General features: G+C 37.5%; 2 protein-coding genes and 1 non-coding gene across 3 annotated transcripts; 1 reads left to right on the forward strand and 2 right to left on the reverse strand.

Annotated features, from left to right (window-relative positions):
* The first annotated feature begins 12,417 nt into the window (after positions 1-12,417).
* On the forward strand, positions 12,418-13,796 carry LOC127096346 (uncharacterized). Its single transcript, XM_051034930.1, has 4 exons — positions 12,418-12,760; positions 12,842-12,978; positions 13,066-13,099; positions 13,234-13,796. The coding sequence occupies exons 1-4, from the start codon at positions 12,418-12,420 to the stop codon at positions 13,794-13,796; spliced, it is 1,077 nt and encodes a 358-aa protein (XP_050890887.1).
* Positions 13,797-18,433: 4,637 nt separating this feature from the next.
* LOC127095157 (fructose-bisphosphate aldolase 3, chloroplastic) lies at positions 18,434-20,655 on the reverse strand. The gene is made up of 6 exons (XM_051033889.1): positions 20,280-20,655; positions 19,879-20,148; positions 19,532-19,641; positions 19,344-19,434; positions 18,953-19,222; positions 18,434-18,847 (listed from the first exon to the last, which is right to left on the reverse strand). Exons 1-6 carry the CDS (start codon positions 20,430-20,432, stop codon positions 18,569-18,571), a joined length of 1,173 nt encoding a protein of 390 aa, XP_050889846.1. The 5' UTR covers positions 20,433-20,655; the 3' UTR covers positions 18,434-18,568.
* A 20,154-nt stretch (positions 20,656-40,809) lies between these two features.
* On the reverse strand, positions 40,810-40,914 carry LOC127099601 (small nucleolar RNA R71). The gene has a single exon (XR_007794085.1). It is a non-coding gene; the product is annotated as a small nucleolar RNA R71 (small nucleolar RNA).
* Positions 40,915-72,089: the final 31,175 nt, after the last annotated feature.

Genomic DNA, 72,089 nt, shown 5'->3' on the forward strand with positions numbered 1-72,089 from the left:
TTTACAAAGATATTACATTAGAGAATCACACTTTTGAATAAAATTCAGCACAAAATCAGTACAACACAACTCTGAGAAGAAATTGTTTCACCCTCTTGACACTAAGGAAACTCTAGTGAAAAAAGAAATTATAGAAGAAAATAGAGTAGAAAGAATAGTAGAAGTTTTTTATTCAAAAAACTTGTGTGAAATGAAGAAAATATAGGAAAAATATCTGACTCAAAAATGAAATGATCCATGGGTTATTTTAATGATTTAATTGATTAACCCTATGTCTTAATCGATTAACCAACTCAAATATGGAAAGTTTGAGTTCCAATATTATCTAATTGATTAATAGCTCATTTAGTCGATTAAAAGGCGTTACAATTAAGTTTAATCGATTGGAGGAAGCCCTTAATCGATTAACCAATGTAAAGTACCTTCTTAATTGATTAATCAAACTACTACTAATCAATTTAGTGTGTGCTCGTAAAGGTTTTAAGACATTTTATAAAAAAATAATAGAGGTTTTAAGAGCTCTCTATTTCTCTCCCTCTCCCTCTCTCGCGCGCACGATCTGTGTGCGCGTGTGTGTGTGTGCGCGCGCGCGTGTGTCCCTATGTGTGTGTGTTGCTTTAGTACCTCAAAACTTAATCTTGATCCTTTTATAATTTAATTGATCAGTCTAAAACACTCAGCACAATAGCATATGAGTTTTCATACTTTCTCTCTTTATTCAGATCTTCAAGTTCTTTTGCTTTATTCAACATTTACTAGCACTTCAATTGGAACTTAAACACATCTTACTGATGAGGCTTAAGATATATCTTCTTGATCATATGTCATAATCAGAAACAACTGGATACTTGATATCAACTCCCTTTTTGACATTTGTCACAAAGATCTCTTGAAAGAGCTATCAACAACAAAAGTCATTTGACTTAAGATGTTTTCTTCATTGATATTGCTTCTACAATTGTCATAATTAAAATTGTACTTGACAGTTTCCATCATTAAAATCATGGTTATACCTGCATAGCACATAGATTTATATTCTTCCCCTTTTTGATGATGATAACACATCTCACATGGATGTGGAAAAACAAAATACGGTAGATATAAATAGTGGAGTGATTAACTCTCCATAATAGATAAATATAGTATACTCTACTCCCTTTGAGAGTATATTTATCCCTCTTTGCCATCATAAAAAAGGCAGAAAAATAAGCAACATATAGACCACATATATCAAACAATTAGGAAGAAAATAACTTATAATTAATTTTGAAGAAAAAGTTCGACTATAATAAAGCAATAAAAGTTTGCTTGGGCTTTGAGATATAATTGCTTGGATTTGCTTTTTGTGCCTCATTTTCTTAGGTTGTATACCCCCTTTGCTAAAATACTTGTTAGAGGAATAACTGAATGGACTAAGCATTTAAGTAAGCACTTGTTTGAGGAATAACTGGAGTTTTTCGAGTTTATTCTCTACCAAATTATTTAACTTAAACCATAAGGAAATTTTTATATTCTTTCCTTTTGATAGAGAATCAAACAAAATTCTTTTTGAATCGCTTGATAAGAGAGTTGATCTTTAAGAACCATTTCCTCTTTGGTGAGGTATCTTCTAAAGAATTTCCTATTCAATAAACCACTTCTAAAGAGTTCATTCTTTATTATTAGTGGAATCTTCAGACTAATGTTTCGTGCAACTTTTCTTGATTTTCAATTTGATCCTTAAAGGTGCAAAGCATTCCTGCAATTATTCCATTCTATCCATGATAAGGCTTTCTATACACTCTTATATCCATGGGTTTAAGTTGTATTCCAAGGTATCTCTTAATTGTATCAACTATGAGGTTGAGATACCACAACCTCCCCCTAAGAGGTCTAGCCTCTACCATAACTAAATGGCACCATATATTGTTTTGGTGGGTTGAAAACCTTATTGAAACTAAACCTACGGTGGGATATATCTCCATTGTTGTTGGTTCGTTTTGACATTGTTTCTAGCAGAAGTTTCAATTACCATTGATTCATTACATTGATAAATTGGATTTGTAATACATGGTTATTTGCAATATAACAAACGAATGGTCTAGGTGTTGTCAAACCCACAAGAGGTGGAATTGATACATAAGGTCGTGGAAGGTATGTTATGGGATTCATCTATATAATTGGGAAACTTCCACATGGTTGTTGAATTAAATAATCCACAATTGGTCATTGATTTCCCGCTATTGGGCCAAAGGTTTGTCCTCCTACATGGGACATGATGTTTCCGTGAATAATATCGTCATAAGGAAATACTTGAGGGATACCAAATTGTCAAGCTACTTTAGTTCTCCTATTTTCCCTATGCACCTTTCAAAATTGAAGATTATCATGATTGTATGTATTGTTTGTCATTGGGTTCCCCCTAAGGTTATCCATGGAAAAAATACCATACTTTGAATAATAAAGAGTTAAAGGTACATTTTGTATAGGAATCCATTGAAGCTAGAAAATCCTTGTTCTTGCATTTATCGACTCTATTTTCGTAGCAATGCCTATTTTATGTTAATTCCATTGAACTCCTTGTTGTTGATCTATGTGCTTGCATGTAAAACTACTTATATTTGTTGAGATGATCTCAATGTCAATACCATGGTTTTGATTATGACAACACTTTATGTCAAACTGCATAATATGAAGTCATTTACCAATCAATATGAATTTAGTGTCCAAGATGCCCTTAAAAAAATATCTCTTAAAATACTAAGGAAAAATATCACGCACACTCAAATATTTTAAAGCCTCTTTGACTTTATAAAAACACAAAAAAAAATGTTTTATATGCCTAACTAATGGATTAAAGAGTGTTTTAATAAATTATGAGTTTTTTTTACTTGGTGTAATCAATAAACATAATAGGTATAATCGTTTAACACCTTTGTAATGCCTCCCAATCGATTAGAGTAACCTTTAATCGATTAGTGACGACAAAATTCAAAAACTTTCCTTTTTAAGATTATCTAATCAATTAACTGCTAAGGTTAATCGATTAGGAGCATTAAAAATCCCATGGATTGTTTTTCTTTTTAGCAAAATTTTCTCCTATAAATAGTGGGTTTCTTCTTATTTCAAAATACACACAGTTAACATATTTCTACTATACTTTTCACTTTCTACTCTCATCTTCACTCATTATCTTTTCTTCACTATATTTGCCTTAGTTCTTTAAGAGTGAAATATATATCTCTGATAGTTTTGTTCTTCAATTAAGAGGACTTTGTTTATCGTGTGATATCTCTTTAGGAAAATTGTTGTTGAATTCGTGGGCTAAACAAGTGAAAAGCTCTTATTTGATTTGTGAGACTAGCCAGTCAAATATATGTTTGGTTTTTGAGCTCAGTCTGGTGTAAAACCTTTGTTTGGTTATGAGATTAACATGATGTAAAACATTGTGTTTAGTTGTAATAATTTTATGGTCATAACTTGTGAAATCTCACATTCAGATCAAAATGGAAACTCTCAAGAGAAAACTCTTAGGGACAAGAGTGGGCCAAGTGGTTAGGTCAAACCTGTATAAATCTCTGGTGTATTTTTCTCCTCTCTTATCTTTTTACATTTCTATTATTTATTTATTTTCGCAATGTTTTCTTCTCTTCATCTCTCTGATTTTTCTTTTCTTTAATTATTTCCCTGCCTATTTTGTGTTTGTTTTACAAAATATTTTTAAATGTGTTTATAAAATATTTTAATTGGACATCATTTTTTAAACTTCGAATATCCTCCCCTCTTGTGTATGGAGTCACTTATTTAGCAAGTGGTATCATATTATAACTCATGTTATAAGATTAATTGTCACGAAAGGTAGAATAATGAATTCAAACAATTATTTTAATATGAAGACTTTCTTGAATACACATCCACCTTTTAATGCTGAAAGGTTTGATTTATGAAAACTATAATGAAACTTTTCATGGAAGCCAATAATCTTGAATTATGGGACTTTGTAACCAATGGTTTGTTCATTCCTACTTATTATAATGATAATAGAGCCGTAAATAAACCATATTTTCTTTGGATCGAAGAAGACAATAGAAATGCAAAAGTTGGGTCTAAAGCTAAGTATTTAATGATAAGTGTTTTAAGCACTACAAATTACTTTATGTCTTTAATTGAAATTCTGCCAAGGAAGTATGAGATACTCTTAAGATGATCTATGGAGATTTTACCAAGATCGAACAAGAGAGAATGAGCATACATATCCAGGAAGTTGAGACACCAAATAAAAATGAAGGTCATCTTCATAGATGGTGCTCAAACATTAGAATCCTGATAGGTTGTGTTAGAAGCTTGATATATAACAAATATCTCAGACTCAAGAGTTTGTGTCACAACTTTGATCCAATCCTTAATTCGAAAGATAGAAATGTTTGTGTTGAGTTTCAGGAGAAATCTAAGAAAGGGGAGATCATTGTAAAACTCAACAAATTAATTCAGTTGCAATAAGATGAAAGAAGGAGTTATAGAACTTTTGAAATAATATTCGTCATTATCATCTTCATCTTCATCAGAGATATATGAAGAAGTTGTCAATGAATCAAAGCTAGAAGTACCGTTTGAAAAGACTAGCACGATAAATGAACAATCCTCTAAAGAGTCATCATCTGATAGAATATTTTAAGAAGCTTCACCAATTAGATTATTTGAAGAATCAACATCCAGTGAAAATTTTGAAGAAGCTTCATCCAGTAGAATCAATGATATCTAGTATAATTTTTGAAGAATTAACATTCAAAATAACTTTTGGATATTCATCGTCACATGAAAAAGAATCAAACTCAAGAGACTCATGCAAAGATATTTTCAAAGATATCTCTTATAACTTGTCCTAATATTCACATTAAGCATTCTATAAGAACGACAAAAAAATCATATGAAGGACATATTTGCTTAAAAGCCTCTGATGAAGAAGATGAGGTAACTACTTTAACTCATGAGAAAATATTTAAGTTGGGTGTTAAAATTAGTAAATAAAATGAAAAACTAGAAAAGAACATCAAAGACTTATAAGGGTATACCAAATTTATTGAGAATAGTCAAAAGGCAGTTGGAAATGAAATATTTGAAACTAAATGCAATTAGAAAAATGTGAAACATGCTAGTCATTAAGAAATGAGGTAACCATTTTGCATGAAACCCTGGGAAAATTCAGTGAAGGTAAAAAGAATTTAGATTTAATTATGTCTAATTAAAGAACTTCCTACAATAAAAAATGGCTTCGGTTATATACCTAATAGATGATTTAGTAATATTTGTCATAATATGCTCGATTATTTAGAGCCTTATTGTATTCCAAATTAAATAATTTAAGTTTGTCTAAAGCGAATAACGTTAGACCTCTTGAATTCACTAATGCACTAGGATCCAAAAAGATTTGGGTACTAAAGGTGAAAACATAATTTGCTTTGCATTAATACTTTGAAGCTTTGAAATGATCCTTTTGAAAATTTAAAGAAGTTGTGCAAAATGTTGGACTTGAAACTTCACACACAAGAGGGGGGTGAATTGTGTGGTTTGGAAAAACTTTGTTTTGAAAAAATTTGAGAAATAAAATCAGAGTTTGAAAACATTTTCGAAACCTTAGCAACGAAATAAGTAAACAACATAAAATAAAATGCAAAATTTAAAGGAGTTTAAGGGAAAGAGATGAACAACACGATATATAGAGGCTCAGTCAAAAACAAAAAACCTACTTCTCTTCCCAATAATTGATCTTGAGAGTTTTCAATAATAATTGAGAGTTTTTAGTAGGAAAGACTCACGAACCACCTTATATAAGGAAATGATGGTTGACCTTCAACCAAATAATACAAGACGATAGATTTAGCTTGTGTGTCTTCTCTTGGTGAATTAAAACGATTAATATTCTTCTCCATAAATGGTAAATTGAAGCGGCTATTCTTCTTTCCATGAACTTTGTAAGCTTTTACACGAGCTGAGATCACGAACCTTATTCCTTGAATTTATACGGGGTAACCCATAGCCTGTGATATTTTATACAAGGCTGATCTCGAACCTTCCAAGATTTTATATGGGCTGAGATTGAACCTAATGAAAGCTTTTATGCGGGATGAACTTTCGAACCTAATATTGGTTTTAATAGTGGGATGACAAATAACCTATAAGATTTTATAACGGGTTAATCTCGAACCTAAGTTGGAACTAAATCACATAATCCCAACCCAAAGCTTTTAAATGAGTTTAGCTTCTAAGCCAAATAAATCCCTAATCGGACAATATTCAACTAAGGTGTATACAAAAGATTTCCTTGGTGAATTTAAAATTCTACCTTTTCCAGAATTACAATAGTATCCTCACTCATAATATGACATTCCTTACAAAAGAACTTAGGTTAAAATATTAGTGAGAGAAAGTTTTAAAAAAAGTTCAGAGAGAGTGTGAGACTTTAAAGTGTCAAAACAAGATTCTGAATGAAATTAAATGAGAATCACCATCTTTGAGGAGGCCAACAAGCTATCTAGTGATGAATTCATCACAAAGACGAAGTACCCCACTTCAGATGGATCCCCTAGATACCCAAAAAACAACTTTCATATCAAACCAAGGCAACCATTACTACAATATTATACCATTCAGGCTCAAGACTGTCGACGCCACATACCAGTGACTAATGGATGTTGTGTTCTCTCATCAGATAGGGAGGAAGGTTTACATTGATGGCATGATAGTAAAGACCATTAAAGGAATAATCCATTCAAAGGATTTGAAAGATGTCCTACAATCAGTTAGAATTATAATATGCGTCTAAATCCTGCCAAGTGTTCCTTCAGAGTCTAGGTTGGGAAGTTCCTAGGCTCCATCATCACAATGAGGGCACCAGAGCCAATTTGGAAAAGTTTCGGGCCATCATCACAATGAGAAGCCTTGCAAACGTCAGAGAGGTGCAAAAACTCGCCGACTATCTCATTACTTCACCTTAATTTCTCTCATGCGCGGGAAAAAATGCCTTCCTTTTCTTTGTCGCCTTGAAGAAGAAAGAGAGATTTGAGTGTATTATAAAATGCGAGTATGTTTTCACAAAGGTAAAGGCTTTCCTCACATCACCTCTCATTCTCACTTGCCCGAGAGAATGGTTTCCACTACTTCTCTATCTATTAGTCATGAACCAGGAAATGAGTTCAGTCTTTGTCCAAGAGATCGATAAGGCAGAAAGGCTAGTGTATTTTATAAGCAAGGTGTTCAAAGGTGTCGGGATACGTTATTATATGATTGAGTAGCCAACGTTGGATGTCGTCGTCGCAATGGGGAAACTGAGGCCTTATTTCTAGAGCCATATAATCTTTGTCAAGACTGACTACCTGTCTGATAGAACTTAAAGAAATCAAACCTGGAGGGTAGAATGGTGTCCTGGCCCGTAGAGCTCTCAGAATATGATATCCAGTATATTCCCAGGGGAATCATCAAATCTCAAGCTTTGACAGATCTTGTGGCGGAGTTAAGCTAACCCGTAGATAACGAAACACATCCTGAATGGGCATTATCAGTTTATAGTGCCTCTAGCATAAAAGGAGGTGGTGGAATAGTCTTGGAAGGTTCAGGTGACATGCTCATAGAGATAGCGTTGAAATTCAAATTAAAAACCATCAATTACCATGAAGAATACAAAATTCTAATCGCCAACATGATCCTCGCCCTTAAAATGGGTGCTTCCAAGCTAAAGGTCAATAATGACTCCTAATTAGTCACCAAACAAGTTTCTGGACTATATCAAACAAATGAGCCCCAACTTATAAGGTATCTGCAAAAAGTAATAAGTTTAGCCTCCTGATTCCATTCTTTCGATGTATAACATATGTTCCCCGAGAGCAAAATTTTAGAGTTAATCTCTTGTCCAAGCTAGCCAGTTCAAAGACAGTAGGTTTTAATAGAACAATGATCCAATAGACTCTTGCCTACCATAGTATCAAAGAGGAAGAAATGTACTCTCTAGAGGTTATTCCCAAATCGAGTTAGATGATGGCCATACTATGATATTTGTAGGATGAAAAACTCCAATTAAAGGAGGGTGATGCGAGAAGAATACGAAAGAAGACGGCTAAATATACCTTTCTTTCAAGAAGACTTTATAAGATGGGAAGAGCATCTCCACTATTATGGTGTTTGAGGGAACACGAATTCCCTCTATTCTTGCAAAGGTTTATAAAGATATGTTACGCCTGGTGGAGGAGGAGGAGGTTGATTGGAGGTTGCTTGTGTCGTAACTGCGACAGCTAAAGCAGTTTCCTACACAATGGTGAAACGAGTCTCTTTTGATCTTGCCATCACTTTGATGATGAAGTAGATGAAGACTATTAGATCTGGTGAAATAGAGTTTATGTAAGCTTGATCGAATTGAACATGAAGAATCTTTGCGTATGCTTTCAAGAGATCTCAATTATGTTATCGGAGAATACTTTGATGAGAAGAACTGAGAATTGTGGAAATCATAGGAATTAAGAGTCAATTCCAACATATGGTATCACTATTCATTCGGAAATTAGAAATCAAGTGAAGCTTGGAAGTAACAGTTGAAACGAAGGTTAAGAAGAGCTTCCGACATGACGAAGAAGGGGTGTACCTGCAAGGTTAGCACTATGAGGCTCAAGTCAGTATACGAAGAAGAAGAGTGAATTTAAATTGTGTTTGAAACCCGTTACTTGAGTTGACATTGTTCCCTTTATATATGGAGGAGAAATAACAGTCTCGCTATCCTTTATGCATGGATTGTAGGAAGCGGTTGGATGCATTCAAGGAGTGGATCCCTCGTAGTCATGTGTAGAATAGTCCTGATGTAAGAGGAAGATTCTAGATGCATGATTGCCAGGCCGATATTGGTATGACCGGCTCAATGTAAGTCCTTTATGGGTGGTCGGCCGATGGTCGATATGATCGGCCAACATAGTAATAATGCCAGATAAATTCCATATTCCTATCATAGATGAATTACATGGATCTTATTATTTTAGTAAACTTCGATTTGAAATTCGATTACCATCAAGTGTGTGTTAAAGTGGAAGATTTTCACAATATAACGTTCCGCACTCGAGAGGGACATTTTGTGTTCCTTATGATGCCCTTTAGATTGATGAGCTCCCGTCGACATTCCAATCGTTGATGAATGATGTGTTTAGGCCTATGTTACGTAAGTTCGCATTGGTGTTTTTTGACGATATACTGATCTATAGCTGTCAATGGGGTGATCATTTAAGGCATGTATCGACAGTGTTAAGAGTGTTGCAAAGGCATCAGCTGGTGGTAAACATGAAGAAATGTCAGTTTGGCAAGTCAATAATTGAATACTTAGGTCACCTCATCTCAAGTGGAGGGGTTGCTATAGACCAGAGTAAATTGAGTTGTGTCAAGTAATGGATGGTTCCACAAAAAGTAAGAGGGAGTAAGGGGTTTTTTAGGGCTCACCGGATACTACCAAAAATTTATCAAAGATTACAGAAAATTACCAGACCCTTAAAACAACTTACCAAGAAGAAAGTGTTCAAATGGGGGAGTCAAGTACAAACAACTTTTGAAATATTGAAGGAAAGACTCACGACAACATATGGTGGTTGTCGGAAATCGTTTTCGGCGGTAAGCGGCGAAGTTGGGGATTTCGGATCTGTAAACTTCTTCTCCTCTTAGTTGTTTTGTGCTTCTATTTTCGGTTTAAAACTCTCCCTTTTCTTGTTCTCTCTGAGTTGTTGTTGTAATAGGGCGTTAATGGTGATTACCTTGGTATGGGTTGATACAAAAAATCTTCAACCTGAACTAATTGCACTGGAACATCTACGGTATAAAAGCTCTATAAGTATGAGTGTTCTTAGGAATAACCATTGATAAGGGTGAACCATTGAACCATTGATAAGGATGAACCATTGAACCATTGATAAGGATGAACCATTGAACTATTGATAAGGGTGAACCATTGAACCATTGATAAGGATGAGTTATTGATAAGGATGAACCCATGGTTTGAAATTGAGGTCCGCATCACTTGATGCGACCGGAATATTGCGGTTGCGGTCTGCAACAGACCGCAATTGCGGTGTGAATGGAAATCACACGCAACAACCGCATCACTGCCGCAACGTTTCCGCAACATAACCGTTTTTCCACCGCAACAACTCTAACACATGATTCTTATACATATTTCAATTTTGACTTAAAAACAAAAGTAAATAATAAAAATATTTTATGCAGAAAATGAATCTAAGAATCAGGAATATTAACTTTAAGTACAATTTTGTTCTGCATCAAGATTCCATTTCCAAATACAAAAACTAATGCCTTTATGTCATTCATTCTCCTCCATTAAGATTCCAAATACAAGAATTTTTTTTATTTATACTGTCTTTGCTTCAATAATTTACATTCATTAATTCATACCTTCAAGACTTCATGTTGATCTTCTTCTCTCTTGGTTGCATTTTGTGAAGCAGAACTGAAAAAACTCACATTTTCTTCTCCAATTTCATCCATTTTAAGGTATGAACTTTGAACTCTACTTCACTTTCTCACTTCACTCATAATCTTTTCCGTAGCTTGTTATTATAGTAGATTTGTGATAGATTTCTTTTTAGTATATTCTTCATCCAATTTCATCTATTGTAGTAGATACGTGGTTATTGGTTTTTTTCATTTCTGTTACAAGAGTGTGAGACTTCATGTTGATCTTCTTCTCTCTTGGTTGCATTTCTTTTACTAGTTTTTATCATTATGTTATTTCTTTTATTTTATTGACTTTATGACTTGTACTTTTATCACATGTATTTTTTATTTTTTTATTTAAAATTTTAGCTAAAAATTTAGTGAGTGAGTGGGAGGAAATTTAGAGAGGGAAACTAGAGAGAACAAATTTTAGTGAATAAATGATAGGGAATTTATAGAGGGAATAAATTTTATTAGTTAAATTTTTAAATTGTATTAGCGAATAAATGGAAGACAATTTATAGAGGAAATAAATTTTTAGTGAACGAATTTTAGCTAAAGTTTGTGATTTTGTGATGCTTGAATAATTTTAATTTTTCTAAGAATTTATAATCTTGTGTCTTGTAGTTAATTATGTAAATATTAAAAAAGTTAATTATTAAATTTTATTCATCCAATACTTAAAATGAATATTTTATTTTTTTGACAAACACTTTTTGTTTACTTAAATTAATTAACTAAATTTTAAAGAGAATATCATATTTTATTTAAATTTAAATTTATAATTAATTATTTTTATATTCAATTAATAGGTATTATTGAATAATGCCTCCACGAGAACAATTTCCTACAAAAGGTTTGGATGGTACTCCAAGTGAGGATATTGGATGGTATTTTGGAACACCAGAACCCGGAAATCGCAATAATGTTCGTTGCAAACTTTGTAATGTAGTAATAAAAGGTGGCATTACAAGACTGAAGCAACATATAGCACACATGAAAGGACAGGTTGCGGCTTGTGGTAGAGTAACAACTATGGTTAGAGAAAAAATATGATGAAACTTTTACTTGATTCAAAAGCAAAAAGAAATGATTCTAAGAGAAGAAAAGAAGAATTTGAAGAACATTTAAGAGGAGATGATGAAGATGCAGATGAAGATGTGAATACTCTTATTGATGATCAATTGAGATATGCAACACAAGAAAGCCTTAGATCACACCGAGAATGGGAAAATATGCAGCAGTTCAGACGAGAAACAAGAGCTTCTGAAAATGCATATGAACATGGTGGAAGCTCTCGTGTCAATGTTAGTAGCGCTGAAAGGCCAGAAGACATCTCTTTTTCTTTGAGATCTGCTAATATTGATCTTGTTAGGAGCCAAAGTATGAAGCAACCAAGAGCTGGTAAAGGATTTTTAAAGACTTGGAGAGGTTGTAAGTAAATTTATAATTTACAAGCATTTGCCTATGAATTTATCTAACTCTCCTTGGTTGCATAATTTGATTTATACTGCTTCTGAAGTGGGAAAAGCCAAATGCCCAACTCCTTATGAAATCTCAAATATTTACTTAGAAGTTGAATATAAGGAAATGTTAGAGTGGATAAATAGTATGAAAAAAACTTGGCAAGAAAGAGGATTAACAATAATGTGTGATGGTTGGACAAACAGTATCAACCATACTCATATTATGAATTTCTTGGTATATTGTCATAAAGGTACTGTATTTTGGAAATCTGTTGATGCTTCTGATGTTGATAGTAGAAACACTGACTACTACTTTCAATTATTGGATAAAGTTGTGGAAGAAGTGGGTGAAGAGTATGTAGTTCAAATGGTGACAACCTTAATCTATAACCACACATATATTGTGAGTCTCATGAAAAAATATACAGGTGGTAGAGATATTGTTCGTCCTGGTGTTACCTGATTTGCAACACAATTTCTACAACTTCAAGCAATTATGAGACAAAAGGAAGGTCTTGAAAACATGTTCAATTCTGAAGAATTTAGAAAAACAAAATATGGTAAAGAAAAGAAAGGACCGGGATATGAAGCAAGGAAAATTGTTATGAGTAGGGACTTTTGGAGTAAGGCTAATGATATATTGAAAGTATTTGAGCCAATTGTAAAAGTTTTGATACTAGTTAATGGTGATGAGAAACCAACAATGGGTTTCATATATGAAGCCATTGATCGAGCAAAACAAGCAATTCAACAAAATTCTCGTTACCATTCCAAATATAATGATATCATTGACAAGCGTTGGAAATTCATGCATTCTGATCTTCATTCTGCTGATATGTGTATATATTCTATAATTTTAATTTTGTCATGGAATTTAAATTTATAATATCATATCCTTAATAACTTATTTTCACTTCAAGGTTATTTTCTTAATCCGCAATTTCAATATGGAATTGAACATGGAAAAATTGTGTATAAAGAAACATTTAATGGAACAACTAATGTAATCATGAAGATAGAAAGAAACATAAATGATCAAATCAAAGCTTTAAACCAAGTAAGTAATGGATATTATATTTTCATTTGATAAATTATTTATTAAGAAATTTGTTTATGTACTTATATGTTTTGTTATATTACCTAGCTAACACTTTTTAGAGAAAAGAGTGAAACTTTTGGTACACCTCTAGCTTAAAAATCTTAGTCTAAAATGGATGCGGGTAAAATACAATTTTTTATTTATAATATTTTATAAATATATTTTACTTTTTTAATATAATCAATAATGTTCTTTTTTTTCTTCTTGGAAAAGCCCAATGGTGGGAATACCATGGTTCATGTGCTCCTGAATTTCAACGTTTGGATATGAAAGTTGTTAGTCAAACAACCTCTGCCACAAACTGTGAGAGAAATTGGAGTATATTTAGCTATATCCACACAAAGACAAGAAACAGATTGAAGTACAAAAAATTGCATAAGCTTGTCTTCACACATTACAATATGAAGTTGAGAATGAGGGATAAATTAAGGAAGAGTCGGGAAGAGATAAAAGCAAATTTTGATCCGATAAATTTTGACTATATATTTCAAGAAGATCCATTATCTTATTGGATAGAAGAGAGAGAAAATCCATTATTGGATGGAGTTCAAAATGCGGAGTGGTTGCCGATAGTTGATACAGATGATGAAAATGTTGATGATAATAGTGAAACTAATGAAAGTGGTGGTGGTTTAAGTCCACCAAGCAGTAATAGTAGTGGTAATGAAGTGGATAATGAAGGTGAAGGTGGAAGTGGAGGTGGTGATGATGAAGGAGAAGATGATGAACTTGATCCATATCATGACCACCAAATTATAGGCACTATAGGAACTTAACTGATATGGATCGTTCTGACAACTTGCTAATTGAGACAAGAGGAAATGTGTCACAATCTGGAAGAAAGGGGAAAAGGAAACAAAATGTTCCACTTGAAGATTCTTCCTCTTCTAGTATTGCTCATAGTTTTAGTGATTTTTGGATTGGTGATTCATCACAAAGTAGTCAACAATATTATCCACCTGTTTATCAATATTCATATTTCAACCCTTATAACCAATATCCTAGTGATCAAGCTCCTCCGTACTACCAACAATCAACGAATTATCACAATCCTTATCATCAACAATCATGTGATGGTTTTTTTTATGTCTTTGGACAGAGAGCTACACAAGATGATAGTCAGAGTGAAAATACAAGTTATGCTCCTTCACGCCACTCCACTACTATATGGTAGAAAGAGACATGTAAGTTATATTTTAAAACATTTGAATTTATATTTAGTTAACTCTATGTGTGAAAAGTCTTAATTTTAGATGCAATTTAAAGATACTAATTAAGGAGTTTTATTATTTATTTATTTTTGCCGTGGACATCGTTATGTGACAAAATGATATTGTTTTTCACCATCAAGATTGCAGTGGACATCGTTATGTGACAAAATGATGTTGTTTTTCACCATCAAGACTGCAATATAGGACATTAAAATATTTTTGTCTATAGTCCTTTTTATTTTAAATAAATTGTAACTTATATTATGTGTTTATGTTTGATTAAACTTAGAGTATTATTTATGATAATGTTTGTTTCATTAGAATTCAACTTAAATTATACATGAATATCATGCAATAAATATGATACAATAGTTTAAAAGTGAATTAAAACTAATACACAATTATAAATACAAGAAACATAAATAATTATAATAATTTTATAAATTTTTTTATATTTAATGTGTGTATAAAATAATTTCACATTACAACGGTCGTAATGCGCAACGCAGCGACCGCATTGACCGCAGCCGCAACAACCGCAATTTAAAACCATGGATGAACCATTAAACCCTTATCACCGTTGAACCATTGGTAAGGGGGAACATGTCATAGGTGAATGCGAATGAATACTAAGTACACAAGTTATTATAAATTGTGACATGATAATATAGGAATACATACATAACCAACTTTCAAAGTATTGATATGTTCACCTTTTTAATCAAAAACAGTTTTCATAAAAAACAAACATTTTATTAATGAAGTAAGGAATACAATTTAGAAGTGGAATCCATTAATGAAGCTCATATCAGATTTCGTTTTCTTATTCTGATGTTTTTGTCTTTTATGAGATTGAATTAAATTATGGGTATGAGTTAGAGGTGATAATTGAATCAATTAAATAAATATTCATTTAACATATTCATTAAATTTATCTACCATATGAAAAATTAGTTAATAGAATGGATTCAATGATATATTTATATACATAGAATCATTCGATTCATCTTATATATTTTAAAAATTCATCAAACAATATCATAAACAGAAGGGGGTTGCCTTAAAAGTGAGGTCCTCACAAGAAGGTTGTCCAAAGAAGGGGTTGTCTCGAGGTAGTCCCAAAGAGGTCTTCCATAAAAGGGGATCGCTCTTACAAGATAGGTTCTCCATATAAAGGGGTTGTCTATAGAAGGGGCTATCTCGAGGTAACTCCAAAAAGGTCTTCTATAGAATGGGGATCGCTTATAGAAGGGACTACCTCGACATAGCTCCAAAGAGGTTCTCTATAGAAGGGAATGGTTGCCCATAAGAGGGGGTTGCCCATAAAAGGGGTACCTTAAAGATATTCAGAAAGAGATTCTCCATAAAAAGAGCTATCTACAGTAGCCTCAAAGAGGTCCTCCCCATAAGGGTTCGAGGTAGTCTAAAGAGTGGCTAAACTATGTTGTAGAGTTTAGGCTAAGATATATGATCCAATCTTTTCTTTTTAAAACTCAATAAGAAAACACTTGTCACACATACTGGTCCAAAGATACGATTAAAGGTGACAAACCCGTCCTCCCTATTAGTGCGGAAAAAATGCTCTTCGTTGAGCAAATTAAGAGGAAAGGTGGAAGAAATAAACTTGACTTAATCTTTTGTTCGACAATCGAGAGTTATATATATATATATATATATATATATATATATATATATATATATATATATATATATATATATATATATATATATATATATATATATATATATATATATATATATATATATATATATATATATATATATATATATATATATATATATATATATATATATATATATATATATATATATATATATATATATATATCAAAGGGAATTCAATTACATAAGCACAGAGCTCCCCCTGAGATGTATAATCCTAAAAAGATAAAATCAGAATGAAAGAGCACTTTCTTGATTAATTTTTTTGAAGTACCAAAATGATCTTCCATCAGAATCTGATTTGTCTTCAGAAATTGTTTGATGTTGTCCAGAGTACTGGTTTTTTAACATCAACATTCTGATTAACTTCACTTCAGAAGCTTAGTTGAGTTCTTTTGAAGAAACTTCAATGTCTGGTTACCTTCAGAAGCTTGAATTCTGGTTGTCTTTGAAATTCTCTTTCAGAGCTTGATTACCTTTGGAAAAAAATCTCTTTGAAAGGAGCTCTCAGAGTCTTGTTAAGAATTCTTCTTAAAAGCTTGATTGTCAAGTTCCAAGTTCAGGAGTCTAGTTTTTAATTTCTTGAAGACTCAATGCTTAGATCTGATTGTTGGTTGAGATTCTTCTCAAAAAGCGTTAAAGCTTCTGATATTTGAACTTATCCCTATAAAACACTTAACAAACTATTCTACGAACTAGTTGTTAGCAGAAACATTAAACAATATTTGAGTTCTGATCTATGAATATATGTATATCAAAATCAATTACGATTCTCCCTTTTTACTACGTTTTTCCCCCTTTGTCATCAATCAAAAAGACACACACAAATAAAATAAAAGTGATGGAAAGAAACAAACATGTTTTTCATTAAGTAGTGCCAAAAGGCAGAAAATGGATACAAACGAGTTGTAAGCAAAAAAGAAAAGACACAGAGTGCAAAATAATTTATTTTAAAAAAAAAAAATTATTAAGGGTTTTGAGGAGAAGGAGGTGGAGGAAGTTTGGATAGTATCAACTGAAACATCATTTCCTATTTGTTTAGACGTTCTTTGACCAGAGCATTCTCAGCTTTCATTTTCTCGATGGTCTTCAAAAGCATATCAGGAATATCCCCAGAAGAGGTTCCAACAAACCGTTGATTATGAAAAATCTCATTTTATTTTATTTTGTTAGTCTAAATCATTTTATTTTTTATTTTATTAATTGACCTAATATTTATCTCATTTAAACTAATTTTGTTTTTATTCCGCCGATTAACCAGATATTTATCTCACTTGGACTAATTTTTTTATTTCATTGATTAATCAAACATTTATCTCATCTGGAATAGTTTTCTTTATTTCATTCATTAACCAAATATTATCTCATTTAGAATATTTTTTCTATTTTATTGATTAATCAAATATTTATCTCATTTGGATTATTATTTTTATTTCATTGGTTAACTAAATATATATTTTATTTGGGCTGATTTTTCAATATTTATATTTTCCTATCAATATGAATTGATATAGGTTACAATTAATCTAGTTACAAAAATCAAAATTATATAGGTTAATTTGCTATTAAATTCTTTGGGGACTTTTAATGGAAGATGACCATTAGAGTTAATTGATTTTTATTATCAAGGACAACGTCCTCCTCGACGTGTATTCGCAAATGTCATTTTTATGACAGGTTCTACATTTTCCTACTCTCCTAAGGTTGTATATATAGTCGATAACAATACATAAGTAGATGATTCCAATGACCATAGTTCCATTAGTTTCACTCCAGCATAAGTACCAATTTCGTAGCTATGGTGGTTCTTATAAGCTCTTAATAATAAGCTCTCATGCAAGCTTAATGCTCTACCGTTGGAGCAATGTTAAACTCATCAAACATCACCTTGAAATAATCACATCCTTTGTACATAACGTTGTTCTTAATTAATCAATTCATAGGCATGTCAGATCGTACTAATAATAGCTCACTTTTAAGCTTGAAGATATAGTCCATTAAAAACAATAACACTTCCATGTGAATTCTCATTACAAGAAAGTAGATACATCCTAGTGATCTTACAACTTCAAACAATTCAAATAAAAAGAAATAAAGAAGCAAATATTGCATTTGTGTGAATTTTTTGTCCAATCGCATTGAGTTCTATTATTAAATTTTAAGTCAACATAGCTTCATTTCATTCACATGGTATGAAAAATTAATCAGACAAGATGCTTCCACTCAAAGGATTCATATATTAGCTAAAATTCGCAACAATTTTACCTACCTCTCAGAAATCAATGTCATGAAAAACAAAACAAAACAAATATGTGTTATTCTAAATTATTTGCAAAATCATCATCCTAGAACAACAATTTCACAACTATCAACGCTTCAGTTACAATTTGATAAATCTCAACGCTTCGGATACATAACTTAAATCCAGTGAAGCTAACGAAATCACTCAGAATATATAATGTAGTTCAAATATACCAAATATGAAGTCTCCCAATATAAGTGGGACAAAGAGCAAAATCTACCAAGAAAAGGCCTTCTTTCTGGCTCACTTTATTCAAACTCATTTGTTAGGAAAAACAAAATACAACAAAAACTCTCCTTAAAATTCACTGCTACTGATGAGAAATGCTAAACAAATCAACCAAGGACAACTTCTAGTAGGTATAGCCCTTGACGAACATTCCCGCCTTGGCTTCTTCATTTTCACCTTCGGCTGAGTATCTTCCCAGCTGAGCCAAGGAGTTAGCTTTGGCACGGACCAAAAGAGACTTCTGAGCCGCTTCCACATTCTCCGGGCGACCTTGCCATGTCTTAAGCACACTGTTCTGCAGTGCTCGTGCATACGAGAACGACACGTGCCATGGGTTCGGACTTTGGTTCATTGCGTTAAGGTTTAGTGTTGCTTCAACTTCTGATTGTCCGCCTGACAAAAACTGTAAATACAAACAAACACAGCAAAGTTTAATAATTCAGTGGTTCTCAATTTCAAATTCCAATAACGTAACTGCAATCTTAAAAATGAAGTGCGGTAACTGTACCATGATTCCTGGAACTGCGGGAGGAACTCTTCTTTTAAGCATGGTTAGTGTATATTTGGCAATGGTTTCGGGAGAAGCCTTTTCCTTGTGCTCGGCGCCGGGCGTAACCATGCTAGGTTTGAGCAAAATTCCCTCAAAAAGGACATTGTTTTGGGCCAAATAGAAGAAGACTTCTGACCATACCTTCTCGGCAACTTCAAGTGTCCTCTCAATCGGGTGGTCCCCATCGAGAAGAATCTCAGGCTCAACTATTGGAACAAGACCGTTGTCCTGCAACGGATTACAAGAAGGCTTGTTTAAGAGAGTACAAAAAAATAAACCACAACGGTACGTTCTTTATCTAATGACGGACTAATTTCAATAAACAAACACTCATTGAACGTAGGAATACCTGAGAGATAGCAGCATATCGTGCAAGTCCCCATGCTGCTTCCTTAATAGCCAATGCAGAAGGACCAGACGGAATGCTAACAACCGTTCGCCTATACAATTCAAAAGCAAACAACCATTTAAACTCGATTTCTCAATGCATCCTATAAACAACAAAGTTTCATAAACAAGTCACTAAGAATAGCTTACCACTTAGCAAACCGAGCACCTTGCTTGTAGTATTCGGCAGATCGAGAAGCCAATCCATCCAACCCTTGGCACCAAGATTCATTGTTTGACCCTGGTAGAGGAACCAAACCCTACAAAACCAATTTGCGTTCAATCAATCATTGAGACATAACCAATCTTAAAGCCTTTCTAGATTAACCCATCTAAGCTTACCTACCGACATAAACAACTTAGGACAAGTATATAAGCTTATTTCCATAACTCTCCAATATAGCTTATGAAAACAGTTTACAACTTATACATAAGCACTTAATTAAATTGCTTATTCAATTAGAACCCTGATCCTATATTACTCACAAACAACATACCTTATCAACTTTGATGCCAGGTACAATGTTTCCTTCACGGAGAACATCCACGAACTTCTTCCCATCAGTAGTTGACTGATAAAGCGTTTCTTCAAAAAGGATCGAACCGGAAACGTATTCGCCGAGTCCCGGCGTGGTCAACAGAAGCTGCCTATAAGCCTGACGATTAGCCTCAGTATTATCCAATCCAATTGACGCCAAACGCTTCCCAGCAGTTGCATTAGACTCATCAATCGCAAGAATTCCACGACCACGAGACGCAACAGTTTTCTACACAACAAACCAAAGAAAATCAACATAATCACAAACCAAAACCTAGAAAAGCAATGATCTAGTCTCTATGAGAAAATTGAATATACAAATCAAAAGCGAAAACAAAAGTAATAGAAAAGGGTACTGACGGCGGTTTGAACGAGTTCATCGGAGTAAGAAGAAGCGCGGATCGGAAGAGAGACAGAGCGAGTGGAGGTGACAGAGGAAGATCTACGGCGAGAAGAGAATGGATTATTACCGATCCATTGAGAAGAGAGGGAGTTGAGTTTTGCACAAGCCATGGTTGAATTGAAGAAGAGAAGAAGAAAAACAACGAGAGAGTGATGTACGATGTTGTTTGTTGTGTTTTTCTTCGTATGTTGTTATAGAATGAAAAAGAGGGTTTTGTTTGGTTTTTTTTGGTTTTTCTCGTTCACTCCGTCTAAACGTTAGGTGGTAAAGAAACACACAAACTCAAGCGGCAATACCAAACAATTTCACCAACCCACTTTTTTATATACTATTTGTTTTGTTTTTTCGGGTCCGATTTATGTGCTTTTTATGTTCGAGTTTTGTTTTTTTTTTTAAATACTTTTATTTTGTATATTTTCACTTATTTTAAATTCTAACATAAATACTACTATTAGTTTTTTTTATGTTCAATATAGATATTGCTGGCTTTCTTATCTAATAAATGAATATAAGTTGTTAGAATAAATTTGTTTTTGTAGGTCCGATTTTTGAGCTTTTTAAATTTAATGTTTTTTTTTAATAATTCATTTTTAAGGTCGTTTTGTTTCCTTTAAAATTATCTTTGAGATCAGTTAGCTTGCAGATCTTATAAATTTTTTGAAATTATGTTTGACTCCATTTTTTAGACTCCAAATAAATCAATAGTTTTTGGCCCTTTCTTTTTAAACTTTCTCATATTTTTGTTTTTTTAGAGATCTAAGTGAAGGCTCAAAATATAATTTGTTTAAAATAAAATATTTTATTTTTTAAAAATATATATTTTAAAAATAATAAACATTTTTGAAAAATATTTTTTTTTATAAAACTTTTTTAAGATTTTAAAAAAAACATTGATTTTTTTGGAAAAAAAAGGCTAATATTTTTTCAAAAATAAAAAAACTTTTTTTCTGAAAATAAAAGAAAAATTATTTTCTCTGGAAAAATCATTTTTTTCTGAAAAAAAAATCAATTCTTTTAAAAAAATAAATATAGTCGATTTTTTTGAATATATTGAAAAAATTGATATTTTTGAAAAAAAGTTGATATTTTTGAAAAAAAGTTGATTTCTTTTAAAAATGAGAAGGACGGTTTTTATTAAAATAAAAAAATTGGTTTTTTTGAAAAAAAAATCGATTATTTCTGAAACATAAAAAGTCAAATATAATTATTTTTATAAATAAAAGAAGTTGATTTTTTTGAAAATAATAAAAAATGTGATTTTTTTTGGAAAAAAGAAAGACTTTTTTCGAAAATAGAAAAAAAAAGTCAAATATTTTCTAAAACAAAAAAAAATCACTTTTTCCGAAAAAATTAAATCGATTTTTTTAAAATAAAAAAAATCTTTTATTTGAAATAAAATTGATTTTTTTCGAAAATAAAAAGAAAATGATTTTTTTAAATGATTTTTTTTTAAAATGTTTATTTTTTCGTTTATAAAAAAGTATTTTTTTTTTAAAGTCAGTTTTTTCTTTAAAAAGTCAATTTTAAAAAATGATAGAGTCTTAAGACTTTACTTTGAATTTTATGGACATTTAATTTATAGAATTTCATATATATTTAATTTATAGGGACTATATATTTTCGAGTTCATTTATTTTTAAAATTTTGAATCCCTATATTTTGGGTCTTAAAAGTTAGACTCCGACGGTCTAAATCGAAGTTTTACGTTACAGTTTGTCTTTTATAACTAAAATACTTTCATATTTGATTTTCGCATCTTTTTAAATTCGAGCATAAATATTAATTCGTTGAAGATGTGTCGTTGGCATTTTTATTTAATATTACTTTCATCCCTAGATATAAGACTCTTCTTAAATATATAATTTCACATAATAAATTATAAATTTGTATAAAATTTATTTTTAGGAGATAGTTACAGTCAAATTTATTGATTATTTATATGATTTTATAAATTGATTTTTAGGAGAAATAAATAATTGATGTTTAAACAAGAATATTTATTAAAGATTGTAAAAATATATATAATATAAAAGAAAAGGAGTGATGCACTGACCGTGTAAATTTATTTTACACTGTCAACTAATGACGACCATGCATCCCGGCAAATCAGATTGAAAATTTTAAAATACTAGTATGACATGGAGGATCACCATTAAACCCATAATATAAATAATGATATGTTTAAAAAAATAATTAATACAGTTTGAAAGTTGAAGAGAATTTTATAAAAATTCAAAAGAATCTTTTAATTAGAGATGAAAGTGTATATATATATATATATATATATATATATATATATATATATATATATATATATATATATATATATATATATATATATATATATATATATATATATATATATATATATATATATATATATATATATATATATATATATATATATATATATATATACCTTCCCTTAACGGGAAAAAGGTAAGTAATTCGCTTGTAACTTGTCTTCCTAAAAGGGGGTTCTCACCTCACGGGGTTTGCCTTCTCAATAACCAAGTACCATAAATGTATTTACCAAATAATCATAACACTCGTCATACATAGTCTCTTCCAAATGCGAGCATGTGTGGCTTGAAAACGTGTGATGTCACATGCAAGTATACATGTATGTTTAAAGTAGCAAGTGATATAATAGTAAGGATGTTGAACCCACGTGGAGTGAAAAGTAACTTAAGTTTATTTTTTAAAACTATATTTTGTAAATGAGCATGAGCAAGAATAAAATAATGTATGGTTGTCACAAGTTCAGTTTGATGGCTGGTCAGACTGAAAACACCGCGTATTTGACTCGGATTGCACATGTTTATTAGGTCTTTATTATCATTTTGTTTGTGTTATGCTTTCTTTTTTGTTGTTTTCAGGTATTTAGCTCTTTCAGGATCTTTTTTGAAGAAACGAAGCAAAAAGACCAAAAAATTAGGGTTTTCGACAAATATTGTACTCGTGGCATTCTGCATGGCGGTCACTATAGGAGAAGTCATGACACATCAGCCCTCAACCAGGAGGAAATTGCCATAATCCCGTGAACTTCCCCATTTACTCACATGGCGGGCGCCATGGAGAGGTGGCGGACGCCACCTTTGAATTTCACATTCCCACTAAAGAGAAGTTGAAGGGCATCATGGTCTTTGCATGCTGTTGAGTTCCTCTATAAATAGGTCGTTCTAGTTCATTTCCAAATCATCCAACTTAGTTTACAACACTAAGATTATAATATCATTTGTAAAAGCGGTAATCTGTCACATCGAGGGGTTATCGCACCTTAGTGAAATTGAGTTGGAGCACTTTGATTTTGTTGTCGTCTTTATTTTCAAAGTCAAATGTTTATTTACTTTCTTGTACCAGATTTAAAGCCTCCGTTTGGAGCAGGTTCTAATTTAATCGCGTTTTTATTTTACTTACCATGCTTTACTTTATTTAATTCCTTGTCATGCTTTACTTTATTTAATTCCTGTCATTGTCTTTACTTTATTTAATTTTCTCGTCGTTATCTTTATTGCTCGTTTTAATTGTTTTACATGTTTTACTTGCTCTTCACGCCTTACATTCTAAACTTCTTTTCATCATGTTCAACATCGTTGTATTTGTTTGTATTACCATTCTGGCTAAATCTTTCAAAGGTTAGAATGTAAGGATCGCGGTTAAAGAGATGTTTCACATATTGCATCTGTAGAAATGCTTTATGGGCTATTTTGATTTTTAATTCGAGTTTTCTGAAACAAACTTGGTTAATTTTAACTACTCAAGGAGTGAGAAAGCACTCTGGCTTAGTTAACTAGGAATTTCTATCACTTTAAGGAAAAACGATTTTTGAAACTGTTTTCGGACGCGTTGATAGATTTAAAATCAGGAAACTCCTTAGGAAATCTTTCGAATCAAAATCACTTTTCAACTAAGCTTACGAGTCTTATTTCTTAAAAATAGTTTTACTACTTTAGCGTTCTGCGCACCTTTTATAAGTGACAATGAAAGGCCTTAATTTAAGGGTAAACTCGGTTCTGAATACGCGAAAGCGACAGTTCCTGTTAAATGGATTATTTTCAACAGTAGAAAATATTGCCCCATAAGTAGTTCTATTTAGACAATCAAAGCATCGTTTAACTGACGTGAAATACATTCAAGCCTATCTTTATCTGCACTGTATTTATCATTTTCTTTATTTACTGTTATTTTGCGACATCAATATCTCATTTGTACCACCTTAGATAAACATCGTAATAATAGTAATTGATAGATTGACGATTTGGTCTGTGTGAGATCGATAATCTTTTATATTACCCTGACGCGATTCGTGCACTTGCGAATACAGTGATCAAGTTTTTGGCGCCGTTGCCGGGGACCAACTTCGTCAAATTTCGTACCCTGTTGTTACACCTCTAGACTAAGGCATTATTAGCCGGTAAATTCGAAGAACCCGTAGTACCGGAAATTTAGTAGATCCTTTAGCGAAACCCGAACGTTACACTCGTACACGCCTCTTACTCGTCCGAATTAAGAAAGATATGGCCGAGAATCGCGACCGGAGACCTCTTAAGGAATTTGCCCAACCTTCTAACGAGGAACCTAGTTCTAGTATAGTAAACCCCCTCATTCCTGCCAACAATTTCGAACTAAAACCTTCTTTACTGCAATTAGTGCAACAGAACCAATTCGCGGGTCTCGCTACTGAGAACCCAAATCAACATTTAAAAGTCTTTATCCAACTGGACGACACCTTTAAATCCAACGGTGCTTCACCTGATGTGATTCGTTTAAGATTATTTCCTTTCTCCCTCAGAGATAGAGCACGTTCGTGGTTAGATTCACTTCCATCTAACTCAATAACTACCTGGGAAGACCTTAGGAGAGTATTCCTTGCTAGATATTTTCCCCTAGTAAGACTGTTGTTCTTCGAAACCTGTCATACCCCAAAATTTGCCCGTCGATATTACAAAGCATTTTCCAAGACCCTCTGACTTGTTCTGCAAGGCACTGATATCAAATGGACAAAAGCCCACTCACAACAGGCCCAATCCACAGGCGGCCCAAAATAACTGGCTCGCTAGGCGAGCAGCTCCTTCGCCTAGCGAACATTGCATCATGCCACTCGCCCAGCGAAGCGTTGGATCCAGGAAAAAGCCCAGACCTAGTTTGCTCGCTAGGCGAGCAATTCCTTCGCCTAGCGAAGCTCGCGAAAGTTTGAAGCTTTGGACCTCATTCTAAGCCCATTAGGTCACCACTACCACTACTATAAATACCTGCTCTTCTGCCACGAAAAACACACAGAGGCGGACTCACTCACCCGGAGACACTCACACAGAGATCCCGAGAAAACCCTAGCACCGAAACCCTGCTGGCCCAAAGAGTTCAGAAGGCGGAAACCCTGAAGGCCGCTCCCCGCTCCGAAGCTACCGTCGCCCAACTCAATCCGGCTCGCCAATTCAAGGTTGCAACTCGATTTGCAAACAGGTTTGCCTCACTATTATCGCTTTAGTTTCTTACTTGGCATATGATTTAGGATTCTTAATCTACATATGATTATCACTTTGTGTCCTTATTTTGCATGTGGTACCACTTTAGTGTCTTAATTTGCATATGATATCGTTTTGTACTCTCATTTGGCATATGGTATCACTTCATGTTCTTAATTTGTGGAGGATATTATAATTGAATTCATAAATATTTTGGAGTTTTGCATGAGAATTTAAATGTGCTTGAATATTGTGAAACTGAACCATATAATTATGTGTTGGATGCCATAAGCCATGTTGCAGGTTGAGGTCCTAATGTTCTCAAATTTCAAACCCGTGGCCGCTCGCTAGCTCCTCGCTAGGCGAGCCCGCAGCGAGCCTTCGCTGAGCCTTCGCTAGGCGAAGCAGAGGCGACCAGGCCAGGGGCTGCTTTGCCCTTTTGCTGCCCATTTCATGTTTACCTGATGATAATCCTGCATTATTTGGCTTAAATTCCTGGCTGTTATATTTATCTTATGGTGCAATTTCCAATTATATTTTATCTCGATGCTTTAATCCGTGTGTTCATGGTGTAAAGGCTAGCATACTTCCGAAGAAATAGCCGGCTAGGTACTCCGCTTTATGCATGGGAAGCTTTCATGGAGATGGAGTCTAAATTGTTTCACTTTAATGTGAAGATTCATATTGATTGCCTAATTAATTTTAATGTAGTGATCCTTAATGTGTTGATTTTAATGTATCGATTTAAGGCGGTATCACCATAATTACCTAATGAACTTAAAACATGGACTTTAAATAAATGATATCGGACCTCTCTTTATTACCCCACAATTTCGATATTACGGTCATGTCCCGCGAATGTGGGGATACACTTAGCAATGGCCCTTCGATTAAATCATCATAAAATAAATCATAGTCCCTCGGATGTTGCCTTCGAAAATACGATTTTGTCCCTCGATGACCCTTCGGTGTAGCCTACGGTTAAATGATGATAGTCCCTTCGAATGCTAAGGTATCCTCACAACTGTTGCCTTCAATGACCTATCGATGACCCTACGATGACCCTTCTACATCCCCAGGATAAAACTACTTACTTCTCAATAGTAAGGACAGTTTTACCCTCATAAGGATGGGAAATGCCCGGAAAGACCTCGGACAGGTATAACCTTAATTGCTCATTCATAACAAAAAAATGCTTTTCACACCTCACACCTTTCAAACATCCTTTTTAGAAAATCACCACTTAGCATACATCCGTACTAGGATCATTGCCGAGTTATATTTTTCTAAACTACTTTCAAAAAACTATACGAGATAACCACTTTGTATACATTCATGCAAGAATCATTACAAAGTTAAAATCTCGTTTTCAAAGCCTTTTTATACACTTTTCAACCACCTTTTTCAAACTAAAAAAAAAACATAAATGATTGAGCAATTAAGAGCCCATGGATAACCATGGATACAAAGGGTGCTAATACCTTCCCTTTGTATAAAGTACCTCCCGAACCTAAGAATTTAAAATTAAGGTCTTTCCTGTTCTTTTCCACCTTTCCTTATGGGATAAAAGAAAAGTCGGTGGCGACTCTTGCTAACCGCGACATTGCGATTACAAATCCAATAAGGTCCAGTTCACCGTATGACAGAACTGGCGACTCTGCTGGGGACATACAAAGAGAGGTCCATCTTAAAAAAAAAAAAAAAAAAAAAAAAAAAAATCATTTATGTTTTATTGTTCCTTCTTTTAAGGGGGGCTTTGAGTGAAAGATCCTACACCCGGATCTAGTGTACCTTAGGTAAGTAGCAATAGATCATCGCGACTATCCGGCGTATACTGGAATGGTTAAAATGATAGCTACGGTTAATGTGACACTTTGGTTGTCCTGATGTTCCTCATGTTACTTGAGGAAAAATTTGGCTTCCGCGTGGTGTCATCAAAGCATTAACCAGACCTTTAGAACCCTAATTGACTCATCCTAGCCATTAGAAAGTAGTGAGATAACTGGCTTCGGTTCCGACTGAGGTTGGTTGATACTCGATACTACACTCTTTGAGATTGGACTTTAGGGAAGCTTCGGTCAACCACTTGGTGTTGCACTGAAGTGGACCTAAAGAAAGGTCGATGATCTGAGATCCTTCTAGAACCCGGTTACTATTCTAGGACAGGTTGAACCAACCAAACTTCAATGGGGAGGGTACTTACCTATGGAACTCATGCAAGCCTTAAAACCTAGGAATAATTGTTGTGTGACATGCTTGCGCTTGCATAACATCATAACATCATAACATCATGGCATCATACTAACCATTTCAAGGACTTAGGATTTTAGCTTTGCTCTGTTGAACAGGTTATGGCTTCCAGGAAGACTATCCGGATCAATCTTATAACGATCTCTCCTCAACTCAAGGATTTGGTGTTAGAACTTCCCGATCATGCTCAGTTCAACAAGAAACATGGTCATCTTCTCAACTTAGTTACCGCTGGTTTCAAAGAAGATATGATGAGAGTCCTATTCCAGTTCTTAGATCCTAAACATCATTGCTTCACTTTCCCAGATTATCAGTTGGTACCCACATTAGAAGAATTCTCCCAGCTGCTCGGGATACCTATCCTGGACCAAATACCTTTCAGTGGTTTAGAAAAGATGCCAAAGTCTGAAGAAGTTGCCGCCGCTTTATGCATGACAAAATCTGACATTGAGACCAATTGGGTAACAAGGAGTGGAACGAAAGGTCTACTTGCCAAATTCCTGATAAGTAAGGCCCGAGAATTCCTAAAAGTTGTGAATGTCCATGCTTTTGAAGATGTTTTAGCATTGCTAATCTATGGTTTGGTGCTATTCCCTAATCCGGACCAATTCATAGATGTGAATGCTATTAAGATATTCCTCACACATAATCCTGTGCCTACCTTGCTTGGAGACGTCTTGCATTCCCTTCACACTCGTACTATGAGGAGGCAAGGGACTCTCATGTGCTGCGTACCTTTGTTGTCTGGGTGGTTTATTTCGCACCTCCCTCAATCAGTCTTGAAGAATGATCAAAATCTGAAATGGTCTCAAAGGACAATGGCACTCTCCCATTCAGACATCCGTTGGTGTTCCAATCTCAGAGAAAACGTCACCCTCATCGACCGTTGTGGAGAATTCCCTAATGTACCACTCCTGGGGATAAGGGGAGGTATTACTTATAATCCTGCCTTAGCCCTACGTCAGTTTGGGCATGCTCGAAGAGATGGTCCACATGAAATGATTATTCAAGGTACAGTGTTTGACTATGACAATGACTCTCAAGGTCTCCGCCAAAGGTTTGTACGAGCTTGGGGCATGGTGAGAAGAAGCAATTTAGGAAAGAAAAATTCTATTCCTATGGAGCCTTATCTCAGATGGGTGCGCGCCAGAGCTCGCGAACTTGTCATGCCATATCTTGCAGTCGGACCATTGACTGTTGAATCAGAGGCCGAAGGAGCTACTTCCCAGATCATTCCTTATCCAGATATGCCTACTGATGTTGAGGAATTGAAAAGATCCTGGACCCAGTTGAGAGAAGAGAGAGATACTTTCGAAGCTCAGTTCAATGCAGAAAGGAAGAAAGTGTTAGAGCTCACCAGTCAGCTTAATGAGGAATGAAGACTCAATGCATATCTTCGCCCGAAAAGAAGTCGCCCCTGGGAGACTTGAGCTTTGTATTTTTACTATTATGCCTTTTGTAATGAACATTGATCAAAAAAAAATTTAGCAATAAACATTTCTCCCTTGTTGGTGATTTACGCAAAGTTAAATTCCAAAAGTCCTTGAAAACATTTCATACATTGCATCGCATAACATAACATTGCATAACAGGTGTTCTAAAGGACCATATTCTCACGGTCTGCCTCTTAAACAGAAAAATGGATCTCGAACAAACTGTCAAAGATCTCCAGACTCAGAATGCTCAATTCAAGGAGATGATGCTAAGCTTATCCAAGGGGCAGGAGGAACTGAAGGCTCTTTTGGCCGAAAAGAAGAAGGACAAGAAAGCTGTGAGTTTCATTAACCCGGGAAGAAGGCGTAAAGGACAGGCTACGGGAATCAAATTTGGAATCCCGAATGGCCCAGAAGAGGGGGCGGAAAATGATTCAGAGGAGGAGAATGTTGATTTCTCTAACCCTGAGGATGATGATGAGGAGTATGAAAATGAACAGTACTCTCCAAGAGATGATAAGTACAAATTGCTGGAAGAACGCATGCTAGCCATGGAGGGTCAGAAGACACCTGGTCTGGATTTCGAAAGTTTGGGTCTGGTCTCCGATGTGACCATTCCTCGCAAATTCAAAATCCCCACTTTCAATAAGTACGATGGTGCGTCTTGTCCTCAGATGCATCTAAGGGCTTATGTGAGAAAGATCCAGCCGCATACCATTGATAAGAAACTGTGGATCCATTTCTTCCAAGAGAGTCTATCTGGCACACAGTTAGAGTGGTATTATCAGCTTGAGAGCTCTAACATCCGCACATGGACTGATTTAGCAACAGCTTTCTACAAGCACTACCAGTATAATTCTGAATTAGCACCTACTCGGCTACAGTTGCAGAATATGGCCATGGGATCTAAAGAAAGCTTCAAAGAGTATGCTCAGAAATGGAGAGATTTGGCCGGCAGGGTCAAACCCCCTATGACTGACCGAGAATTAGTAGACCTGTTCATGGGTACTCTGACTGGCCCATTCTACAGCCACCTACTGGGGAGTTCTTCATCAGGTTTCACTGAACTTATACTGACAGGTGAACGGGTGGAGAGCGGCATTCGAAGTGGAAAATTACAGGCAGCTACCTTTACAAGCAGTAAAAAGTCCTACCATGGGAAGAACGAATCGAATGCTGTGTATGGTCAAAAGAATCATAATAAGAAAATCGGTGACCATGCCATTGGAGCAGTAACGATCGCAGCCCCGCCAGCTCAAAACTTCCAGCAAAGACAAGACAGACCAAGAAGGCAGTTTACCAAGCTCAATATGACTTTAGCACAAGCACTGCAAAGTATGCTGAAGGTAAACCTAATCACTCTCAGAGGTCCTCCTGCAAATGTCAACACTGCTTCGCCTCGTTACAATCCCAATGCCAGGTCTGCATATCACTCCGATAGCCCCGGGCATGATACAAATGATTGTTGGCTGTTGAAGAATAAGATTCAGGACATGATCGATGCTGGGGAAATTGAGTTCGAGCCTCCGGAGACTCCTAATGTCATCAATGCACCTATGCCTAATCATGACAAGGCTGTTAATGCTCTCAATGACGATTCTCTCATCACTACTGTAGCGGACTTAACATCTCCTCTCCCGATCATAAAGCGGAATTTATCGCAAGCTGGTTTATTTCCAGGTTGTACTGAAGATTGCAATCTCTGCACACTTTGGCCCGAGGACTGCTTGAAATTGAAAAATGGCATTCAACGGCTGATGGACGACAGTACAATTCTATTTGAAAGGGTTTCTAAAACGGAAAACCCTATTGAAGAAATATCTATGATTGCAAGGTCCAAAGTTCCGGTTAAGATTACCGCTCCCAGGGCACCTGTGAAGATCATTGCTGAACCCAAGGTAGTTCCCCTGATCATTACTGCACCTGGCCCAATACCGTACTCCTCAAGCAAGGCCATTCCATGGAATTATGGAGGTGAGGTTTACATCCATGGCGTAAAGCAAGTTGGTGACTCTGCTAATCCTAATGACATTGTTGGGACTAGTAAAGTTACTCGAAGTGGAAGGATCTTCTCTCCAGAAATCTCACCCCCAGCTCCTGAGACTCGAGGAAAGGAACCAGTCAATCCTTCTCAGTCAGAGACACCTGTCGAAGATACTACTGAAGACGTTGCCAAACGAGAAATGGAAGAAGTGTTGAAAATCATCCGCAAGAGTGATTTTGATGTGGTAGAGCAGTTGGGGCACACTCCTTCCAAAATCTCGATGTTGTCCTTGTTGTTGTCTTCTGAATCTCATGCCAATGCCTTGATAAAATTCCTGAAGACTGCCCATGTACCTCAGGAGACCTCCGTCGATCAGTTCGAAAATTATGTTGCTAATCTGACTGTCGACGGTGGCCTAGGTTTTTCCAATGCTGACCTGACACCAGCGGGAAAGGACCATAATAAGGCCCTGCATATCTCCATTGAGTGTAAAGGGATCACCCTGTCTCATGTGCTGATCGATAATGGCTCTTCTTTGAATGTGTTACCGAAAGCCGTGCTCGAGAAACTTGACTGCAAGAGCGTTGAACTGAAGCCTAGTGACATTGTGGTGCGGGCTTACGATGGTGCAAAGAGTGTTGTCCACTGTGAAGTTGTTCTCCCTATCAAGATAGGACCTCAGGTTTTCAACACTACCTTTTATGTAATGAACATTCGTCCTGCCTACTCCTGCCTATTGGGGCGCCCTTGGATTCATGAGGCAGGTGCTGTAGCTTCGTCTCTCCATCAAAAGCTGAGGTATCCAATAGAGGGTAAGATCGTCACTGTGTGTGGGGAAGAAGAATACATTGTCAGTAGTGTGCATACCTTCAGATACGTCGAAATGGATGGTGAATTCTTCGAGACTCCAACTCAGTCATTTGAAGTGGTTTCCCCGCCCGATCCTGTCCTTAAGCCAACTCCCTGTATGCCCAAGGTTACTCGTGCTCCTCCTGCTATGATTTCTCTGAAAGATGCTCAAGCTGTAGTTGAAAATGGTGGCTGTACTAGCTGGGGTCAACTGATCAACATACCCTACAAGTCTGATAAATTTGGTCTGGGATTTAGCTCTGAAAAGATGGTCAAAGATCAAATCAATGTTGTAGAAGAGGCTGACAGTGATTGCGACTTAGATAGCTGGATCTTCCCAACGATTGGTGACGGACTCAATAATTGGAAGGCTGAAGACACTATCCCGATCTCCTTTAGTCAGGAGTAATTGTTATTGTCTATTTAGCATTGCAAATTCTAATTGAACTTCTTAAAGCATCGTGTCTATACCCGGGGCACAATAGCTAATTTGTTAAGGGTTTTGTCATTTCATAAGCATATTTTCATATTCAATAAATCAATGGACATTTTCGCATTCAAATGTTGCGCTCTTTATTTTTTCCTGTCGTCTTTCAAACAAGCTATGCTTTCTTACACACACTCACGTAACAAATTGCAGATCCGTACTCACTCTGGATCCTATTGATAATAATTCCGCTACTGTTCATTATGACTTTGAAAATCCAATCTACCAAGCCGAAGATGGAAGTGAGGAAGATTGTGAAGTCCCTGGAGAGCTTGCCAGATTGTTACTGCAAGAGGAAAGGACTATACAGCCGCATGAAGAGTCCCTCGAAATTGTAAATCTGGGTACTGAGGTAGACAGAAAAGAAGTCAAAATAGGAGCAGGATTGGAAAGCAGTGTCAAGGAAAGATTGGTTCGGATGTTGCATGACTATGTAGAGGTTTTCGCCTGGTCTTATGAAGACATGCCTGGGTTGGATACTAATATAGTGGTGCATCGGCTGCCTACGAAGGAAGACTGCCGTCCTGTCAAGCAAAAGGTTCGCCGCATGCGTCCCGAAATGTCTGAGAAAATCAAAGCCGAGGTTATGAAACAATTCAATGCCGGTTTCCTAGCCGTTACTTCCTATCCTCAATGGGTTGCTAATGTGGTGCCAGTGCCAAAGAAGGATGGTAAGGTGCGAATGTGCGTAGATTACCGAGACCTGAATAAAGCAAGTCCCAAAGACGACTTTCCACTCCCGCACATTGATGTTCTGGTAGATAACACCGCTCAACACAAAGTATTCTCATTCATGGATGGATTCTCGGGTTATAACCAGATTAAGATGGCACCTGAGGACATGGAGAAAACTACGTTTGTGACGCAATGGGGCACTTTCTGTTACAAAGTAATGCCGTTCGGTCTAAAGAACGCCGGGGCAACATACCAGCGTGCTATGGTGGTTTTGTTCCATGATATGATTCATCATGAGATAGAGGTATATGTGGATGACATGATAGCTAGATCTCATACTGAAGAAGAGCATCTCGATCATTTATACAAACTGTTCGAGAGGCTGAAGAAGTACAAGTTGAGATTGAATCCGAACAAATGCACTTTTGGAGTAAGATCCGGTAAACTCTTAGGCTTTATTGTCAGTGGTAAAGGAATTGAGGTTGACCCGGCTAAAGTGAGAGCTATTCAAGAAATGCCAGTTCCCCGTACGGAGAAAGAAGTCAGAGGTTTCTTGGGACGCTTGAACTACATTGCTCGATTTATCTCCCACTTGACCGCTACCTGCAAACCCATCTTCAAATTACTGAGGAAAAATCAAGAGATGACATGGAATGATGAATGCCAAGAAGCTTTTGACAAAATCAAGAACTACCTCCAGGAACCTCCAATTTTGATACCACCAGTTGAAGGAAGACCTCTAATCATGTATTTGACCGTGTTAGAAAATTCAATGGGGTGCGTATTGGGGCAACATGACGAGTCTGGTCGAAAAGAGCATGCCATATACTACCTGAGCAAAAAGTTTACCGACTGTGAAACAAGATACTCACTGCTCGAGAGAACTTGCTGTGCTTTGGCCTGGGCTGCTCGCCGACTAAGACAGTATATGTTGAATCATACCACTTTGTTGATTTCTAGGATGGATCCCATCAAATACATGTTCGAGAAGCCCGCTCTCCCCGGAAGAATAGCGAGATGGCAGATGATCTTAACAGAGTACGATATCCAGTACACTTCCCAGAAAGCAATCAAAGGAAGCGTGTTGGCTGATCATTTGGCTCATCAAGCGGTGGATGATTACCAATCTATGAATTTTGAGTTCCCAGATGAGGATGTCATGTTTGTTGCTGATAATGAAAAACCTAAACCAGATGAGGGATCCGAATGGGGATCCCGATGGACTATGGTCTTTGATGGATCTTCTAATGCATTGGGCCATGGTGTTGGGGTTGTACTCATTTCTCCCAAGGGTCACCATACGCCTTTCACAGCTAGACTATGTTTTCATTGTACCAATAATATGGCTGAGTATGAAGCATGTATTTTTGGACTCAAAGCTGCTATAGATTGGCGAATCAAGCTTTTGAGTGTGTACGGAGATTCGGCCTTGGTAATCAGTCAGATCAACGGAGAATGGGAGACTAAACATCCAAATCTCATCCCTTATCGAGAGCGGATGATGACATTAATCCCATACTTTGAAGAGATTACATTTGAACATATTCCACGAGAGGAGAATCAGTTGGCAGACGCATTAGCTACCATGTCATCTATGTTCAGAGTCAGATGGGACGGTGAAGCTCCCATGGTTACCATTGGACGGTTAGATGAACCAGCATACTGTTATGGACTTAACGCTGAGAAGGTACAGGAGAAACCTTGGTTCCACGACGTAAGAAGATATTTAGAGACTCAGGAATACCCTGAAGGGGCATCCATCAAGGACAAAAAATTCCTGAGGAAGTTCTCCGCTAAATTCTTTCTGAGTAATGGAGTATTGTACAAACGTAATCATGATTCAACTTTGCTTCGCTGTGTGGATAAAAAGGAAGCGGAAAAGATTATGGAAGACATGCATGACGGTATTTTTGGGACTCATCCTAATGGACATACCATGGCCAAGAAGATTCTGAGATCAGGGTATTATTGGTCTACCATGGAAGCTGATTGCCACCATCACTCCAGAACCTGTCACAAGTGTCAGATCTATGCGGATAAAGTACATGTACCTCCTGCTCCATTGAACGTGTTAACAGCGCCTTGGCCCTTTGCAATGTGGGGCATCGATATGATTGGAGAGATTAAACCTACGGCTTCTAATGGACATCGCTTCATTCTCGTCGCTATTGATTACTTCACAAAGTGGGTAGAGGCAGCCTCATTCGCTTCTGTCACCAAGAATGTGGTGGCACGGTTCATCAAGAATAGTCTTATTTGTCGATATGGCATCCCTGAAAGAATTATCACTGATAATGGTACTAATTTGAACAACAAGATGATTACTGAACTCTGCACGCAGTTCAAAATAAAGCATCATAATTCTTCTCCGTACCGGCCAAAGATGAATGGCGCCGTGGAGGCTGCTAATAAGAACATCAAGAAGATCATACAAAAGATGACGGTAACGTACAAAGACTGGCATGAGATGTTACCATTTGCTCTCCATGGTTATCGCACTTCAGTACGCACTTCGACAGGGGTAACTCCTTTCTCTTTAGTCTACGGAGCGGAAGCTGTTTTACCAGTGGAAGTCCAGATTCCTTCTATAAGAATCATGAAAGAGGCGGGCTTAGACGAGGATGAATGGATTCAGACTCGGCTCGACCAAATAAACTTGATTGATGAGAAGAGACTTGCGGCTGTTTGTCACGGGCAGATATACCAGAAGCGCATGACCCAAGCATTTAACAAAAGGGTCAAGAGACAGGTGTATCAGGTAGGCGACTTGGTGATCAAGCGTATCACTCTACCACAAGGTGACCCCAGAGGCAAGTGGACTCCCACATACGAAGGACCATTTGTGGTTAAGAAGGTATTCTCCGGTGGAGCCATGATGCTTGCTACAATGGATGGCGAAGAGTTCCCGCATCCTGTGAACGCTGACATAGTTAAAAAATACTACGCATAAAAGAGACCCGCTAGGTCGACGTACCTAGGCAAAAGTAAGGGCATCCCGGCGAACCAAAAGGGTTCGGGCAAAAGTTAGGGATAAATATATAAAGACGTATACCCGGCAAGTCGAAAACCTGAAAAGGCGGCTTGGGCAAAAAGGGGTATCCCGGTGGACTGAAAACCTGAAAAGGCGGTCCAGGCAAAAATTAGGGATTAAAGCGTATGACTATGTCCCGTTCTCTGCCACCTTCACCCAAGTTCAAGGGGCTGAACAAGCCAATCACCTCTATCCGACAGCAGGAGATGAGATGCTTGAAGACATAATGACAGTAGTGGAGTCAAAATCAATAGGGCTTATTCTGCATAGCTTTCTTTTTGTTGTCTGGACAATTTCCTCTTACTAGGATTTCTGTCTCCTTGTACTCAAATTGCCTATTTATAGGCCCTCTTTCAAAATCAATACAATTTCATTTCCAAAAAGATGCTTTTGTTTTACCTTTTCTGTTTTGTTTGCGTAAACGTCCATTGATTTACTTTGAATTGATTTATGCACTTGAATATGATCAATGTTTACCAAAAATGCATGCCTAGAATAGTAATAGCAATTACTACACGACTTCAGGATCGAGGAGAAGGTCTAATCACGCTTCCCAATGAATCTGTTGCTAATTCGATTCCCCGGCTAAGCCAGTTATTCCCCAGAAGAAATGGGCATCACTAGACGAATTGGTCATCTCTTCTATCCCCAGCCAGGCTCTGTCGAATGTTTCTACCATCAGACAGAAATCAAATCCCCCAGCTGAGACAGGGTCATCAATACAAATATCTCCGACCCGAAGACTGAGATTTGTTTCCCCAGTAGAGTCCCCTGGAAGAACGTTTCAGACACATAGTGCATTCATTACATCATTTCACATCACATACCTACATACCATTTTCGTTCCGCATCATATACATTACATCATTTCATAACATATACATGTATACAATGCTCTCATTTATTCCAGACGCATAATTCACTCATTACATCATTTCACAGCATACGCATGCATACAACATTTGCATCTCATGCATCATGACATGGCATGAAGCTAACTTTATTTTTCAGGTCAATTATCCTCCTGACATAGTCAAAACAAAGGTCCATTCAGACGGACATCCTTATCAGTTACATTCAGGATTCAACTACATCTTTCAGATATACTCCATGTCAACATTCATTCTGACATCCTCCTAACGATGGCATCTATAAGCCCATCCCAAATATTCATTGCAAATACTATCAGATATAGCCTAGCGTACGGTTCATCCTGATTCTTCTCAACATATGACTCCTTCAACTCAGATACGATCTAGCGTACGATCCATTCTGACCTTCAACAACTCAGATACGATCTAGCGTACGATCCATTCTGACCTTCAACAACTCAGATACGATCTAGCGTACGATCCATTCTGACCTTCAACCACTCAAATACAGTCTAATGTACGACCAAGTTAGACCGTCAAGTTCTCAGATGCTACCTTCGGACAGGTACATTTCTGAGTGGTAGTCTAGTATACGACTACTCCCTTTCTCAGGTGCTACCTTCGGACAGGCACATTCCTGAATGGTAGTCTAGTATACGGCTACTCCCTTTCTCAGGTGCTACCTTCGGACAGGTACATTCCTGAATGGTAGTCTAGTATACGGCTACTCCCTTTCTCAGGTGCTACCTTCGGACAGGTACATTCCTGAATGGTAGTCTAGTATACGGCTACTCCCTTTCTCAGGTGCTACCTTCGGACAGGTACATTCCTGAATGGTAGTCTAGTATACGACTACTCCCTTTTCAGCAGCTTCATCCTAACGTACGGCTCATTCTGCGACTCAGACACGGTCTAACGTATGATCCATTCTGATCCCTTATCCCCAGCAGTATAGCATACTCTGACTCCCCAGCGAAGTCAACAGCATAATGGAGGATTCACTATACGGTCTGATGTATGACCCGGTGTGACACCCATGTCTCTAGATATCGTCTAACGTACGACACAATCTGGAAATCTCCTCAGCAAGTTTCTTGGATGGCATCTTTAAGCCCATCTCCGTCAAGACAAATGGACAAGTGCAAATTTTTGGGGCATTCTAAGTGTTCAATAATCTTTCACCTCCAGACCACGAATGGCACATGCCATTCTACTCTCTCGGTTCGAGAATATTGAACAGGGGCAGCTGTCATACCCCAAAATTTGCCCGTCGATATTACAAAGCATTTTCCAAGACCCTCTGACTTGTTCTGCAAGGCACTGATATCAAATGGACAAAAGCCCACTCACAACAGGCCCAATCCACAGGCGGCCCAAAATAACTGGCTCGCTAGGCGAGCAGCTCCTTCGCCTAGCGAACATTGCATCATGCCACTCGCCCAGCGAAGCGTTGGATCCAGGAAAAAGCCCAGACCTAGTTTGCTCGCTAGGCGAGCAATTCCTTCGCCTAGCGAAGATCGCGAAAGTTTGAAGCTTTGGACCTCATTCTAAGCCCATTAGGTCACCACTACCACTACTATAAATACCTGCTCTTCTGCCACGAAAAACACACAGAGGCGGACTCACTCACCCGGAGACACTCACACAGAGATCCTGAGAAAACCCTAGCACCGAAACCCTGCTGGCCCAAAGAGTTCAGAAGGCGGAAACCCTGAAGGCCGCTCCCCGCTCCGAAGCTACCGTCGCCCAACTCAATCCGGCTCGCCAATTCAAGGTTGCAACTCGATTTGCAAACAGGTTTGCCTCACTATTATCGCTTTAGTTTCTTACTTGGCATATGATTTAGGATTCTTAATCTACATATGATTATCACTTTGTGTCCTTATTTTGCATGTGGTACCACTTTAGTGTCTTAATTTGCATATGATATCGTTTTGTACTCTCATTTGGCATATGGTATCACTTCATGTTCTTAATTTGTGGAGGATATTATAATTGAATTCATAAATATTTTGGAGTTTTGCATGAGAATTTAAATGTGCTTGAATATTGTGAAACTGAACCATATAATTATGTGTTGGATGCCATAAGCCATGTTGCAGGTTGAGGTCCTAATGTTCTCAAATTTCAAACCCGTGGCCGCTCGCTAGCTCCTCGCTAGGCGAGCCCGCAGCGAGCCTTCGCTGAGCCTTCGCTAGGCGAAGCAGAGGCGACCAGGCCAGGGGCTGCTTTGCCCTTTTGCTGCCCATTTCATGTTTACCTGATGATAATCCTGCATTATTTGGCTTAAATTCCTGGCTGTTATATTTATCTTATGGTGCAATTTCCAATTATATTTTATCTCGATGCTTTAATCCGTGTGTTCATGGTGTAAAGGCTAGCATACTTCCGAAGAAATAGCCGGCTAGGTACTCCGCTTTATGCATGGGAAGCTTTCATGGAGATGGATTCTAAATTGTTTCACTTTAATGTGAAGATTCATATTGATTGCCTAATTAATTTTAATGTAGTGATCCTTAATGTGTTGATTTTAATGTATCGATTTAAGGCGGTATCACCATAATTACCTAATGAACTTAAAACATGGACTTTAAATAAATGATATCGGACCTCTCTTTATTACCCCACAATTTCGATATTACGGTCATGTCCCACGAATGTGGGGATACACTTAGCAATGGCCCTTCGATTAAATCATCATAAAATAAATCATAGTCCCTCGGATGTTGCCTTCGAAAATACGATTTTGTCCCTCGATGACCCTTCGGTGTAGCCTACGGTTAAATGATGATAGTCCCTTCGAATGCTAAGGTATCCTCACAACTGTTGCCTTCAATGACCTATCGATGACCCTACGATGACCCTTCTACATCCCCAGGATAAAACTACTTACTTCTCAATAGTAAGGACAGTTTTACCCTCATAAGGATGGGAAATGCCCGGAAAGACCTCGGACAGGTATAACCTTAATTGCTCATTCATAACAAAAAAATGCTTTTCACACCTCACACCTTTCAAACATCCTTTTTAGAAAATCACCACTTAGCATACATCCGTACTAGGATCATTGCCGAGTTATATTTTTCTAAACTACTTTCAAAAAACTATACGAGATAACCACTTTGTATACATTCATGCAAGAATCATTACAAAGTTAAAATCTCGTTTTCAAAGCCTTTTTATACACTTTTCAACCACCTTTTTCAAACTAAAAAAAAAACATAAATGATTGAGCAATTAAGAGCCCATGGATAACCATGGATACAAAGGGTGCTAATACCTTCCCTTTGTATAAAGTACCTCCCGAACCTAAGAATTTAAAATTAAGGTCTTTCCTGTTCTTTTCCACCTTTCCTTATGGGATAAAAGAAAAGTCGGTGGCGACTCTTGCTAACCGCGACATTGCGATTACAAATCCAATAAGGTCCAGTTCACCGTATGACAAAACCAAATAACTAGATTTACTCAAAACCAAGGAGAATCACTTTTTGAAGCTTGGGAGAGATACAAGGAGTTGTTAAGAGTTTGTCCACACCATGGCCTAGAACAATGGCTGATCGTTCATACCTTCTACAATGGACTCCATTATAACACAAAGATGAGCATCGACGCTGCCGCTGGTGGCGCGTTGATGAACAAACCTTACCCTGGAGCTTATGACCTAATTGAGGATATGGCCCAAAATCATTACCAATGGGGAACTAAACGAGCATCAGTAGAGAAAAAGGAGACCCAAGGTGGAATACATGAGATAAGTTCTATGGACATGATGCAAGCGAAAATGGACGCTTTAGCCCTTAAGGTCGAACATATTTCTACAAACTCTAACACCGCAACGGTAGTTCACACAGAGTGTGAACTTTGTGGATCTAAAGGACACGAATCGGCAGAATGTAACCTTTTGAACAACCTGAACACCGACCAAGTGAATTACGCCCAAGGTAACCCATTTTCAAACACTTACAACCCTGGATGGAAGAATCACCCGAATTTTTCCTATAAAAACCAGAACCCTATCCAAAATTTTGCACCTCAAAGACCACAAGGTTTTCAAGCCCAAAAACCAAATCAACCTATGCAAGTTGTGCCCCATAAGCCTAACCTTGAGAAGATCATAGAGAACTTTATATCAGGCCAGACTTAGCAAAATAAAGAATTCCTAAACCAGAATATTCACGTAAACAAACTGATAACGTAATTAGGGACTAAGGTTGATCAGATAATTACTCATAATAAGATGCTTGAAACCCAGATCTCACAGGTAGCACAAAACCAAGCCCCGCAAACTACACCTGGAGGACAATTCCCTGGACAACCTCAACTCAACCCTCAAGGGAAAGATAACGCTATCGCATTACGAAGTGGGACTGCTTACGAAGGGCCTTATAACCCAACAATGAGCGAGTCCAAAGCTTCTAAAGAAAATATACCTAACAACCAAGGAGAGGAACCAGTGGAACCCGAAAAACAAACCGACCAAGAAGGAGAAGCCAAGGATAAAACTTACAAACCACCACCCCCGTACAAACTATCAATCCCATATCCGCAAAGACTTAAACAAACCAAAATCGATAACCAATACCAAAATTTTATAAAAGTAATAGAGACGCTTCATGTAGAGATTCCTTTCACCGAAGCCATCACCCAAATTCCATCTTACGCCAAATTTCTCAAAGACATCTTAACCAACAAGCGTAGGCTTGACGATCCCAAACCCTTGGAATGCAACTTCATTTCCGAGAATAAACTTGCTAAGAAGGAGAAAGACCCTGGGAGTTTTTCTATACCTTGCATTCTAGGGAGTCATGTGATCGACAAAGCTTTCCTAGACTTAGGCGCTAGTGTGAGTTTAATGCCCTTAGTTGCATGTAAAAGGTTAAACTTAGGAGAATTACAACCAACTAAGATGTCCCTCCAATTAGCCTATAGATCTGTTAAGTATCCTGTGGGCATATTAGAAGACATCCCCGTTAGGATCGGTCAACTTTATATCCCGACAGACTTTGTGGTCATGGATATCAAGGAAGACGACGATATCCTTATCCTTTTAGGTAGACCATTTTTATCAACAGTCGGAGCTATAATAGATGTTAAAAGAGGAAAATTAACTTTTGAAGTAGGAGATGAAAAGATAGAGTTTATTCTTTCAAAGTTCCTAATGGCACCAATCATAGGAGACACATGTTACGCGATTGATATCATAGATGAATGCATAAGGGAATTTGATCAAGAAGAACCTATGATCGAACCATTTTTAAACCCGAATGAAAAGGATGACGAGCTAAAGGAAACAGAACCTCACACTAACGAATGTTTAGCCCTTACTCCAGACCTTTCACCAAACTCTCAGAAACCCAGCTCAAGAACTTAAGGAATTGCCCAAGAACCTAAGATACGAGTTTTTGGATAAAGAAATGAACTTCCCAGTAATAGTTAGTGTCACCTTAAACCAAGACGAGACAAACCAACTCTTGAATGTTTTACGAAGATACCCTTTTGCCTTAGGGTACAACATCTTTGATTTAAAAGGTATAAGCCCATCCGTGTGTATGCACAGAATCTCGCTAGAGGAGGATTCAAAACCTTCTAGAGAACATCAGAGAAGAATCAACCATGTAATGAGTGAGGTGGTAAAGAAGGAAGTCCTTAAACTGCTAGAAGCTGGTATAATCTATCAGATCTCCGTTAGTAAATGGGTAAGTCTTGTACATGTGGTACCCAAAAAGGGAGGCATCACAGTCGTGCAGAACGAGAAGGGCGAGCATGTGGCTAAACGTATAGAAGGTGGATGATGTATGTGCATAGAATATAGGAAACTAAATAAGGCAACTAGGAAAGACCATTTCTCCCTTCCATTCATAGATCAAATGCTTGAGCGTCTTGCCAAACACTCTTACTTTTGTTATCTGAATGGATATTCTGGATTTTTCCAAATACCCATACACCCCGAGGATCAAGAAAAAACAACCTTCACCTGTCCTTATGGAACATTTGCTTACAGATGAATGCGTTTGGACTCTGCAATGCGCCAGCTACTTTCCAATGTTGTATGATGTCAGTCTTCACAAATTATCTCGACAGAATTATGGAAGTGTTCATGGATGATTTCTCGGTATGTGGGTTTGACTTTGAGAATTGTCTCATTAATCTTGAGAAAATCCTAGAAAGATGCGTAGAAGTTAACCTTGTATTAAACTGGGAGAAGTGTCACTTTATGGTTAAAGAAGGCATAGTGTTAGGACATATAATATCTGAAAGAGGCATTGAGGTTGACAAAGCAAAGATAGAAGTGATAGAAAACCTTAAACCTCCTAAGACTGTTAGAGAAGTCCGAAGTTTTCTTGGACACGCCGGTTTTTACCGATGCTTTATTAAAGATTTCTCTAAAATAACAAAACCCCTGACCGGCCTTCTGATGAAAGAAGATGAATTCATTTTCAATGAAAAATGTATCGAAGCCTTTAATCATTTAAAACAAGCACTAATTTCAGCACCCATTTTACAAACTCCGGATTAGACTCAACCTTTTGAAATAATGTGCGATGCTAGCGATTTCGCCGTAGGAGCTGTTTTAGTACAAAGAAAAAATAAGAAATTACATGTGATATATTATGCTAGTAGAACCCTAGATGCCGCTCAACTCAATTATACAACAACAGAGAAGGAACTCCTAGCTGTAGTTTTGTGATTGATATATTTAAGTCTTATCTTGTCGGATTTAAGATTATAGTCTATACAGACTAGGGGTGGACAAGAAAAAACCACCTGAGAATAACTAACCGAACCGGTTGCAGGATTCTATTTTGGGTCGGGTTAATTCGGTTTAACGGGTTGGACGGATGTTGCAAATGGGTTCAGAGGGGTGTGTGTGATCGGGTTCGGTTTTGTTTTTTTGGCCCAACAAAATCTGAGCCCGACCGATTGTATTTTAATTATCTAACTTATGCCCAGCCCAATTTTATGACACCCAATAGAATTTTGGCCCAACAAAACCAGAGTTCTCCTCCAAAGCTTTAGCGCCCCTTTGAACCCTAAAGCTTTAGCGCCGTCCACCCCTCTGAACCCTAAAGCTTTAGCGCCGTCGCCTTGCTTCATCTCCAAAAGTAAAACAAAATCGTTATCTATGTCTCTCCTCCGCCGTCATCACCGTCCTTTCCTCCTTCATCATCACTAAGCAGAGAATCATTTGTATCCTTATCCCTCTTAATCACGTTCTTTTGTGTTCGTATTTGCTTTCTAAACACTAAGTCTTTCTTTGTTCTTGATTTCAGATTTTGTATTTTCAGGTTTTGTAATTTCAAGAGTTCTTTGAGTTAAAGGAAGGTTAGATCGTTGTTTATGTTTTAAGAGCTTTAATCTTTTATATACTGTTTTAATAACTCCATTTATTTTATTTTTATCGAGATATGGAAGAGGCTGTAGAAATGCAAGGAGCTGGAGAAATACAAGGAGCTGGAAATTTCCATAATAACCGTAAGTTTAGTTTATTTTATGTATGTTTTGTATGCCTATGTCGATATATCATGTTGAATATTTTGTTTGCTACCTTATTAAAAGTTTAAGGTAATAGGTCCTTTAAGTCATTATTGTTATCATAAGTGAAAATGCATACAACAATAAACAAAATATAACTAAGTTTACGTAATTAAACAATAAATTTCAGCACATAAAAGTATCATTAGAGAAAGGAAATGTAATAAACTTTGAAACTAAGCCTATAAACACTTAACGAGTTGATGATGTTGGTTGTGTGTTGATTATAATCTTCATTAATTTTCAGTAATGGAGAATGTTACTCAAAACCAACCTTCTTCATTAACATCTGGTGTTGGTGCAACTGATGTTGCTGCCAATGAAATTCATGTTGTTGGACTTCCTTCACTTGGAAAGAAGAGAAAATAAAATGCTAATGGTCCTAGGAAATCCTCTCCTGCTTGGGACCATTTTATTAAATTGCCTAATGAAATTGAAGCACTAGCTGCTTGCAAACACTGTCATAAGAAATATTTGTGTGATCCAAAAACCCATGGGACATCTAACATGCTTGCTCATACAAAAGTATGTACCAAGATGCCACAAAATGATCCTACTCAAACTGCCCTCTCCTTTGCCGGTGGAGAGGGTGGTGGCTTGGTTGCCGCAAGCCAACGATTTAATTTGGCAGCTTGTAGGAAGGCTATTGCTCTCTTTGTGATCCTAGATGAACATGCTTTTAGGGTAGTTGAAGGGGAAGGCTTTAAGTTGTTATGCAAACAATTACAACCCCAATTAACTATTCCATCAAGGAGAACTGTGGCGAGGGATTGTTTTCAACTTTTTGTTGATGAAAAAGCAAGATTGAAAGGTTATTTCAAATCTGATTGCAATAGGGTAGCCTTAACCACTGATTGTTGGACATCCATTCAGAATCTTAGTTATATGACCCTAACTGCAACTTCATTAACAATGATTGGAAGTATGAAAATAGGATTCTAAGTTTTTGTTTAGTTCTTAATCATAAGGGTGAGACAATTGGTAGAAAAGTTGAAGAGATTTTAAGGGAATGGGGAATAAGGATGTGTCCACAATCATTGTGGACAATGCAACATCTAATGATGTAGCTATTGCTTATTTGAAGAAGAGGATTGACAATATGGGTGGTTTAATGAGTGATGGATCTTTCTTTCATCTTCGTTGTTGTGCACACATTTTAAATCTGGTGGTTCGTGATGGTTTAAAACAGAATGATTTATCCATTTCTGCCATTAGAAATGTTGTTAGATTTGTTAGGTCATCACCCCGAAGATTTGCAAAGTTCAAAGAATGTATTGAGTTTGCTAGAATTAAATGCAAGAAACTTCTCTGCCTAGATGTTCCGACAAGGTGGAACTCATGTTATTTGATGCTAGATGCTGCTGAAAAGTATCAAGCAACATTTGAGAAAATGGAAGGTGAAGATTTTAGCTATTTGGAATTTTTTGGATTAGTTGGCCCCCCTACTCTTAATGATTGGGAGAATGTTAGGTGTCTAGTAAGTTTTTTCAAAATTTTTTATGATGCTACTATGGAATTTTCTTCGTCAAAACAAGTATTCCTTCATAAGTCATTCCACCAACTAGCTTCAATACATTGTGAGCTTAAAAGATCATCCATGAACTTGAACACAATTTTAGCCTCAATGGGATATGAAATGAAGAAGAAGTATGACAAATATTGGGGGGGAATTGAAAACATCAACAAGTTTATTTATTTTAGTGTGATTCTTGACCCTAGATACAAGTTAGGATATGTAAAGTGGTGTTTTAATGATATGTATAATGGCGAGTCGGTGCCTTTTACTAATATGATTAATGTGATAAAAAATGAGTTGTTTAAACTATTCAATTGGTACAAGGGTATACATGAAAAGCAACATGGACCCTCTACTAGTCCTAATGAGGGTGGTTCATTTGGTGATGGTGTTCCTAATGTTGAAGTTCCATCTCATTTTGCAAGGGTTGAAGCTTTTAAAGAGCACCTTAAACAAAAAGATTCAATAGATAAAAAAATGATCTTGAGAGGTATCTAGATGATAATTGTGCCGATGATTTTAACTTTGACATCCTTATATGGTGGAAACAAAACTCTTGTAGATACCCTATTTTATCAAAAATGGTGAAGGATATTTTAGCTAGTCCAGTATCCACTGTCGCTTCTGAAAGCACGTTTAGTACCGGGGGCAGAGTTCTAGACACATATAGAAGTTCACTAACCCCTGAAATGGCAGAGGCTTTGATTTATGCACAGGACTGGTTGAAACCTACACTTAGTCAATTCAAAGACTTGAATATAAATGAAGAATTTGAGTTGTCTGCCACTATTGTTTCAGGTATGTAAATATTTGAGTATGAGTATTTAGTGTATTAATGTATTGGCTTTGGTTTTGATTTAATTATTTGGTTTCTGTTTATATTTATGCAGAATTTAGTGGTCCCTCTACTAGTGGATCAACATCTGGTGATGGATCTGATGCTGTTGGAAACGGAAATGAACCAGTTGCTGGTTCATCTCAATCACATACTTGATGATGGTTGTGGTTTTTGTATTTTTCATTTGATTTACTTATATCTATGTTTTTTACATGTATTAATATATTTTTGTGTTTCGTTTCAGTTTGTTTTTTGGAGTCATTTGTGAAAATGACCTTATTTTGGGCTATTGATTATTATGGATAATCAACTTATCTATCAGCTAATATCCTCAACAGTTAATTTTTTGTGATAATATATCAACCAATATCCTCACATGAAGGTATTAGCTGTTTCCAAAAAGGAATTTATGTGTTGGATAACTATCTTTATAGGTTTTGTTTGAATGAACTTGTTTACTGGAAGTATATGTTGTTAATTATACATACTTGATGTTTTCCTTTAGTGTGAGGGATAATGGTTATCCTCGAGTTGCCATTATCAGAGATAGGGAAAAGGATCGAAGTGATCCAAATTATGATCGTAGCTATGGAAGGTGAGTTTTATCTATGTACCGTAACAACTTTCTGAAAATGAGTATCATAATTACAAGTGCAACATTTTTTTTTCATTTGATTGTGCTGCACTGTCTTGTGTTTGTATAAGGTCTGTTTCTGAAAACGAGTATCATAATTACTTGTATGGGAACTGTTTGACTTTATTTTATCCTTTGTTATAGAAATAGTTTATACAACAACATTTATATGATAGGCACCTATGTCATAAGCACTTATTTAAGTTGTTGATTCCAAATAGGGTCTAAATATATTAGTTGGCTTACTAATTAGATTGAATTTAATTATTGGTTCAGGTATGCTAGGAGTCTCTCAGCCTCCGCAGTTAATTTGGTGCCCTTTAATTTGCCAAAAGCTCAACCTTCATTTGCTCAGTATGACATTACTTTTAATCAGTTGGGTCAAATGGCACAAACTCAGGCTTCACTTGGATATGAACCTCCTTCAACCCCGACAATGAGCCCTTTTTGTACCCCAGGATTGAACCCAGCATCCGAAGATGGTGCTTACCTACAGTGGCCAAGTCCTACAATGATGTATGCACATTCATATGACCAATTTAGACATGCTGCTTACCAAGTAAACCACATTTATTTCACTTAATGTTTTTACCATGTTGAGTTTGCTGAGTGATTTCTGTATTATTGGCTGCAAATACCATGACATGCTTGCAATAAATCTAATAATTTCTTAAACTACCTGTGTGTTTTGGGTTGACCATTTTGATTGAAACAGTAGTCATACTCAATACTTATAATTTACCTTATAATTTTTCGCTTACATTCAAAATCATAGCCCAATATAACATTTGAAATAACAAGTGAGTCTTTAAAATCACTATCAGAGCAGTGTGTCTATTGTGTTGGTTGGGTGCTGGTTGGTCTTTGCATTTGGCATTCACAAATGTCAAAAACAATGTAAGAACCTATAAACCAAGCCGAGAAAGTGTAGAGAACATTTGCTACAGTTGCTCTTGACAGACTGCATTCAGGATTGATAATCCCCAGAGAGGTTTATTTCCTCACCCGCTGATGAAAGGAAAGCTTGATTCTCCAGCGTAGTCCCCGGCAAGTGCTTGGCCTTGTCCTGACATATGAAGATGTCATCCTTGTGATACCGGTAAGTGTCATGTCAACATTCGCGTGTGTTCTTTCTTTGGTGTCGGTAAACACCATTATTTCGGTGTCGGTAAACGTCGAGTTTCTCCCATTCATCCGTTGATGTCTGGTTGAGTCTTTCCAGTCATCCGTTGATGTCTGGTCACCTCCCGTTGGTGTCGGTAAACGTTGAGTTTTTCTCATTCGTCCGTTGACGTCTGGTTGTATCTCTTTCTTCCCAGTCATCCGTTGATGTTTGGTCACCTCTCCGTTGGTGTCGGTAAACGTCGAGTTTTTCCCATTCGTCCGTTGACGTATGGTTGAGTCTTCCCAGTCATCCGTTGATGTCTAGTCACCTCTCCGTTGGTGTCGGTAAACGTTGAGTTTTTCCCATTCGTCCGTTGACGTCTGGTTGTATCTCTTTCTTCCCAGTCATCCGTTGATGTCTGGTCACCTCTCCGTTGGTGTCGGTAAACGTTGAGCTTCTCCCATTTCGTCCGTTGATGTTTGGTTGAGTCTTCCCAATTATCCGTTGATGTCTGGTCACCTCTCCGTTGGTGTCGATAAACGTCGAGTTTCTCCCGTTCGTCCGTTGACGTCTGGTCGAGTCTTCCCATTCATCCGTTGATGTCTGGTCACCTCTCTGTTGGTGTCGATAAACGTCGACGTCTGGTCGAGTTTTCCCATTCATCCGTTGATGTCTGGTCACCTCTCTGTTGGTGTCGGTAAACGTTGAGTTTTTCCCATTCGTCCGTTGACGTCTGGTTGTACCCTTTTCCATTCATCCGTTGATGTCTGGTCACCTCTCTGTTGGTGTCGGTAAACGTCGAGTTTCTCTCGTTCGTCCATTGACGTCTGGTCGAGTCTTCCCAGTTATCCATTGATGTCTGGTCACCTCTCTGTTGGTGTCGATAAACGTCGAGTTTCTCCCGTTCGTCCGTTGACGTCTGGTCGAGTCTTCCCAGTTATCCGTTGATGTCTGGTCACCTCTCTGTTGGTGTCGATAAACGTCGAGTTTCTCCCATTCGTCCGTTGACGTCTGGTCGAGTCTTCCCAGTTATCCGTTGATGTCTGGTCACCTCTCCGTTGGTGTCGATAAACGTCGAGTTTCTCCCGTTCGTCCGTTGACGTCTGGTCGAGTCTTCCCATTCATCCGTTGATGTCTGGTCACCTCTCCGTTGGTGTCGATAAATGTCGAGTTTCTCCCGTTCGTCTGTTGACATCTGGTCGAGTTTTCCCATTCATCCGTTGATGTCTGGTCACCTCTCCGTTGGTGTCGGTAAACGTCGAGTTTTTCCCATTCGTCCGTTGACGTCTGGTTGTACCTCTTTCTCCCATTCATCATCTTTCGATGTCTGGACGTGGTTCCCTTTTTCTGATAAAAGAATCAAAATCCCCGGGGAGTCGTTGGTAAACGTCTTGTCTGGTCCCGTGATAAATATCAGATCCCAGTTGAAGTTACCATTGGAGAACCTTCTTTCTTGGATCACCGTAGAGTGCAAATTTCTACGGTTCTTTGGTATTCAATCCCTGTTTACCTTGAAGGTCTGACAGTCGTTGCTCTCATCCGTTCAGGTTCCCAGTTGATTGAATAGGGGCAGCTGTAGCACCTCAAATTTGCATCTCCCATTTGTACATTCATTTCATTTTTAGGTCATTAACATTGTATTCATATTGCATAGACCACTGCATATCATCAGTCAAAACTGATCAGGAGAATCCATTTGTGCAAGAGAGCAAGGGTTTTTCCATGAGATAAAGGCCCTATGGTTGTTCTAGAAAGCTTACATGACCCAAGGTTCATTTTGATGCAATTTGGCCAAGTGTTAAAGGCTCAAAGTCCATAGTGCAGTTTCAAGTCATCTGAGGCCCATAAAAGTCAACTGCAAGTCAACTGAGGGCTAGGAGATGGAGAAATGGTTTGAGACACTTCATTCATGTCTCAAAGAAGGTTATTCAACATGTCAAACTCATACCTTGAAGATTTTGAAGCCAGATCAAAAGTTTCCCAAAATGGAAAGTGACCTGTAATTTGAAAGTTTCTAGAAATGGCAAGTTTTTGGACCAACTTCAACTCAACTTTCCAACATCAAAGAAGCTTCAAATGAATTTTTGTCCAACATGAAAGTTGAAGAGCTTTCTCTCCCATTTCCAAAAAGTCCAAGATCATGAATTTATGATGAATGGTTAAAGAGTTATGATCAAATCATTGCAAAGTGTGCTTGAAACTTCAAATGGCCATATCTTTTGAACCAAGACTCCAATTTGAGTGCTCCTTTTTGCACATTTCTCCTCATGACATGAATTTTCCAAATACCTCATCATATTGCATGAAATTGGAATATACGATCACTTGCTTAGTCATGAAGTTTTTTAAGGAAAATTGCCAAAATCAAAATTGGTTGACCACATGCATGTAATTCCATTTCCAATGTGTGCATGGGCTGATTTGGAGTGAATTTGGGCCAGCTTGGTGTACTGTTCACGTGTGCTTCCCATGCATGAGGTGAAAATGCAAATTGGTGCATACACCTTGGTTCATTCTAATCTCAATTAGCTTTGGCCTAATCATGATTTCAGATTAATTAGCAAGGCATATATAAGCTTAATCACAACTGAATTGAACAGAACACACAATTTCAGATCTAGATTTTGAATTTTGATCAAAATTTTCTCTCACAAAGAACTTCAAGATTCCACGCATAAGACTCATTTCTCTTGCATAATTCTTGATCCTGGTGAAGTTTTGAGTGAGATTGAACGTGCCATTGGTGATTTTCTGCTCAAAATCGTGCATACCAAAGCTTGAAGGTGTTCATGGCAATTTCGAATTGAGCTGGATCTACATGTTTCTAAGCTTCCAATTCTTCATCAATCATCTCTACAAGCATTCTGGAATTGATCTGGATCATTTGGAGCCTTGGATCGTGCAAAACCATAACCTGCTCTTCAAGAGGTGAGTTTTTCGACCTTCACAATTCTCAAATCCATGTGTATAGTTGTGTAGATCTTTGTTTGCTGATGATTCTGGTAGAAATTTCATGAAAAATGGAGCATTATTCACTGAGTTATGAGTGATTTAAGTTTTGCATTCAAGAATGTTTTTGCTCGATTCTCTTTTGTTATGTGGATTTAGGCTTAGTTGTTGGTTGATCCTTGCTCACCATTGAAAGATCTTTGTGATGATATAATTTTTGTTGAATTCTGGACATTTCTGGAAATCTGGAAATTGGTGCATGAACATTCATCATCTTCATCATGAAGAAGATGAAGATTCATGTTAGCGACGGATTTTTGCATGCTAGCGACGGACTAGCGTCCAATCTGGGCAGTGTTAGGGTTTTCAGGTGAAACCGTGTCGTTTCACCTTGGCGCGTGCAGTTTGAATTGAAACAGGGTTCGATCCCAGCCGAGCGCATGTTTTCAAATGCAGACATATTTTAGTGTTTCCCTCCATATTTCACATGCTTTGCTTATTTTTGATTTACATTGTTTATGCTAACTTGTAAAATCTATATCAATTTGAATAATGACTCAAATCACTCCCAATTTTTTGCAAAATGATCCTTGTGATGTCTAGTTTTTTATGATGATGAATTTTGAAGTTGTGCATGGCTGGATTTCTGTTGGTGTTAGATTCTTTGAACATAGGTGCATATGTGACCTTGCCTTGCTTATCTCATCATGAAATGCTTGATTTTAATCCAAATTGCATGAAATTTTACATGATGATTCTAGACATGTTAATGGATGTTTTAGGCTTGGTTTGGTATTTTTCTCATTTGTCAATTCTGTTTTATGGACATGTTTGCATGGTGTGACAATTTGTGTCACACATTTGGTTGATCAACTTGTGCAATTTAATTTCCATGTCAAATGATCTCTGATGCTTCTGATTTTTTGTATGATGGATGTTTTGGATGTGTTGAATGCTCATGAATTTTTCCAGAATTATTTGAATCATTTCTGTTTTGATTGGGAATTTTCATTCTTAATGTTCAAATGTGTGCCTTGAATTGGTCATTGACTTCTCTTGCCTATTACATGAACTTGCCTATTAATTTCGGTTTGGTCCTTTTTAGGACTTGTTCTTGATTGATTAAATATGATCCATGTTGAATATCAAGTTCTGTTTTGGTTTTTTGATCCCCTTTTGACCCTAGGCTTTGGCCTAGTGGTTTGTTACGTACCTTTGAGTTGTGAATTTCAGGTTCAAGTATGCATCTCCATGATTGATGTTGCTCCTTCATTTGAGCTTGATCATTTGTTATTGTTGGCTAACATTGGTTTGTTTTGTAGGCCTTGATGATGGTTCACTTGTGTTTATGGCTCATGTGTTGCATATTTGGTTGTCTGTTTGATATTGACTGTTGTCTGTTTGTCTGGATTTTGTACTGATTGGTTTAGCTGTTTCCACAGGTACCTAAGTTGCTTTAAGTTCATTTGAACTTTGCTTTGCTTGCTTGTGGTTGGCATACCACTGAGGTATAATCCTTGATCTTCATGTAGTCTGGAAGACCTGTCATGTTACTTTGGCAGGCACCTGTCTGAAGCCCTCCTTAAGAGGCAATGTTTGTGGTTGTTTATTTTTGTGCCAAGCAGGTAAAGCCCTCTTAAGAGGCAATTGGCAGATAAAAGGGATGTGCAATCCATCCCCTGCTATTCAGTTGTGTCATTCACTTTGCTCACACCATGTGTTGATGCATTGTGAATAAGAACCCAAGATCTTGTTGTGTCAGTCATGTGGAAAAGAGTTCCTTCATTCTGAACTCCCACACTTTCTATTTGATTCAAGCTCTCCCAGGCTAGGGATAAGAGCTATGAGGCATAACCCTCATCTCCATTTCATCTGCTTCACCCTAACTCTCAATGTTAAGGTTAAGAGCTAAAAACACCCCATTCCAGTTGGCTTGTTTCTACAGCCTAGCCTTGTATGAGCCATTTGTTTGCATATAGTGTGTGTGCTTGCTTTATTGTGCTTGTATTTGCTTGATTGTGCTGTTTAGGCTAGCTTGCTTCCTGTGCAAGTTAGGATAGAGACCTCAATATAGGGATCGTATGCATGACAACTTCTAGGCTCGAGTCGTAGTCTCCATAGTAGCTTGTTATCTCCCTTGTCCCTGGTTAGGTTAGAAGTTCTTTCCCTGTTAAGGGGAACTACGTCGCCCTGATCCTCATACCAGATGAGGTACGTAGGCAGGAGATGAGCAGATCTCTCCGGGCGCCCTTTTTCTTTTTCAACCCTTTGTGTGTGTTTGGAGTCTAACATAAGTCCAGCGATTGGCAGTTGGTTTCCTGTGTCTGTGTTTCTTTGTTTGGAGTCTGACGTAAGTCCAGCGATTGGCAGTTGGTTTCCTGAGTGTGTTTGTTGGTTCGGAGTCTAATGTAAGTCCAGCGATTGGCATTCAGTTTCCATGTTTGCCTGTTTGTGTGGAGTCTGATGTAAGTCCATCGATTGGTAGTCGATTTCCTGTGTGGGTTTTGTTTGGCGTGCGTTAGCCGAGCTACGAGTGCTCTGATTCTTCTTTGGTTAGAGAAGATACGTATGCATAGGATGCGACATCCTAGCGAGCACGTTTCCCCTGTTTCCGAACTACGTCGACTCTGATGTTTGTGTCTGACAAACTACGTAGGCCCAGGATGTGATATCCTGCCGAGTCCTCTTCTTCCGTCTTTCATCTGTGTTTCAGTTCAGTGTGTGTGCAGTTTTGAGCAGTCTGTTAGCAACCTTTCTTCTATTCTTTCTGAGCGTGGATCCCGTCGAGTACGACAGATGCGTAGGGGTGCTAATACCTTCCCTTCGCATAACCGACTTCCGATCCTATCAATCTCTGGTCGCGAGACCATGTCCTTTCCAGGTTTACTTCGAGCGTTTCCTTTCCCGCCTTTGAGATAAATAACGCACGGTGGCGGCTCTGTGTCTTTTCCCGCCGGTTTTTCGCGTAATGCGACACCTAAGAACCTGAGATATGAGTTCCTCGATGAAAAGATGAACCGTCTAGTTATAGTTAGTGCTACCTTGAGACAAGAGGAGACGAACCAACTTTTAGACGTTTTACAAAGATATCCCTCAGCCTTAGGATATAATATCTCTGACCTGAAAGGTATAAGCCCATCCGTATGCATGCATCGGATTTCGCTCGAAGAAGATTCAAAACCCTCTAGGGAACATCAGAGAAGAATAAATCCTATAATGAGTGATGTTGTTAAGAAGGAAGTTCTTAAGTTACTTGAGGCAGGTATAATCTACCAGATCTCGGATAGTAAGTGGGTGAGCCCTGTGCATGTAGTACCTAAAAAGGGAGGCATCATAGTCGTGCAAAATGATAAAGGCGAACATGTAGCAAAACGTTTAGAAGGAGGATGGCGGATGTGTATAGATTATAGAAAATTGAATAAAGCAACTAGGAAGGATCATTTCCCTTTACCATTTATTGACCAGATGTTGGAGCGTCTAGCCAGACACTCTTACTTCTGTTATTTAGATGGATACTCTGGATTCTTCCAAATACCTATTCACCCAGAAGATCAAGAAAAAACTACCTTTACATGCCCTTATGGAACTTTTGCCTACAGACGAATGTCGTTCGGCCTCTGTAACGCCCCAGCTACTTTCCAACGCTGCATGATGTCAATCTTTGCAGATTACCTAGATGGTATCATGAAAGTGTTTATGGATGATTTCTCGGTTTGCGGATTCAATTTCCACAATTGTCTTGCTAACCTTGAGAAAATCCTGGAGAGATGCGTGGAGGTGAACCTCGTGCTAAACTGGGAAAAATGTCATTTCATGGTGACCGAAGGAATAGTTTTGGGACATATAGTTTCCGAAAAAGGTATAGAGGTAGATACAGCTAAAATAGAAGTTATAGAAAACCTAAAACCACCAAAAACAATCAGAGAAGTCCGAAGCTTTCTTGGACACGCTGGATTCTATCGGCGTTTTATTAAGGACTTCTCCAAAATAACTAAACCGTTAACCGAACTTTTAATTAAAGATGCTGAATTCATTTTCGACGAAAAATGTAATGACGCATTTAATCTTTTAAAGCAAGCACTAATCTCTGCACCCATTATGAAACCGCCCGATTGGTCGGAACCGTTTGAGATAATGTGCGATGCTAGTGATTATGCAGTTGGAGCCGTTCTAGGACAAAGAAAAGATAAAAATTACATGCCACTTATTATGCCAGTAGAACCCTAGATGCTGCCCAACTTAATTACACAACAACCGAAAAAGAATTACTCGTTGTAGTTTTCGTTATAGACAAATTTAGATCTTATCTAGTAGGAGCAAAAATTATTGTTTACACCGATCATGCTGCCATTCGTTACCTATTAAGTAAAAAAGATGCCAAGCCCAGGTTACTCCGATGGATTCTATTACTACAAGAATTTGATTTAGATATAAGAGACAAAAAAGGCACTGAAAATGTAGTGGCTGACCACCTTTCTAGGCTAGAACATCTAAAACCTGAACTAGTACCCATAAATGATGATTTCGCCTATGATAGACTGATAGCTAAAGTAGAAACCATTGAAGATAATAACCTAGATCCTTATGAGCATTCCCAAAATTCCTTAGCAATAAGTAACGTACCCTGGTATGTAGATTTCGTTAATTACCTAGCTGCTGATATAATACCCCCTGATCTTGACTACCACCGCAAGAAGAAATTCTTCCACGATGTGAGAAACTTCTATTGGGACGAACCGCTCCTTTTCAAAAGGGGTAAAGATGGCATTTTTCGCCGTTGCGTTCCAGAAGAAGAGGTAAATAATATTATCGAGCATTGTCATTCAGCACCTTATGGTGGACATGCGAGTACCTCTAAGACATACGCCAAGATTCTTCAAGCTGGCCTATTCTGGCCTACCATGTGGCGTGATGTCTATGCTTACATTGTCAAGTGTGATAGATGCCAACGCACGGGAAACATTTCAAGACGTGATGAAATGCCCTTAAGAAACATTCAGGAAGTAGAACTCTTTGACATATGGGGTATAGATTTCATGGGACCCTTTCCACCATCCTTAGGAAATAGGTATATCTTAGTAGCTGTAGACTATGTGTCTAAGTGGATTGAAGCTATAGCTGCACCCACAAACGACACTAGGATAGTAATCAAACTATTTAAAAGTTATATATTCCCTAGATTTGGAACACCACGTTTAGTCATAAGCGATGGAGGATCACACTTTATATCGAGAATATTTGACAAACTCTTAAGAAAATATGGAGTTAGGCATAGAGTAGCAACACCATACCACCCACAAACTAGTGGCCAAGTAGAAGTATCTAATAGGGAGATAAAACAGATCCTAGAGAAAACTGTTTCTATTTCTAGGAGAGACTGGTCTCAGGAGCTTCAAGAAGCATTATGGGCCTATAGAACCGCTTTCAAAACCCCTATAGGAACTACTCCTTACCAATTAGTTTATGGAAAATCATGTCACTTACCATTCGAGTTAGAGCATAAGGCCTATTGGGCCATTAAAACTTTGAATTTGGACTACTTAGCTGCTGGAGAAAAGCGTACCCTAGACATTCATAAATTAGAAGAACTTAGGAAATCCGCCTACGAGAATGCAAGAATATAAAAAGAGAGGACAAAAGCCTATCACGACAAAAGAATAATAAAGAAAAACTTCAATATAGGCGATTCTGTTCTCCTTTTCAACACTAGGTTACGACTCTTCCCTGGAAAGCTACGTTCAAGATGGACTGGTCCTTTCGAAGTATCCAAGATTCTGAGATCCGGAGCCGTAGAAATCAAGAACGATACCTGTAGTCCATTCCTTGTAAATGGACAAAGACTGAAGCTCTACGAAGGAGGAGACATTCCAGCATACTACTCGAGCCACACCCTGATTGATCCACCAATTACCACTACTACAGGTGTATAAATTCTAATCGTCAAGCTAATGACGTTAAACAAGCGCTGCGTGGGAGGCAACCCATGGTTTTTTCTTTCATTTTTACTTTTTCGCATTTATTTTCATTTTTATTTTATTTTTAGTTTATTCTATTTTACATTGAGACTAAGATTTAAATGGTTTGTATTTTCAGGATCACTTTCTTAACTTTTACCAGGATGCAGGGTTTTGATGACATGCACGTGGCCTACAGAGATAATGCTTAGAGGGAGCGTTACATCGCTTTGTATCAGCGCCCTATGGCACCCACGCGTTATCCTGACCAGCACTGTATGGAGGCACTGGGTATCGAGCCTAGTATCCGATTCCTTAGCCACCAGCTTCACTGGGACGAGTTTGCTGATGACTTGAGTAACACATATAGGAACCTGACTTTGGAGTTCCTGAGTTCATTCGACTACGACCCATATTCTGGACCAGATGGGTATGCTGCTTTCAGGCTTTTTGGAGTTGAGTACTCCTTCAGCCAGAAAGAGTTCGGCGACTTTTTAGGTTTCCAGACTACTCCTGATGCTATCCCGGAGACACCCTTGGGATATTTCCTGGGTAAGGAAGTGGAGAAGTTTTGGAGTGATATATCAGGTGGCGGAAGCCAGGATCCATCTACACAGTTATCTTATGTCATACATAACCCAGCCTTTAGGTATTTTCAGATGATATTAGCACATTCCTTCTTGGGAAGACAGGATGCAGAGACACTACTGAGTGAAGAGGAGATCTTCCTATTATTTTGCACATCCCAGTCTCGCCCAGTAGCATGTGGGAACTTTTTATTGAATAATCTCAGCGGTATCTCTAGATCCACCGAAGGAGTCATCCATGTTGGTGGAATCATCACACAGATTGCTGTCGCTTTAGGTCTGTCTCGCAAGCTATTGCATCTTCGGACCTACTGTGGATATACTACCATGGACATCGATTTCTGTTTGACCAGAGGATTGATGAGGAGAGCCTCTTTCCATCCATGTCAGTTCCGACTACTAGTCGACAGCGAGGCCATCCATTACTTCACATTGCCAGACCCTATGATGACCAGTGTGCATGATCCAGCGAATTGGAGTTATGCTCTAGAGGGCCAGGGAGAGACCGTTGAGGAGTCGAGATCGCCCCCAGTTGCTGAATACAAACCTGTACCACCATCTCCTAGAATCACTGTTCTCTTTAATAATCATTCATTGTAGACACCCGACATACGCACCCAGATCGCTGAGTGCCGTAGAGAGATTGCAGAGCTTAGACAGGAAGTGGCGGACTTAACTTTACAGATGGGAGTGTCTGATCTCACCCATGCTACTGAAGCCGATTGTCTATATCAGGAGATCGCCGAGCTCAGGCAGGAGATAGCCGTGCTCCGTGAATCCACTCAGGCAGACGACCACCCTAATACCTGATCTCACAATTTCAGTTTATTTCTCTTTATATATATTTATCGTATTTGCATTTCTCCTTTTACATTATCGCATTTGAATATTATATAAACTACTGCCGTACATTAGTATTTCTATTTTTATCTATATATGTTTTATATTTATTTTATTTTGCATTTTAATTTTTTTTCATTTATTTATTTATATTTACATTTAACTTCTGTTCTTGTTTTTGTTTCAGTTTCACTTTTTATTTTTCGTTTTTACTTTTATAATTATGCAAGTCGAAGAAACTAGGAGAATCACAAGACAAATGCTATCCAGACCCCCCCAAAGCCAAAAGACAAGCGAAGCCCAAACCAAAGGACCAAAATCTGGCCTAGCCGGATTTTGCCTTGTGGCGCCCGCCATAGGACCTGCGGCGCCCGCCACAGCGTCTGTAAATGGTCGGGGCATACCTCTCTTCACCATTTTTGCAACTTACAACCTCCAAAACCCATTTTTTCACCTTGGAAAAAAGTCCTTGAACCCCCAAAAAGCTCATACTTTCCTAACCATCATACCGCACAAATCATTAATCCACTTTCTGTTTTTGATTTCATCCGTCGGATTTTGTAAAAATCCAACCTTTTCACCAACCACTTCATCTTCTTCATCCACATTTCAAGAGCATTCAAATGGAGTTCAACAAATTCGTTTTTCGAGGAGGAAAACCAGGGGAGAGACAAAGAAAAATCATTGAACGGTTGCAAAATCGGGAACTTCTCCCGACAAGGTATGTTGACGAAGATTGTCTATATACTTTAGGTATCTACCATAGCATTTTCCATTTATTAGACTTCTTAGGTTTGCACAATTTCTTTATCAACAAAGAACCCACCTATGAGCGGCTGACAATTGAATTTTTAAGTTCTTTAATTTATGTTGTCCGCCCTAACACTGCTAGCACAGTCGGTACTGTTCAATTTAGAATGTTTGCTGTTGAATACCAATTCAGTACCGATGAACTAGCCAGTCTGTTAGGGATCCCTCATGGGGAGGGCGCTATTTGTGAGGCCCCTTTGGATTCCGAATGGGCTGTTGAGGTATTTTCCTTCTGGGAGCGTCTATCAAACACTTCCATTAACTCTTTTGAAGGAGTTCTTGCCTCAACCATCCATAACCCGACCATCAGAGTTTTTAGATATCTGTTGGCATGCACTGTTTTTGGCCGGGAGAATCCAAATAAGGTTAACGCTAGAGAGCTTCTATTTTTGCAAGGAAGCCTCACAAATAGGAAAATTAATTCGGTTCCGTTCATGCTCGCCCATATGATTTTAACTTTGAATAAGGCGGGACCGATTTCTTTTGGTGGATTAATTACGTCTATTACTCGGGCACTTAACCTGAACAATGAGTTGGCTACCCTAGACCCCTTACCTCCTCGCACAATTAACTTAAAATTTCTGAGAGACATGAAATTGTGTCGTTCAAGGAGAGAAGGAGGTTATACACTTATGATTCATGGTGTGGCCATCCCATATGTTATTCTACCTTGCACTAGACGTACAGATATACATAATGAGAGGAACTGGAACTACGATTTAGATGCTCCACCTGTTTTGGGTCCTCTTCCTCCTAACATTCCGGATGAGGCAGGACCAGACACTGATGATGAATATGATCGGAGAGAGAGATCTCCCGTACCACATGTGTCCCCCCATCATCCTTCACCACCACACACCGCACCATCTTCTTCTTCTGCAGGTACCACTCCTGGCTTCTATATTACAGAGGAGATGTGGCGTGACCACCTGGCTAGAGAGCAAAGGCGTGACGACCTACTCTCTACCCTCCAGCAACAAATAATGGGTAATATGAACTTCATGCAAGAATCACAGCGGAGGACAGACAGGTCCTATGACACTGTCCTGCAGTCCCTGCAAGTGATCACCGATACACAAGCCCGTCAACAACAATACAACCAGAGACACATGGCACTAATTGAAGCCACCCAAGGTTCCATTATTGGTAACCTTCGAGAGGTGAGGACCGCTCAGGATACCCTGTAGGCGAGGATGGATCAGAGAGACCGTCGTCGTACCATATCCCGTCGTCCACCTCAGGATGGCGAGGGCACTAGTGGTCAGCAATAGGTTGCCAGGTAACTTTTCCCTTATCTTATTTCGAAACATTGGGGACAATGTTCGATTTAAGTGTGGGAGGAACATTTATCATTTTCCTTTTATTTTCAGTTTTATATGCTGTTTTTAGACTGTTTATTTCCTTTTAGTTGTTTAATTTCCCTTTTAGTTATTTATTTTGCTTTTTAGTATAATGCATGAGTGTGACGAGTCACCAAATATAGTAGATCCTTTGTACAATCCTACCTCCCCATACCTTTAGCCCCACCAAAAATTTTTTTGCAAAAGAAAATAGTGTTATTTCGTCTGTTTTCAGGTTTTAAGGACATGTTTTGAGTAAGGATGCGGTGACTTGGGAGAACTTTGCGAAACATCAGTATCTGTTTTAGCACCATAAGCTTCGTAAATATATGAATCATTCCAAAAACCCCATATACCATGGCCTTAATCATCATTTCCGTATAAGTCCTTAGTAGTTTATCTCAGCAGTCAGCTCCGGCCTACGCATCCTTTACATAGGGGACCGATGCAAATAAGTGAATGATCCAGAAAAACAAAAAAATAAAAGAAAGCAAAAAGGCAACTCCGGTATAGGTGACCCTCACAAAGTCATTTAAACCGAAGAATTGTAAAAAATTGCTACAAAAAGAAAAAGGAAAAAAAAGAAAAAGAAAAAGAAAAGCAGCACTCACTATTAGTTGGTTCAGAGGTATTTGGCACTGAACTCGGTAGGGTGGATTACGATCCGATCCCCCACAACTACAGTTGGGTCCAATAAAAGGATTTACACATATTTATGTGCCAGAAATCCCATGCTCTGATCATAATCACTAACAGGCCACTCTACTATGAAGTATGTACGGATAACGGGCTTAATGTGATTGCGCCTGAATGAAAAGGACACAAAAGAGATGAAGAGGCAGGCCTAGGTATTGTGGGATAATATGGGTTGGTTAATATAGGAATGAAGTTTATGTCCGTATTTGCGGATTAGTGTCATCATGATACCCTTAGTTCACTCAGTTAGTACCTATCACTGCATCCCGACTTGTAACTTAGAATTTTTACCTGAAGCACTCGTTTTCACAAATTTTCTTTTATGAGCTTTTCAATGTTTTGCTTGAGGACAAGCAAATTTTTAAGTGTGGGAGAGTTTGATCACACTAAAATTTACGTATTTTCGACTCCGATTTCGCATGCATTCTAGTTATTTTATTATCGTTTTGTTGTGTTATTACTGTGTTTTCCTTTGTTTTCAGGTTTTTACCTTAATAGGAGCCCCGATCGAGAAAAGGAGCGAAAAAGAGCCAAAAACCCTAAAAATCAGCATTTTGCTCTTATGGCCTACCCAATGGCGGGCGCCACAGTCCAAGCCATGACGTGTCCAATTCAAACTTCCATCAACTCCCACGTTTTCCCACCACTTCCACTAAGGCGCCCCACTTTGTGCTTGTGGCGGGCGCCACAAGAGGAAAACGGTTTCCTCTATTTTCAAGTTGAAGGGCATCCAAGTCAATTCCACCTTTTTTATTTGCTTATAAATAGAAACGCGAATTCAGTTTTACAATCACCCAAACTTAGAGCATACGAAGATCCGAACGTTGGAACAAGGCGAAATCAGAAGCAACTTTGTTTCACCTAGGCATATATTCAGTTTTATAAAGTGGTAATCGCTTCGCATTGGAGTGTTATCACAATTGTGTAATTGAGTCTGTGATAGAGTCTGTACTCGAGTTTGGAGCACTTTGGAAGGAAGTTAATCCTGCCGCCATTTTCTTTTCCGCATTGCAATTTACTCAGCCCTCCGATTGGAGCAGGTTTTTATTACTCGCCTTTACTTTATTTATTTCCCGCACTCGCTTTTACTTTATTTATTTCCCGCACTCGCTTTTACTTTATTTATTTCCCGCACTCGCTTTTACTTTATTTATTTCCCGCACTCGCTTTAAATTATTTATTTCCCGCACTCGCTTTAAATTATTTATTTCCCGCACTCGCTTTAAATTATTTATTTTCCGCACTCGCACTACTTTCATTTATTTTCCGCACTCGCTTTAAATTATTTACTTTCCGCACTCGCACTACTTTTATTTATTTTAATGCACTTTTACTTTACCATGTCTAGCTAAATTTATAAGGCTAGAATGTAAGGATCGTAATTAAACCAGTAATCCGTACAATTGTTCGTAGAAACACTTAAAGGGCTATTTTAACTTTCAAATTAAGTTTTCCCGCACTTCAATTCCGTTGGGTAAGATCGAAAGTCGTCCAACGTCTTTTTAAACTTAATTGTTTTTAACTATTTCAAAAACAGCGAAAGTGCTTTGTCTAGTTCATTAGGAGTTTTTAACATAAAAAAGAAAAGAGATTTTAAAACTATTTTCGGACGCGTTTATAAGTTTAGAGTCTGGTTCGTAAGAACCTCTTTTGGTTAAGAAATCCAGGTTATAATACTTTTCAACTTAGTCAAGATACTATATTTCTTAAAAATAGATTTACTACTCTAACGCAATGCGCGCCTTTTTATAAGTGACAATAAGAGGGTTTGATTAGGGGGTACAACTCGGTTCTGAATACGCGAAAGCGACAGTTCCCGTTAAATTAGTTCTTTTCAAAGTAGGAAACATTGCCCATAAGTAGTTCTATTAACAAGTACTTGGATTATCAATTGATTACGTGAATTACATCTGACCCTGTCTTTATTAATTATATTTTATTTCAGTACTTTATTTTTCAATTGCACACTACAAAAAATACCTATTTTAATTGCCTTTGATAAACACCATAACAGCAGATAACGATAGATTGACACTTGGTCTCTGTGGTTCGATAATCTTTTATATTACTCTGACGCGTTCCTACACTTGCGAACACCGCATTAAGTTTTCCAACGCATCAGTTAGATACCGTTCCCCTTGAACCTGATAGAGACAACCTTGGAACCGTTTCTGAGATTAGCAGAATACTATGGTACGCTGATTTTGTGAATTATCTAGCTGCTGATATCATACCACTTGACCTCAATTATCAACAAAAGAAGAAGTTCTTTAAAGATGTAAGACATTTCTATTGGGACGAACCACTCCTTTTTAAAAGAGGAACAGATAACATCTTTCGACGTTGCGTCCCGAAAGAAGAAGTTAGAAATATCATAGAGCATTGTCACTCTTCACCTATGGTGGACATTCAAGCACATCCAAGACATACGCTAAAATCCTTCAAGTTGGTCTTTATTGGCCAACACTATGGCGTGATGTCCATACTTATATTGTCCAATGTGACCGGTGCCAGCGCGCTGGAAACATCTCAAGACGCGACGAAATGCCTTTGAAGAACATCCAAGAAGTGGAATTATTTGATGTTTGGGGTATTGATTTCATGGGACCTTTTTCATCTTCGATGGGAAACAAGTATATTTTGGTAGTCGTCGACCATGTGTCCAAATGGATAGAAGTTATAGCCTCACCCACTAACGACACAAGAGTAGTCATCAAGTTGTTTAAAAACAATATTTTCCCCATATTTGGAGTACCACGACTTGTCATAAGTGATGGTGGATCACATTTTATATCCAGGATATTCGATAAACTCTTAAGAAAGTATGGAGTAAAACACAGAGTAGCAACACCATATCATCCCCAGACTAATGGTCAAGTGGAAGTATCAAACAGAGAGATTAAGCAAATCTTGGAAAAAAATTGTTTCAATATCTAGAAAAGATTGGTCTGTAAAGCTAACAGAAGCATTGTGGGCTTACAGAACTGCTTAGAAAACCCCTATTGGAACTACACCATACCAGTTAGTCTATGGAAAGTCATGCCACTTACCTTTTGAACTTAAGCCCAAAACATATTGGGCCATCAAGACCCTGAATTTGGATTACCTAGCATCTGGCGAGAAGCGAATCCTCGATATCCACAAATTGGAGGAACTCCGCCAGAACGCTTACAAGAATGCCATTATATATAAAGAAAGAACCAAAGCATGGCATGACAAAAGGATTGTGAAAAAGGACTTTAATATATGCGACTCTGTTCTCCTTTTCAATTCCAGATTACGACTTTTTCCAGGTAAGCTGCATTCGAGATGGACAGGCCCCTTTAAGGTCTCCAAAATCCTCAAATCTGGAGCAGTTGAAATCCGGAACAATTCCTGTAATCTGTTTGTGGTAAATGAACAAAGACCGAAGCAATATCAAGGAGGTGACATCCCCACAGAATGCCCTGGCCATACTCTGATCGACCCTCCGGTTCCTACCTCTGATATATAAAGTTTAAATCGTTAAGCTAACGACATTAAACAAGCGTTGCATGGGAGGTAACCCATGATTTCTTTTTCCTTTACTCCACTTTTACTATTTCAATTTATATATATATATATATATATATATATATATATATATATATATATATATATATATATATATATATATATATATATATATATATATATATATATATATATATATATATATATATATATATATATATATATATATATATTTATGTTTAGACCAACAGTTGCAATGTTTGCGATTTCAGGTGTCCTCTGTTTTTAACCTAACTTTTCAGAACGGAGAATTTCGACATTATGCCAGTGATCTTTCGTGACCCAGTACAGGAGCAACGCTACGCCATGCTTTCCCAGCGTCCAATGCTGCCCACCAAATATCCTGATTCAAGCTGCATGGAAGCATTAGGCATTGAGCCTAATGTCAGGCATTTATGAAGTCAGTTGCAATGGGATGAGTATACTGAAGCGATGCATGTGACTTACAGGAACCTGAATTTGGAGTTCTTGAGCTCGCTGAACTACGAGCCCTATGTTGGTCACGCTAGTGATGGTGGCTACATTAATTTCAGGATGTTTGGGATAGAGTACACCTTCAACCACAAGCGTTTTGGTGACTTACTTGGATTTCAGACTACTTATGATGCCTCATCTGAGCTCCCCATGAGCTATTTCCTGAGTAGAGACGTTGAGAAGTTCTGGAGTGACATTACATGTGGAGGTAGCCCTGACCCTTCCACCCAAATCTCTAACAAGATCCATAATCTTGCTTTCAAATATTTTCAAATGATTATTGCCCACACCTTCATGGGGAAGAGTGACACTGATACACACGCAAGTGCAGAAGAGATTTTCTTCATGTACTGTACCACTCAGTCCCGCCAAGTAGCTTGCGGAGATTTTTTGATCGAGAGTCTCTATCTTAATGCTCGCTCCGCTGTGAGTCCCATACATGTTGGAAGCACGGTAACCCATATAGCCTCTGCCCTAGGACTTGATAGAAGGTTCAACCACTAGGGGGCCAAACCCCTAAGGTTTGGACTTCGGTTCTTTCACTTCTAGTTTGTAGTTTGGATTTACACTTTTTAGGATTCAATGTTTTGTCTTCGATTCACGGTGTGGTTTAGGAGCTAGGAAAGATGGCTAGGAGATTAGTATTGGGGAGATTGAGACGAAGAGAACAATGATTGAATTTTATAGTTCAAGCCCCCGCCGCCGCCGATGGAGATTCCCAGCACGACGGGGAGGTTGGTTTTCATCATGGCTATGAAATACTTTGATGTGCATTGCACACAAGATGGTTTCAAAATCCAAACACTTAACTTTATTCCTGTCTTTGGCTTGGATGTGATTGGGCTTAGGCCCAATGTTTTGCTAAATACCCCCCCCCCCCATCATTTCGTTTCTTACCCCTCTATTCCTTTAGCTTACAATGATTTGGGCTTGGCTTCAATGGGCATGCGCCCCCTATTTTCTGCATCCTGCTTCAGGGATTTCACCCCTAAGGCCCATGGTCATCATTCTTTTGGGGCCATTTGTTTTTCTTTATCTTTTTGCTAGTTTTTGGTAATTGATTAGGATGTATTTAATTAGGGTCAATAGAAAGTAATTAGGTTTCTTAATCTTGATTAGCTATGTAGAACTTAGAATTAAAGTTTTAAAAATATTGGAATTCGATTAATTTTTAGAAATAGTAGATTTTAGTTTAATTAGGTTTATTAGACTTTATAATTGATTTTAGACAATAGTTTAATATTTTTTAAAATTAGAGCTAATTAGAATTGTTTAGGATTTAAAATTGATTTTAATTAGAATTTTCATGATTAGAAATTAATTTATTTTGTGAAATGACCATTTTGCCCTTAAGGCTTAAAATCTTGGTTTTTAATGCATGCTCCATTAGTTTAGGGCCTTAATCAGTTTTGTCTAATTTTTAATTAGTTGATTAATTCAATACGTTTATTATTGTATATAGTTCGACTAATATTCTTAATGCAACACCCTTCTAAAATACCCCAATAATTAATTAAAACAACAAAATATGAATCAGAGTAGATATGCAATTTCAGGGTGTCACACTTGACACTTCACACCATTCACCAAAATAACTTGTCATGCTCATTTATTAATCAAATTAAAACATTGCACAATTCGCAGCGGATAGAAATCTAACAACATGCAAACCATGTAAGACATTTCATGTAAAATTGTTCAACAACCAAAAATGAAAACAAAGTAAAACATCCCGTCCCGATGTTACATATACCAGAGCATGACCCACTAAGGAACTACACTAGACTCCAAGCACTAGCTTCTACTCAATCACTGCTCGTTACCTGAAACATAGTTGTAAGGGTGAGTTCCTCAATCGATATAATAAGCATTATAAAATATCATGTAATGCTAAGTAAATTAACACATTCATCACCCTAATCATATCACACATTCAGCAACGGCAACATCAACTCATAATCATACTCAACATAAACACAAAACACACGTATAATATTGGAATACATCCATTCATATTATACGCCATACATACATTACGAAATGAGACTCCATGCATGCGGTACCGACTATTCGTGAACACATAGTTCAACCTCACCGATCAAACCCAGATACGGCTACCAAGCTCACTAGTCCCACTCATTTGAGACCTAGTGACTCCCTCACTAATTCCTCACCATGGGAATTAGCTACCACCATAAAGGCTATGCTATGCACGCTAAATCACCTAGCATGCAAACATCAACAACAATCCACAATGGACATATGCTCATACTCTAAGCCATAAACAGTCCATCCACAATTGCATACATAATAGATATATTCACAGCATTATGCATACCATCATACATCATCAGCATATTTATCACAGAATCATATCATGTCATGCCAAATAATAAATCACAGTATTAGCACACTCTACTAATACCTATACTGCTCAAAACAACGGGAAATGATCCCTACTATATCATACATCAGCTAAATTACATCACTCAGCTGAAACGACCAAAACTGCACAACAACAGCTCAGAAAAATCAAACTTCTGCCCATACACGTATGCCTCATGCCCATACGCGTATGGCACATTTCCTAGCCAAGCCCATACAATATGTACACATAATTCAATTCCAAAACGTACACAATATTTAAATATCAATTTTTCACTTTTCAAACAGTGTTAACCTGTTAACGCAATTGGTTAACCTGTTAACGCAAGACAGAATACAAATTTTACAGTATTTCAACAGTGTTAACCGGTTAACGCCCTGGGTTAACCTGTTAACGCAAGACAGAATGCAATTCTAACAGTATTTCAACAGTGTTAACCGGTTAACACCCTGGGTTAACCTGTTAACGCAAGACAGAAATTAATTTTTTTAATTATCATAACAGTGTTAACCGGTTAACGCCCCGGGTTAACCGGTTAACGCAAGACAGAAATCTGTTCCTGCGCTAACAACGAACAGAATGCAGAATTACCCGCATTTTTCGCCGTTGGAGGACTTCCGGACCTCCGATTTCGATTCCGTAAAAAGCTACACGTCCAGAAAATTACGACTCATCCAAATATAGATTCATTCACAGTTTTAACGTAATTTATTCATCACAATTCAAGGGTATTTATCAAAACCTAATAATTCCAATTCAAGCCAATTAAGGATTTCAACCTAAAACATGTTCCTACCCATTGACCCAATCATACTAACCCATAATAATAAGGATTTCCCCCCTTACCTGAGTTAATCCGGCAAATCCTTTAACTTCAAGCTTTTCCCTTCTTCAACCCTTTTTCTCTTGCTCTTCCTTTTTGCCCTTTTTCCACTTTTTAGTCGCTTCTCTGTTTTCACGTGTAAAAACCTTTTTACTAAATGGGACTCTTTACTGATTCCAAAAATCGTTCCAATTCCAACTTTATTATTCCAATTATTTAATTAAATTAATAAATATACTAATAATAATATATATAAATGGTTTATCTTTTATTTTGAAAAATAATACCCTCTCATTCATATTATCATCATAATATACTATTAAACTTAAATTAAATAATTATCATATTTTATCGGGGTGTTACACTTAACCCCACTGATTAGTGTTGACCAAAGGTCGCTTTGGCCAACCAAATCCTTTGTATTATGTTGAAATCCCCAAGCCTATTCAAGTGATTAAAAGACCCTTGATCACTTGATATGGAAAACGCATTGTGCTCAAGCTATTGTGGATATTCTGAACCTCAGGAGCTCAACACCTCAAGGTTCAAATGCAAGATCAAGACTTCACGTCAAAATCAATCAAACATAACTAGCAAAATAGACTACTTCTCAAGCACAACAAAGGTATCAACACTTTACAAGTGCGATTCAAATTGTAAGCCTTAAGCCTTAAATAATGAGGAATGATGAGACATAGTTTCTCCTACCCTTGTCTAGAGTGACTTTGCGTACAAGGTGTAAGCCCTAACTATTCAAAGCATTCGCCCTCATTCATAAACTTTAGCGCAATTCATATCAAACAATTGTCAAGTCTTCTCAAATGGCATCATTAAGATCAATAATCAGAATCCCCTAACAACACTTGTCAATCATGATAAGAGTTACACGCTATGAGCCTTAAGTAATGAGGAATGATGAGATGAACTTTCTCCTACCATTGTGTATAATGACTTTCGTACGGGGCGTATGCATATTTATTCAAACCACTTGTCCTTGCTCATAGACTTTAGTGCAATTCGAATCATGCAATTGATAAGTCTTCTTCAAGCAAGCATCAACCATTAAACACTTCAACAGTGAAACATTGTTGTGTAGGAGAATTGCCATCCAAGGCGCAGCGGAATTTAAAAATTTCTCCATTTAGTGATCCTTACGAATGGGCATGATCAGTGATAGAATCGTTACCTCTTGTGGCGATTCAAACCTTTGGTGCAGATCTCTGATAATGATCAAAACCTTTGATACAGATCCACAGGGCGATCACGAACGTTGAACGATGACAACGTCTCTACTCAGTCCACACGAACGGATTCCTTCAATCGCAGTGCTAGCTGTTTGTGAATGAAGGCTTTGAGTGAGAGAAAGAGAGATACGAAATTCCAACTCTTCAGTTGTGTTGTATTCCCCTACAAAGCTTCTGCACAAGAGCTCTATTTATAGAACCACTTGTGTGGGCTTCAAGCCAAAAAGCCCACTTAAGTGCATTTTGGCCTATATCTCATAATATACCAAAATCACTTAAGTATTTGGTACCTTACCATATTTCGTATTCCACTCAGGTGCACCGTACCTTACGATGTTCCTTAATTATTCTATCTCTCATCAATCCGTCTTTTGTGTGTGACCCTATAGGTTTTCGCGACGTTGGCAATTATATTAAATCACACATTTAACATAATAAACAGTGAGCGGTATCTAGCAACACATCACTGCTACCCAAGTCACGAAAATGTCATGTGATCTGACAAAACCTCCTGTGATAATAATTATGTGTATAATTACCCCTTTGCCCTTATGTCTATATTGAACACAAGGTATAGACCGTGTCACCCTTGTCCAGTTCAATATTGGGCCCATAGACATTTATCCTGTTACGCAGGATTGGCAAATTCCATCTAGGACACTCATGTCCCTCAGCATGCTTCGTGGAGTACCCATCAACTGTCTTTATGGTCATCCAGTTACGGATAACGTTGGATCAGTAATAAAGCACTCAACTCTACATCTAGGATCCATAGTGGTTTCAGGTCGAAGAGTGGTATACACTATTATCACCATGAGAATAACTTATGACACTTTGCATAACTTTCTATATAGTATTCTCATAGCGGGTCAATCCGGTATAAATATTACTCCTAATATTCATACCTATGTTTAGGACTTGATAACTCTTTATCCATGATCCATGAGATGTGATCATCAGTCTACAAACATAATAGTCTTAATGCTTTAATGTTATCCCACTTCACATTAAAGCTCGACTACGGATACTTTAAGAATAGTGTCCTTATGTTTAATGTGTTCTCATGATTAAGTCACACTTAATACATTAAATGGACTATCTATTCTAGGGACTTTATTAATCAACCATAATAAAGAAAATGCCTTTTATTATTAATAAATAATTCGATACAAGTACCAAAAGTATTGGCCTCTAGGGCTTACACCAACATGTTGCACATCAATCCTCCTTTAGTATCATACTTTCCTCCTGGATGTTCATACATTTCTTAGGATCATTATCTTGGGGTCACATACCCATTTCTCAATCAATTGCTTCATGCATTGCTTATCAGTTCAGACTATGGCATACTTTGTTGCTTACCCTTAGGGTGCAGACCTTGGCAACTTCTTTCAGCCCATGGAGTACAAACTTTGACTTTGCTTCCTACCCACAAGG

This window comes from Lathyrus oleraceus, chromosome 6 (assembly GCF_024323335.1).
Source record: "Lathyrus oleraceus cultivar Zhongwan6 chromosome 6, CAAS_Psat_ZW6_1.0, whole genome shotgun sequence".
NCBI lineage: Eukaryota > Viridiplantae > Streptophyta > Magnoliopsida > Fabales > Fabaceae > Lathyrus > Lathyrus oleraceus.

Coding starts and splice junctions, on each gene's coding strand:
- LOC127096346 (XM_051034930.1), top strand. CDS start 12,418: ATGAGACAAAAGGAAGGTCTTGAAAACATGTTCAATTCTGAAGAATTT. Junction 12,761..12,841: donor TCTTCATTCTGCTGATATGT/GTATATATTCTA, acceptor TTTCACTTCAAG/GTTATTTTCTTAATCCGCAA. Junction 13,100..13,233: donor AGAAAAGAGTGAAACTTTTG/GTACACCTCTAG, acceptor TTCTTGGAAAAG/CCCAATGGTGGGAATACCAT.
- LOC127095157 (XM_051033889.1), bottom strand. CDS start 20,432: ATGGCTTGTGCAAAACTCAACTCCCTCTCTTCTCAATGGATCGGTAAT. Junction 20,149..20,279: donor ATGAACTCGTTCAAACCGCC/GTCAGTACCCTT, acceptor TTTGTTGTGTAG/AAAACTGTTGCGTCTCGTGG. Junction 19,223..19,343: donor GATATGCTGCTATCTCTCAG/GTATTCCTACGT, acceptor AATCCGTTGCAG/GACAACGGTCTTGTTCCAAT.